Genomic DNA, 61,900 nt, shown 5'->3' on the forward strand with positions numbered 1-61,900 from the left:
TCCATGGCACACTAGGGCAAGCATGTCAGCCAAAGATCTTCCACAGAGACGGTCCCAGGCTAGTCCGTCGCCGCATAACGCAAAGATTAAGAGCGCAACTGTCATCATTTTACGTGGTGACGCCATCTTCATTTCTGTCGAAAATACAAGATAACATACAGATTGTTCAACGATATACCATCAATAACGTCGTAAGTATTGTAATTTATTTGTGCAGTGACGTGTGGATTATCGTGTTCCTATTTTATCGAGATCCATACTGAAATATAGCAGTCACCGAGTCTAAAAACTTAAAGTACAAATAGACAAAGGTATGAAGAGCGAGCATTTTCATCCAAATGCTTAATGAAATGTTTAGAAATATTAAGTAGATTGACGACAACATTTCATCACACTGTTAAGTTTCATTTCACGTGGGTGCGATGTGCGCAAAATCGTATGAAAATGACAACACAAGCAGAAGGTATGAAATAAAAATGTGTTTCCGGTAACGTGCCTCCGAAAATTATGGTAGGTGGGTCGGGGGAAAGTTTTTTTTATTTGTGTTGGGTGTGACCCATAAAATTGATAAAATTTAGAGAATTTAAGTTAACTTTTTTAAGTGCGAAAAATGTCAAGGTCTGCGGATTTTTCTAGGGAAGGTCGGGTTAGTGGAAACATATTTCTTATTTGACCGAAGATTACTAGCAATACAGTGAGGCAAGAGTCAAATTGCTGGCCTCATCTGTTTATAGAGGGCGTACATTTTTAAAATATGAACTGCTGGATATAGCCGGAATGAAACTACAAGTATATTGGCGCAATCACGGCAAACAAGGGTGATTTGAGGAATTGCCTAATGCATGGAAGGAAGAGTGAGGCAAGACCACTGGGCATGCGCATTCAACATGTTTACCAATATCGCTTTTACACTTAGCCGTCGATGTATCTGTGCCCACAGGGGCAGTCTTATTTACCGAGCGATTAATCCGTAAATATTATTATTGTGCGTTCCATAGTCTGATGAATGTACGCTAGCCGACAGCGTATGCAATGTTTGTGGCCGTTGCGTCAGTGTAGCGCGGCGAGCAAGTCGCTGACTACCGTCACACGAGTAACTTTGAAAACCTACGAATATGTTACAATTTCGAGTATTCAAACCAGCAATATTAACGGTAGATGAACAATCAGTATTGTTTTAAGGTAGAACGCACCTCGGGGACATACATTCGGACTCTCAAACTTTTACAATTCTCTTCTGATATACCACATGTTGGGGTTCATTTTAAAGCTCTTGGTGAATGAAAACTTTTCACCGGCTTAGTTTTTCGAAATTCAAAATTTTTTATTTTTCTCCATAGAGTTAACACAGGGATGGCGGCCATTTTGAATTTCTAATATCGGTAAATCTTGGGTAATTTGCTTCTCTAGTACCAAAATTTGCACGGTGACCCCCTATTTTTATCCTTGATTTTGAAAGAGAATGATTGAAAGATCCCTTGAGGAAAGTTAGAGCAAAAGTTTATGTCTTTCACTTTCGAGGTGCATATTACCTTATAAATATGTTGACTGTTTATTGTTTGACTGCTTGCGTATTTTTACCCCCCCCCCCAAGACATTTTAACAGAGTCATCAAGAATTTGCACGACTGAAGCTCTTTTGTAGCAACTTTTTATATCCTGAAGGCGCGTGGACCGTTACATCGCTGTACAGTAGCTCGACAAATAGTTACATAAAAGACAAGATGAAGTTGTGTTTGCATGATTGCATTGCACAAAACAAAATGTTATACCATTTTAAACTAATTAATCAGTTGAGTTGAGATGAAATGAAATTCCTCTTTGGTGATTTAATCGCGGAGTCTAGAAAATATTTTACCCTTCAAATTGAATAAGCTGCAACATAACATGATATCCTGGGTGGTCGAAGTCTAAATACAGCCGCAGAGATTTTCCCTTCGGGCGATAAAAAAAGACAATAACAGAAATGTTGGCGCGCGAAATAAATATTTGCGGGAGTTTCGTTTTATTTAAGAGATACAACGTTTGAATATTGTAGTTAAACTGAGAATCAGGAAAATGGCACTTGTATATTTTCCTATTTACGAACGAGTTCGGACCCATAACTCATATATGAATATTTATAATACGGCGCGAACTGTAAAAATGGATCAGAACTGGATGGAAAACAGAAACCGCACAGGTGTCGCCTGAGGGCGTTCAGCGACATGACAAGATGATGTTTCGCGCGTAGCATTGCCTAATTTATAGTATGTATTGATGCATGCCCTGTGCGCGTACGGGGGGGGGGGGGAGGGAGACAAGATGAAGTGCACGTTCACCTCCCAGTCTCGAGGCAGGACTGGCATGTCCCTAACCACTAACCGTTGCTATGACGACGAATACCGACGACATTTTTGTTTTGTTTTCCTTTAGAACACCTGAAGGTCCACAACTTCAAATGCCCAAATAAAAACGGTCTGTAGGTTTTTCACGACAAGTGTCCCCTCGAACAATGAACTTTGTGCTATAATAAATAAGCAGAGACAATCCTTGTTTACCAAGACCCGTGAACAGTGTATCCAAGGTTACATTCCGCGACCCAATCAATCTTGTTGCGCTACAGATTCAAAATAAGTCATTGACCGCAGGCGTTTCTTACACAATCCAGTGGGAATAAATCCAGGCCACAGGGTGTCCGTAGGTCTATAATTGCCCGCGATACTGCATTGAATATGCTGAAATATTTCAACCGCGTTGTCTCACCATAAATACGAAGGACGTCACGAAATCTCTATCACCTGAAATTTCTAAAACTTATTTGTATTTTTGTCATGGTTGTATAAAATGTAATTTCTTATTCTACTCGAAAAATAGCTTCTGCAGGTCCAGTATTCAACAAGTCATGTGAGTCATGTTCAATGCTATTGTTGAGAGCTGACTTTTCTCTGCACTAGAATTATCTTGTCAACGTTAGCATTGCATGTTGTACATGATGAGTACTATTTGCATGGCTAAAAAAAGAACTAGTGCTCCATGTTTTGACACAGTGTAGGAAAATATGAAAATGAACTTGTTGTCTAGAAAACTCCTGCAAATGTTACCAATTTACAAAGGCAAACTTACATTTCATTCAACTAGTCCATACTTTAGCGGGTATTGATTGATTATTCATTGTCTCTATTGAATTTTTATATCAACGATCATGAGATATTGTGTGCAACTTGTGGATTTCTATTATCTGCGTGTAAGGTATGCGCAATCACTGTTAGATTATAAAGGAATGCCGAGCACCCTAGAGATCACGATGTATTCTTTGTAAAGATACGTTGTTCTGATAGTGTGTAACGCGATAGGTGATTGGATAAGACGAGATCGTTTCAAATTGATACACTCTATTTTCTGTGACGACCAGCTTAACCCTACTTTGAGTGCTGTGATTTTCCCGCTAAATTTTTTAGTGCAACATTTTACCAATTTCTATGACTTTTTCTGTATTTTTTTGATAATTTTTGATCAAATGGACATCGCGATTTATCGGGTGCAGTTTTTTATCAAAATATTTGCAAGAGTCTGAAAAATAACAGGTGTATATTTTATCAAAGCGACAAAAATTGACTGGCGCGCAAGGAGTTAACCTATAAGTTATAAGCTTCTCTCGATGACATATCAAAGGAAGTCGTTTTGTTGCATTTTTTCTGTTCACTATTGCTGCTTCAAGTTCGCTCACTAACGGGAAGCAAGTACTGTGGTCTGACGCAAGTATTTTAATTCACAGCAGTTTGATACAAGGTAGACTCTGAGGTACAAGAGATTGCTTCAAATGCTCCTATTTGCTTGATTAGTTATGGATGACGTCATAGCACTATACTGCGGGATAAATGGACCCTGATCTGGACATACTGACTGATTGAGAACTACAGTCACCACTAGACAAGATAGCAAATAGCAAATATACAGGGCAAGGAATATGTTACTTTTGAGTACACATGTATGTATACATCTAAGTATGTACATTTAATATATATAAATATATATATATATATATATATATATATATATATATATATACACTCTATATATACTCTAAGTATGCATGTTTATTATATATCTATACATGTATATATGTGATATATGTTATATATATATATATATATATATATATATATATATATGGCTTTTATAATATACACACTGATATATTTAATATATGTGTATATTATAAAAAACTATTAAATATATATAACACTCATTACTTCAAGTACAAAGTAATGGTATCTGCTCTTTAAGTTTCATACATAAAAGTTCGTAGATAGGACACAGTATCTAGATTTTTTTCTGAATAAACTCTGGAAAACTTTGGCATTTGCTGTGTATTTTGTATTTGATTTTGTGTTTGTATTTTGTATTTGCCGCTGTGAATCTGATTCGGGATCTCTTTGCGTTCGAAAAGTTCAGATAATTTATTCGGCAACTCAATACCGACTTATCAGCAAGGCCAGGCATGCTCAAAAGTAAATCGTTCAGTGTTTGGGGACATCATTGTCGCAATTTCAGAAGCTGACTTTCGCTATGTCAGGTGATACGGAGCATGCGCAGAACGAGACACTTGCCCGTATCCCGAACGTCGATTCCCGTGTAAAACTAGCGTTCTATTTGTAGGTGCTAGTGCGGACAAGTTCGCGCTGACGTGCGTATCCCCCCGTAGACGATACAAGAAACAGTATATGGTTATTTCGTCACTAAACGGGAACGGTTTATATGCTTTGACCCTCCTAGGATATGATTACAATAGAGCCACCCTGGAAAAAATTTGTCTTTCAGAAATTTAGTTCCTTGTGAACCGAAAAGTACGCAGGATGGCAGAGCGATTTATCCTGTATATTGACGGAAATATAAACAGCAATGCGTTGTACAGCGTTCGTGAGCTGATGATGCAAGGCGGCCGTGAGACGACCCTGATCGTCGCCTGTCGCTGTATGCTTTCCCGATGCCCTCTGTGAATGTCTCATCGTCATCATGTGTTGGTCGAATCATGGTCACCGCGAATTGTGTGACCGACAGGGCTTGGTCACTTATGCGCATGCGCTAAAGGCAGGACTGGTCTACTAATTGGTCTCTGACACGTTTAGCTTTTACTACATTTTTGCATCAGCGAGGCCGAGCTAAAATTGGTGAACAGCGCAAATTAAAAGGCGGTCTCTCTTTCATTTTGTCCTAATTGGCGTACATGTTGTTTGGCACACTACATTTTGGGTTCACAAGGTGATCACCGCTGTCGGCGAATAGATCACATTCTTTCGAGAAAACGTAGCCCCACCTGGCAACTCAATAATGGTTAGAATGCCGTCAAGCACTTCGCCACTCATCTCTCTCTCTCTCTCTCTCTCTCTCTCTCTCTCTCTCTCTCTCTCTCTCTCTCTCTCTCTCTCTCTCTCTCTCTCTCAACATGCTTCATGAATATTACAGAAAACTGACAATAAATAAAGGGGTTAAAAAACGAAAAGAGAACTCCTGTTACATGCGCACCTATGCTGCTTCAAACCGCGCTTTTGCGCCATAAAGGTAGATGCAACTCGAGGATAGATATTAGGACTCAACTTTTACAACAGCATTTGGGTCTACCACTTGTGGAGATTCATTATGAAACTCATGGAGTAAATAAAATTTCACTGGCACATTTGTTTGTAAATCGAAAATTTACTTTTTTCTCCTTTGGGTTACACAGGGACGGCGGCCATTTTGAATTTCAAGTAAAGATCGGGCAATACAAATTTTGAACGGAGACACACCCCACCCCCGATTTTGATTTTGAAGGGGGAGGGTGTGTTTATAGTCCCCATCCAAAAAAGTTCGAGCAAATTTTTGTAGGTCTTTCAACTGCGGGGCGCGTACCTCCTTAATAATTTTATTTCTCTCACCCTTGCACCGTTTCCCAGGATATGCAACAGACGTTCGTAGGATGCACGTACCGCTAAGACGCGCACGTTACGTCAGAAGAGCAAGTGTGCCAGGAACCCAGACATACAATGCTAGCGTCCCTATAGCATGTATTGAGAATAGTGATCTATCGTTCGGAGTGTTTGTTTAGAAGATCGGGAGACAACGATTCGTAACTTCGTGCATTGTATGCAAATTATTCGTAACACTAAATAAATTAACACAGTGCTAATTACTGTAGTCCTCCTGCATAATTTGGAGTTTTACACTTGACGAGTATAGTCAGGCTGCATTCCTGTTCGCAAAGCAATTAAAATCATGAAAGAAAGCGCCGACTTGAGACATAGAAGAGTGACAATTACCGTAGCAGACACAATGGTTTCAACTAAAGGTGATTATCTGAATTCGAAATGCTTGTTTTTTTAATTGTTCCTCCAGTCGTCCGTCTATTGAGATGTAAGTTCGAACAGTTGTTTAGGTGTCGCCTTTGTTTTGAGAAGTCGTTTATTTCAGACTAACTTGCTTCAAAACCGTACGAGTTTCTTCAGAAGTTGGCCTGTGGGTTCTGAGAGAGCTCTGGACTCCCTGCCAACGTGCTGAATGAGAGCGCAGATTTCGCTAATTCGGCCCGCAGTGCTGTAAGGACGCAAATTGATGAGCGGCGCTGTGCCCGCCGTGGAGATGTCAGCACCCTTTCAGTCGGCGCTTGTGTGTCAGCGCAGTGTGGTGTGGTGGGAGCAGCTTCGTCTGGCGAGACACACACAATGGCAGACTATCCTTTTACGCGCGCAAACCGAGGTTGCACTTTTTTAGAAAGTGTTTGGCAAAACAGTAAATAATGAACAGCCTCGATCAAGTGTCTTGACCTTGTTCGAAGTGATGTCATTTTGTTTACGGCACTCTAAAAATGGTTCTCTATAAGGCGACATCTTCTGCTTGAAATAGTGTATTTTATTGCTTTTTTGTATAGTTTGGAGGCGAAGCATGACATTTGGTTACACGCGCAAGATTTGTCGATAAATTTGAAGTAAATCACGGTGTCTTTGTGTGAATTGTTAACTAGTTCCCATGTGCAAACTTTTTCAACGCTACGAAACGGCGCAGTCGCGTTTGTGGACGGGAATTCGAGTTCGGAGTATGCTGTCGACTGGTTGAAAATTTGTCAGCACAGAATGACCGCGATGTTGGCGCGAAATAACTTGCTAATTGCACTTACTGCCGACTTCTTCAAAGGCAAGATACGAACTCCTTGGTCTTGTTGGCGCTTTAATTGCATTTCTGCAATGCCAGTTCTTGGTGTTTCCCCGTCAGCTTGATGGGGGATGATGTCATCGATCGTGTTGCTACTTTTAATCAGACAGCCATGACCTCCTCCACCCTCCTCTTAAAAATAGTCGCTCGCGCAGGCCAGTCGTTCACAAATTGCCTAGCCTTGACGCTTGCCACATTGTCCTGCTACTCCAATATTTCTTGTGTCCGAAAAAGGTGACCCTAGAAGTCAACCCGAGCAATTCTGAAGTTCATTACCATACCAACTTCTTTTGCAGGTCTCAAAGAAAGACGCGCACGCCGCTTTTATCTCTTTTCCATTTTACCGTGACTGTTCTGTCAGTGCGCGCTCGCTAACACAACTTTCGCACCTATCGAGGGCCTTGAAGCACGTACACCACCCATTACAGTGAGTTAATAGCTATTTGCGGGTTCCATAGTAATCAATCATGAGGCAGCGGATCTGTATTTTGGGACCTCCACCGTCCATGGTTGCAGTATACCCAGTCAAGAAGTCGCATAAATCTATAAAATGGAAGGCTATAAATAACAGGTCGTGCATCCGAGCTCCTACCTTACTTCGGGCTTCGACGGCGTTCTTGGAAATGTTTCGACAGCACCTATGTCCGAAACCCGAACGTTGCGCGCACTTCAACGGTTTAGAAGGAAATGCCTCACTTGTGCATTAGATGGCACTTGTATACAATGTAACTCTACAATGTCACCGTCTTTGACTTTGAATTTGTGAAGTGACTAATACACGCAGTATGCTGAGTAATTCGTATGGCGATTGTGATTTCAAGAAGGTACGATAATTGCATGGATTTTTTTGGAGTTGATCAGTCGGGATTTTTTTGGACTGAGGAATTTCATTCTTTTTCGATAGTGAAAAGATGCGGTTATCGGTAAACTTCCGCTTGTCGACCCAGGGTGAGCCTGGCTCACTATTGACTAAAAATGGTTTACCGCAAAATTATAAGTACAGAAACGTCGCAAAAAGGGAGATTGTGTCTCCAAGACTAGCATCGTTTAGAGAAAATAAGAGGTTAATGAGAGAAATCTAAATTTTGGAAAAAAGGGGGCGATGTTTTCCGGTCTTCTAGAAGTAAGATTTCAGAATTATGACGCCGGCCCGCGTCTCTGCCATCTGAGAAAACCCAATGTTTAGTTTTCTATACACACTGGCTTCTGCTAGTTCCTGATCGCCGCAATAAATTTTCTCGCTGATTATTTTTGGGTGGGCACTGGACCAAAATGTAATGTGTCCTTTATATATAGTATCCCATTGAGCGTGAGTGTCTGGGAAAGCGAGCTCTGTTCGGGGACACCCGCCCAGTTGACGTAAATTGATAGTGCCGGACAACGAGAAACGTGCGTTTCACACGACGCCTGAAAAACAAGTTCGTCGCGGAGACCCAGACGGGTCTCTGGCCAAGAGCGTTTCCCATGGAAATAATCACGGCGGCAATTACAGTTGATTTGCTGAAAATATTGGGGTTCATAGAGAGCCCCGAGCGTTCTCGTCGATGCAAAATGAACATTCGTCCCCTTGATGTCGGGCAGTCGGTTGGAATCGGGGTGAGATCAGTGCAGCGTGTACAATGCCAGCTGGCCTTCCATTCAACCTACAAGCTTTCACCGCGTTTGAAGTGTCACCCACGCGCGGGCAATTGTGACTTCAATGCGGGTAGATTATGCGGTGAAACGCTTCACTGATAGCCAATGCCAAATCACAGACTTCCCACGTCGAGCTATCCTTTAGACACGTCGACAGCACAAAAACCCAGTAAAGCACGTGAAAAACACCGGAGTCGGTAGGGCGGGGGTTAAAAGTTCACATTCTAAAGTCCACGAATAGTACACGATAAAATTTGACAAAGCATGACAGAAATTCATCTGTTCAAACAGAGAAAAATATACCTACCTATTTATCAGGTATGTCCGAATCGAGATTCCTACCGCCCAGAAGACTTCACGGTCATCAGCTGCGGAGAGCACCCTTCATCCGATGCTGTTGTTAAAACCTGTCGATCGCTCTGTCTGGACGAGAATGACATCGGTTGGTGTGGCGGCTCGCCTATTTATCGGGGTCAAATAGCTTGTTTGTGCTATATGTTAATTGTTTCGATATTAATCAGCCCCCTGTTTTCCACACCATGTGTCTAATTGCGAAAGATAGCCGAAGACCTATCTCTGGTCTTGCCCGCGTCTGCTCAGAGCATGGCTCTGTAAACTGATTAAAATCCCACACGCACTGTAACATTATTTTTGTGTGGGTGTCGGACGAAACCGCAAAAAAGGACTAATTCTGGCTATTTCTTCACTTAAGCGTGTGGCGGACGTCCATTGTTTGTTCAATTGCATAATTTCACTTATTTTAAGTTTGGAAAGCGGACCGAACGACGCGCTTGTTTGTGTCTCTACAATTCGCCAATCCGCGTGGCATTACTAAGCGGCAACCAATAAGAGCGCAGTGTGGTGCCTGTGGGAAGGTCAACCCGATTCGTCACAAAGTCGACCATAGGCGGGCGAGCCGATAAGCGTAGCTTGTTTCTTGGGATTTTCCAATCGCTCTTGTTATGCGTGTCACGTTCCCAAGTGACGCGCAAGACTTCCCCAAATTTACGATTTCTCAACTAATCGAGATAAACAGAATTGTAACAATTTTTTTTCTGCATATAAGACTTTTTCCCGCCAAAAATAGATTGCGATCGTTCCTTGGGAGCCACAGTCACAAATCCGACAAAAATACACTTATGCTGACGTCACAGAAATAGCACTCAAAATGCTGTCAATTCAGTTTGAAATGTGCTTTAATCATACAAGCTGAAAAAAATCTTGGAATGAATAATGTTCAGCTCAAATAACTTAGACGTTGGCATACGTACAAATAACACTTTAAAGTTAATATAAAGGATGTAGATATGACGATTGATATGCCTGCGGTCAAAATAAACACTTCGAAATCTTCTGTAGTTCACGAGACCTCACGTGTGATATGTAGTTCTGTATTCGATGATCATCTTTAGTAATGAAATGACACTTTGAATCAAAACATGCATTTCAGTTGACGTTTACTCGAGCGAGTCACCCGGCACAAAGTCTGGCAAGTTCAAGTGCACCAGTTGCGCGATTTCTGCAGTACACCGTGGTTGTATAATTTTGATGGGTTCACAGAACTTTTAACTTTTCCCAAGATGTGTGAACGTTCGGTATGAGCATGCGACCCCAAAAGTTTCTCTGAAAAAAGTTAAACGAATTTGTTGATTTTCAGAATACAAAATCTCGGCTGTCATGAATACTAGTTCAGATGATGATAATTTCCAAAATTACCACAAACAAATTTCAGTGAAAGGCGAGATGACTATTTACCATGACTACCATAGCTCCATCATGGTAATCGGTTGTAATTGTTTCAAATTGATAAGTAATGATCGGAGAAACAGATAATGGCACAACAAATAGAATGACGTCAAATGATCTTAGAGGACAGTCATTAAGTGGCCCGGGCAGATCTGTCGTGGAATCAGGACCGGTGCATCGCATGAGCAAGAATTTGTGAAGTTGATGAGATCACTTCAGGACCAGATTTTCATGCCAAAATAAAGTCAACCTTGACCCCTCTCACGTTTTATCGTATTTGAATATGAACTTATGATCTTATGGGGAGGGAACCGAGGGACCAAAATGTGACATTGAAATCTACATCAACTTGAATTTAGTTGGTTGGCAACATGTTGATGCTACCAAAAAGAGGTCGTAGTGATGGAGGTTCTTCAGCCATGACAAGGCAGCGTAAACTTTGGTATATTATAATAGTGTTCCATTATCTGAATTTTTTGCCAGGATCGTTTTGCACTTATAGTAATTATTTACAACTCTCTCTCTCTCTCTCTCTCTCTCTCTCTCTTCTCTCTCTCTCTCTCTCTCTCTCTCTCTCTCTCTCTCTCTCTCTCTCTCTCTCTCTCTCTCTCTCTCTTCTGTTTTTGTTGTGTGTTTTGTGCCAACAACTTGAATCAATTACATATGGACACTATATATATATATATATATATATATATATATATATATATATATATATATATATATATATATCTGATACATATATGTATATATTTGTACAAATATATATATAGTTATGATATATATATATATACATATATATATATATATATAAAACTATATATAGGTCTGATACATATATGTATATATTTGTACAAATAGATATATATAGTTATTATAATATATATATATATATATATATATATATATATATATATATATATAGTTGTGATACTAGAAGACAATTATTCTACTAATTCTCAAAATATAGCTCTTTCAGGAACTATCGAACATGACCTACTATTTTTTGACCTAGTGCCAGTCAGACATAAATAGTCCTGATACGATTTATGCGTCTGACTATGGCAGCAAATAGCCACTTGCTGTCTCAAGACGGGACGAAGTGCTCCAAGCCGTCAAGGTTTCGTCCTATTGTGCTTTCTGAAAAAAAAAACTTCTAGTAGCGATGTCCAGGCATCGAACTGACTACGGAAGGTCTTTCGTGCAATTATTGAGCGTCTACACACAAAAATCCAATGTATATTCTAACGAAAAGGAAGAATTCCCCAGCGGGCGGCGGAAGCCGTCTGATCTCAGACTACGAGGAATTTTTTTATAGCCGCCTAAGCTCTGATCGATATGTGACAAGGGGACCTGAGGTGTGCGAAGTATCCGGTATATATCTCGGTGGAGGTAGTTAACAATGAATTGTGTACGTTTACCTCCAACGGTTCTCGTTAAACCATTATTCTACTTCCCGTTTACACAGATTTTCGGTCTTAATCGAGAGTGAAATATTCGAGCATCTGAACCCCGGGGAGGCAAGCTTAGTGTCTGACGGCCAAAGAACAAAAAGAACCTTGTGCTGTAAGTTATTGGGGGAGGAGAAGGAATGCTTGGTTGGCTTCCAGCGGATTGGAGGGGAGGGAGGTACCCGCAAGCCTAGGGTTGTTATGATAAGCTTTAATCGCTACCCTCCAAGTTTCAAAGAAGTGTGAAATCAGACCAATAAACATGTTTGGCCGAACTTATTGTATTTACCCCTTGGTAACGCGTGTCTCGGAGTATAAATATTGTCAACCATGTTATGACGTAACTGCACACCCACGGGCAACCACTGAGGGGCAGCCGACAAAGTTCCTCCCCTACGAAGATTTTCAATCGGTTTCTTGCCGGGCGGAGGGGCACGTTTCCCGTCACAGCGGCTATGAGAGGGCGGACAAGCAATTTTTTATGATTAAAAGGGCGGGGAAATTATTTCTTGATATTATTTTGCCAATATGATTACTTGGAAAAATTCCGATCAACTGGCTTTGAGTGGTGTTTGGTCGTTCGCCGGCGGAGAAGGAAAAAATAACAGGAAGGAATTGTACAGTTGTTGGGATTCTGGTGTGGAAAAATCGATACTTTTGAATCGGGAAGAGGGCTGGCAGGAGTTTTCCAGGTGGAGAGGGTGGGAATTTTGTTCTTAAAGTTGTAGCATCAGTGTAGTCGTCCACAGCTAATTCGACATAAAATTTAATTTCATTTTTATTGTGATACCGTAGATAGTATATTTTAAGTGTAATGTAAAATTGTCTGGTTGGCTGCCCCTATACCGTCGAGCGCTGCTGGGACGTTGCGAACTTGCACCGGAAAGAGGGCTTTTTTCTGCCGAGAACCACCGCAGAGATATTCGGAAGGTCAACTGATAGTTCCTCTTACACCCCTGCTTTGCCGCGTTAATCTTTCCTCATTACTGCTCATACACACCAAATAATAGTGCTTCCATTAGGAAAAAAACCGCAGAGCGGGTAGGTAGCAGAGTGCTCAGCGGTACGTGCTGTCCTCCCGGCCACCAGGCTCGCTTTTCTTTTCTTTCATGCAACCGATGCATAACGGTCGAAAAGTTGTTTACGCCAAGTGTAGTAAAAAACGGCCCTGTGTTTACTGTTTTTGCGTAGTCATGGCGTCCCGCCAGAACAATGACAAAACTCCAACAAGCCCTTTAGTCAAGATAATGCACGTAGACACGTTGGAATGCCACGAACAAGCTTATTTACATATTAAATGAACCAAATTTGGTCCCCGTAGACTAAAGAATTCAGAGGTGACTAAACAGTACCCTAGAGTAAATTGAAGGCCTTTAAGGTACAAAACGCACCTCGAAGATGCAAGTCTTAATCTTTTCCTCATATTTTGCAAGATATAATATCGAATTAATGTCTAAGAGAAATCAAGAAGACATGACAAGAAATTGACCTGAGAAGAAAAATGCGACAACTTAACCCAGTCTGGTGTTCAAAAACTATAAACTGTAGCAATTCTGATGTTTGCCCTACGGGGAAAAGTTCATTTATCTTAATGACAGGGCGGTGAAACGTCACTTTTTTGCACTCAGGCTTCTAGATGAATCGACGCGAGCGGAAAGACAACTTAACCTGAAAGAATGGAACCAGAGTAGTCGTCTCCCTGGAACACTTAGCCTTCGCTTGAAATAAGTACCGACATGGGGCTACTATTCAACCGCCTTTTGTCCCCTAATTTATCACCTGTCCGACAAGATTTTGTCAATGCGGTGGCTTTACAGCAGTTCTCACACGCTCAAAGATGGAAACCCAGTGGGAAAATGTTGCAATTCTAATTGTTCACAACTCTTCTGTCCTGCGGTTTTTCCCTTCGCACAGTTAAAGGTACAGTTCTCAATCCCTGGTTTTCGGATTAGTTATTGTCTATATTGAGTTCTTACATAGTGTCAGCTCTTTGTTTTCCATTGACATTTTTATCAAGTTAGTCAATTTGCTTATTTGCATATAGATAAGGCTGAAAAATGATCTGCCCCTTAATAAATAATATATATATATATATATATATATATATATATATATATATATATATATATATATATATTAAGCGTGTAAGGGATAGGTGTATACACATATACGCATTAATATCAAAGTTTTGCATATATAATAGCGATACTCACGACTGCAAAAGAATACAATACTAAAACATATCTCAATTAGATTTTGATTGAAGACTTTGCCTTCCTAGGTTAACATAATATGCCATGAGTCCGAGTTAGAGCTTATAGTTGTCTCGTGTAGACTACGACTCTAAGATTCAGTTTCGGCTGGCAAGTCGAGGTTCAATACCGACGTTCAGTGACGTGTACTTCGGTGTTGTGCCCCTTCAGTCTAGATTGGACGTCGGCCAGCGCTGCAGCGTTTCGGTAGATGATTTCATGGCGTTGAAAGAACTCCACTCGTTTTAAAATTGCTTTCCTTTTTTCAAACAAATAAGGATCCAAAATTTCAGGTCATCTGTATTTCGCCATAGACTAAAACCACATGAAGGTGCATAGTGCATACGTTTCTTTCAAAATTCTTGGGAACATGCGTAAAACCAGGATCACCTGGTCACGTGACCGAAAAAAAGTAGTCAAAGTAATTAGGCGGGAAAGCCGGAAGAAGATATCGTGTGACAACTTGTATCTTACTAGACTTGGTTCAAGTCTGTGATTTGTGAATGTTTGAGTGGAGTGAACGCAATGATTTGTATTTTGCTTTCATGTGAAACGCACGCGTGAGTGGACGCGATGAGTAGGGTGAACGCGATGAGTGGAGTGAACGCTATACAGCGGAGTTTCACCCGGAATCACAGACTTGGCTTTCTTGCAGGGTTTGCGTTGCTATAAATTATTCATGAGATGACGTTTTCTTTACTCATATATTATTCATAAGATGACATCACTAAATTTTACACATTGGGAGGAGTTACCAATTGACCCACACGAGACGTGTATAAAACTCACATGGCGTTGTTGACAAAATGTCGAGTGCGATCACTCCCACAAAAGTCAGCACGACCTCTGTTCTATCACCGAAAACGCGTGAAAATATGTGTTGTTTGTGGGGCCCATGTTACAAAATGCGAAAATCGTGGCCGGTTATTCAAGGATGGAAAAAGACACCGTCCTTACAGTTGGAGCCTGTTCTCTTACGTGCCCGAAGCGATGGGAATCAAAACAATGTGGAGCGACTTCGTATGTCAGTGATTTTCCGCTGCCGGTTGGTGTGCAGACGAACACATCTTTTCCCTCAATGTAACTCTCAACAAGCTTTCTTTGGTAATCTCGCATGATTAGCGGTGGTCGACCGATCAGTTGTAAAACGCGGTGGATGTACGAACGTGATGCTATTATTCGCCCAGATATAAAACGTACTCGATGTCTAGCTTTGCACGGAGATGACAACAAACTTTTCAATGCATGCAGAGGTTTATTAGCAAGCGTTCTTCTTATTGGCCAGAATAACGGCGGGGGGTGTCAATCATTTTGTATTTGCTCTACGTCACTGTGTACACAGTCCGTCTCACCGCCTGTACTTTGCAAGAAGTCCAAGTCGGTGAATCCGGCAGAAACTAACTCACTACTGCGCAGACTCAAACGTGACGCATTCAATCGCTGGGAAAACCTGGCGTGAGCTGCCAAATTCCGGATAGGTTTGTACGAAATAGGAGAGACACAAGAGAAACTATTATAAATGATTTTATTTTTTAAAAATTCACCGACTTGAACCAAGTCTAGTATCTTACTTAAAAGTGAATTAACCTTCAGTGATGACTGTTACACAAGTACTCCGCAGTGTCAGTTTTTGCCCCCTCAGAAGAAAACGTGACCGCGGTATCCTCTTTTGGATGATCTTTAATTTTAGATGTACCTTCTATCCCGATTTTGTGTTATTTGTTCTCATGTCTTAAGGTAATATGCACCTCGAAAGTGAAAGACTTAAACTTTTGCTCTAACTTTCCTCAAGGGATCTTTCAATCATTCTCTTTCAAAATCAAGAATAAAAATAGGGTGTCACCGTGCAAATTTTGGTACTAGAGAAACAAATTACCCAAGATTTACCGATATTAGAAATTCAAAATGGCCGCCATCCCAGTGTTAACTCTATGGAGAAAAATAAAAATTTTCGAATTTCGAAAAACAAAGCCGGTGAAAAGTTTTCTTTCATCAAGAGCTTCAAAATAAACCCCCACATGGGGTATATCAGGAGAGAATTGTAAAAGTGTGAGAGTCCGAATGTCTGTCCCCGAGGTGCGTTCTACCTTAAATACACTCTCTTTTTCTTCTTCCCAGGTCATGTCGACATGTTTATTACTCGACTCGTTCGTACAGGTTGCATTTGTTTTGTGTCGTTGATTTAGTAAAGATTATTCATCTGTCAACACAAACACTGCTGAAATATAAACGATTGTCTTAGGAGGGCTACAACTTTCTAATACTGTATTTCACATACTGTAAAATGAAGAACGGGGAATGCATTTGTTCAATTGAACAAAATTAAGGTAGAATGCGGCTCGGGACTCTGCATTTTTCAAATTCTTTTTTATCCACCACTAGTTGGGAGGGGCGCTCATTTTGAAGCCCTTGAACAAAAAAACTTTAACCATCTATTTTGTTTTTACTTGAATATTTTATTTTTCTCCATAGAGTTAACACAGGTATGGCGGCCATTTTGAATTTCAAATATCGGTATCTTGGGTTATTTGTTTCTCTAGTACCAAAAGTTGCACTGTGACCCCCGACTTTTATTCTCGATTTTGAAAGAGATCGTTGAAAAAGTTGAAGAAGTCTTTCACTGTTTAAGTCTTTCACTGTCGGGGCGCATCTCAGTCAAATATATGAAACAGTAATGCATAGTTTATAAACTTATACGTATCAAGTTTTATTACAAACCTTTACACGCCTTCTCTTGTACAATATATATCTGTGAATCTATTTTCTTTATTTACAAAGAATCGGAGGAACTTACAATCGGGGCGAATTTTGACTCAGGTATGTGAGGAGCTATTAAAGCTAACCTTTATGATAATCACGAACATGTAAACTATCAATAGGTATTATGGGAGTATTATCCCTTCTGTTTGCCAGCGACGTGTCGATGACCTCGTAAAACTGATAGAAAGGTTACTTTGCAGGGCTTGAAATACTCTAGGGTACACTCTGCACCACGCATGCTCACAACACCTCCGATCGTGCAGGTAAGATTGCCAGACCAAGTAATTAAGCATATATTCCGATATTCGTGCTAAATCGCCCTGTTTTTGGTAATTTTGACCGGTAAAAGTTTCACATATCTTAATGTTTTGTTACAATTAAAATCAATTCACTGGCAAGCCCGATCACATCAACACACTGACAGGAGTATGAAGTCTACATACTGTGTCCCAGGAGTTGACCGAGAATTCTTGGGCAAAGATGGTAACAGACACACAGGATCCGAAGTTGGTCATATGGTCCATGAGGGAAAGAGAAAATTATGTGGAATGATTGGCTGGATAAAATTGAATATATTCTTTAAGAACTATAACACGACCACTGTGCATACACTTTGAAGCAGTGCGTGTTGAATCTATAAAACCCAACACGCATGCGCATAATGCACGTGGACAACAATATTTTTCGGGCCCGAAACAAGTCGATCTTTCTTACGAGAGTGATACTTTCATCTTACAAGTACATCTAACAAAATGTCAAGTACACAAGGAAGCAAATGACAGTGATGTTAAAATACATAAAATAGACGCAGAGGAGATACAAATTTTTTGCGTAAATGTTATACGCTGGTTTGATAATATCAAGTTAATTATCATGGTTGAGTATTATCGCAGTCATTATTTCGACCACGATTATTGAGTCATTCCTTTGGTCTGCGAATTTTCTCATCGATTCGATGCTCTAAAATGGTAAAAAATTGTAGGGGATCGAGCGTTAGGGCTTTTGAAGAGTTTGTGAAAAAATGGAACGAAAATTATGCGCGACAACCAAACTGTTTTGCCGCATTGTAGTGTTTAAAACAAAATCCGCTGCGTGCGGGAAAATGAGGAATTCTGGGAAAAAGTACGGCGCAACTACATGTAAACCCCTAAAAGTTCATCAACTCGTGACATATACAAAAGAGAAAATGCAGGGTGACATTCTGGCCACCCTGTCGTAAACATGTAGTTATTGCTCCTCACAAACAGTAGACCATTCAGAATGTTCGTCGTTGGAAAGGGCGCAGGTTATTAAATACAAAAACAGTTTATCCAAGCAATCCCAGATACGGACACAACAGAACCCACCACCATTTGCAATGATGAGAAACTGCTGCGCACAGCGCGTTACGTGATGTACACGTGTATTTAATCACTGTATCAAACGTTGGGGATTTAAAAAATATCGCAAATCTTTACCACCACAATCACATGCAGCAAGCCAGGCGAATCCCATGTAAGTGACGAACTAAGCCCACAATAGAATGTGTATTATGCAATCTCTTTCCCAGACACTCCACAGGGAAGATATTCTCTGAGGACACCAGTCAATGACAAACGAGTTATATTTTTACCCCGGCAGACGAGGCGTAAGTCGACCCCATTTGTCGCCGTGCAAGGCCGAGACCGATCGGAAGTCCCGGCCCGTCTCCAGCTAACAATATATTCTGAATCGCGTCCAAGTTGCTATGTCAACGGCGGATTAAATTTATTATGAGTATGTATGTATGTAATATGTATGTATATATATATGTATTATGTATGTATGTATGTATGTATGTATGTATGTATGTATGTATGTATGTATGTATGTATGTCAGGGCTCGAAATTAGCGGTAGTCCCGCGTCCACAGACTACCAACTTTTCCCTGGGGCTACCAAAGTCCATGAAATGGTAGCCCACACGGACTACCAAAGCCTGGGACAGGAAATTACTTAGTGGGCGACATGATGTTGATCGCTGACGCCACTACACATGCTATACCGACGATCATACAGTCAACCCAGCTGGACACAGAAAGGACATGTCGAATTTGTTGCGACAAACTTTCAATAAAATATCATTTATATCTGAACTGATGTACTTGGATAACAGGCTCGAGAAATGATGGCCAATGAAAATTCATTTTCATATTTATTTAGTCACAATTTATCAATCACAATTGGACACAAAATTATTCAAACTGCAAAGAAAAAGCTGTCGGGCCATCCACACATTTAGCTTTCCGGGGGAAATATAGTCAAAATTGCCACGAAAGTATTAGGAACATGACTGTACCAAGTTGTCATCCTGAAATTCATAGCCAATCTATTTTTAGCCATGTTATGTTTACACGTGTTAGTGAAAAGTCGTTGTCATTGCGTACATCAAAGCTCTGCGTATGTGTGAATAGGTCGTCAAACTTTGAGGCGTCACCGTCGTCCACTACACATGCTATACCGTTCTCCTAAGGCCATGATCAGCAGGTATTGATGTCAAATGACTAGAAAATTCACTCACTGGATAGAATCATGAAAAATAAATCGTTCATTGTCTAGATATAAATAAAATATTCTTTACAAAAACCCCCTCTTCATTCATGCATGGGCTACCAGACCTTGTCGCTGGGCTACCAACTTCAGAAAATGGTAGCCCACTGGGACTACCAGGGTAAAAAGTTAATTTCGAGCCCTGTATGTATGTATGTATGTATGTATGTATGTATGTATGTATGTATGTATGTATGTATGTATGTATGTATGTATGTATGTATGTATGTATGTATGTATGTATGTATGTATGTATGTATGTATGTATGTATGTATTGAATGTTCTGTCTCTTCTGTATGCCAGGCTACATATATGTAAACCGGTATAAATAATGATAGCACGTACATAATGTGTAATAATGGTGTGAGATTCTGTTACGCAGATTGTTGTAGCTTATATGTTTTTATTTTACTCTAGGGGACATTAGATTTCCAATTGTTACAAAAATAAGACGCTGAGTAGAATTGAAATAGGTGCGCGCTGTCACGTGCACTTGTGCAATTAATGTTAGTACGGATCTAGAAATTGAAGGACTTAAACTTTCGCTCAAAAATTCCGTGTCGTAACTTTAAACAATTCCAAAATCAACAATGAAAGCCGGAGGTAACCTTACAAAATATGATACTCGAGAAAAAAATTATCCAACGTTACCGATACTTAAAAATCAAAATGGCCGTCATACCTCGGGCTGTGTTTACTTTATGTGGAAATTTAATTTCAATTTTCACAAAAACAATACGGTAAAAAATTTATTTAACCAACGAGCTCGAGCTTCACCATAAACCCCCACCCCATAAATGATAGACTCAACTAGTTATAAACATTTGAGAGTCTGAATATCTGTCCCCGAGGCTCATTCTAGCCCAGAGAGTAATTTTTATCTTCATCTTTGCCTCTGGTGTCCTCATCTCAAACTATTAAAGAAAAAAATCAGTTTTATTACCTCATGCCCCTGCGCCAAATTACTTCTAATTACAGTTAAAATGTCACAACACCGTCTTAAAAATATATCACCGCAATTTATCGTCATTTCAGAACAACCTGAAGGATAAACAACCGAGTCTTTGAGAAAAGGATGGCGAAGCGCAAGATCTTCTGGACAAAAAGAATATTTAGTTCACGCTCATCTCAAGGAAGGACCATAATATGGCAGAGTGAACAATAGACCCGTATTTGCAGTCGTCAACGAGTAAACTTACGCCTCTTGAATAGAGCCTCAGTATCATAATTATTGATAGTAAAACATGAGATGCTCCCAAACCGTGGTATGGACGATAATAAAATTCTCCCACACCGGTGCAGTTGCACCCCTCTTTAAGTCCATACGATTATCATATATATGCATGTTCAATGTTAATTTTGTCCCATGCTCGGTTTGAAACCGGCACAGTGTGGTACTGATACATGTGACTCGGTCGGATATTATATTTCTCATCTGAAAAAAAAAAACGCAACTGTGGGAAAAACACATTCCTATGACGTATGCCTATGCGCGTACACCGATATTGTTATCAACGCCGCCGCTGTACGTCAGCCCGGATATCGTGCACGCGTTTGTGGGCGCAATGAGCATTAATGCTCCCTGGTACAGGGAACTTTTGCAGTATTTCACAGTAGTTTATTGCGCACCATATATTTATCAGTAAATAAATATACCTTCATTGGTAGTGATGTGTGTGGTTGAGTTGAATTCGCCAACAGCCAGGTCGCCTCCACGTATGTGGGCCGAGGAATATCCCAAAGGTCCCGCCAAAACTAGCCGCCCGAACGTCTCTGGTCAATTTCTGGTCATGTGGTTCACATGCGGCACTCATCTGTACCTTCAGGGTTAGGTCATGGACATGTATTGCGCTGACGAATGGTGAAATGCGCGAAAAGCAGCTTCGCTAATATCAGTATGGTGTTTCCCCATGGGTGTTTCTTGTGAATCGTAGGGGAAATTATAGTTTTTGCGATGCGCAACGTAATTGGAATGCATTAAGCACAGGAAGGCACTTACACTGCGTGCCGGGGGTGGGCTTACATCGGGGGGGGGGGGGGGGGGGGCACTCACTCCCGATTTCGAGCAGCGAGGCATAGAGTTGTGGTCGTCGTCTGAGGTTTAGTCCTGGAACAACCTGAACAACCGATCGGCGAGGATAAAAGTGTTGAACATCTATCACAGTAACTAGCTGGCTGCAATTCGACGTTATGTACATACACGACAAACTCCCACGTCTATGGACCTCAGAGCTGACTTGCAGCCAACAAGTAACTGTGACGTCAGTGCTCACGTCATATTCCTCATGAATAATATTCAGAGGACCGCAACAATTATCCATATCATTAGGTGATTATCAATATACATTCCGTTCAAAGAAGTAAAATTGTGATATAAATGTGGTTTTTAACGGATAGTAGTTGCCTGAATACATGGGTTTATGTGCCCGAGAACAAGAAAGGGCAAATGTCTCCTGCAGTGAGGGCACATAAACCCATGTATTCAGGCAATAATATTTTTATTACATGCCTCTTCACAGTTAACAACATGATATAACATTTAGTTACATTCAGGGCATTTCCAAACAGTTTTATCATTATCGACCAGCACCAAACAGATTTTAACGAAATTCTAAAGAGCAGTGCGCGCATGGATATTTTACATCGAGCGTTATGCGTGTACCTGGACGTCGAAAACGTCGAAGGACTTCCGGACCTATATATGGAAACCGTTCCGTACATCGTTAACACGGCCAAGTAACTCCCCGGATGTTCCCATTCAAATCAATCCACTGGTTTTCACTCACATCAAGGCATGCAATAAATCACATTATTCTTCTTGCCAAAGTGTGCCAAAATACAAAGCATTATGAAAAATCGCTGTCAATTTTTATTTAACACTACTTTGTGGTCCCTGTAAATTAAAACGCTTCGAGTAACCCGACAACTGTGTTTCATTAGAGGTGCCTCGTACTTTGAAGAGGAACACTGTTGTGGTAGACACGCTCGTATTTATAAAAGACACGAGCTATCTGACATGCGTAGTAGCTTACACTCGCGTCAACATGACAGTGGGGAACCCAGAAGTACGAAGCGCCTCGGGGACAGATATTCGGACTCTAAATCTTTTACAATATTCTTTTGGCCTATCACATGTGGGGCTCATTTTGAAAGGTTTATACACCTAGTTTTGTGAAAATCGGGAATTTTAATCCCCTCAGAGAGTTAACACACAGATAGCGGCCACTTTGGATTTCAAACACTGTAAATATTCTGGATATTTGTTTTTATGGTAACAAATTTGGGCAATGATCCCTGATTTTTATGCTTAATTTTGAAAGACATTGGTTGAAAGTTCGCTCGAGGAAAATTTGAGCAAAAGTTTAAATCTTTCATTTTCGAGATGCGAACTACTTTGATGGATATTAGTGCGCGGAATCGGGTTTTTTTTTTTTGAATTGTATGTATGGCCGTATCGGTTTCCTATCCTTCTAATTCAAGTGTAACAAGCGATTGATGGACAATTTCTAGGTACTATTCTTCTAATTCAAGTGTAACAAGCGATTGATGGACAATTTCTAGGTAAATAAAGGCCGTGGGCGTGTCTTCCAGATCAGTAAAAATAGTCGCCTCTTTTACTATTTTGTGCTACTTCGTTCTAAACCTGCTGACTAAAGGATGCATCTTTTTAAAGGGAGGTCAAAACCTCCATAAAATCACTAAGCTCGTCTCCTTTTTAGCAAATGTTCGATTAGATGAGTTACTTTGGCAGCATATGCTAAGTGTTTAATGACTCGAGGACGTAGTAGTTAAGATAGAACGCCCCTTGAAAGTTAAAGACTTGGAAACTTTTGCTCAAACTTTCCTTGATGGAACTTTCAATACTCTTACGAAACCAACGATAAAAGTCGGGAGTCACTGGCAAAGTTTGGTGCTGGAGAAGCAAATTACCAGATATTTACCAATTCAAAATGGCCGCCATCATTGTGTTAACTCTGTCAGGAAAAATGAAATTTTCGAAAAACTAAGACTAATTTTCTTGCTCCGAGAGCTTTAAATTGGGCCCCACATGTCTTAGATCAGAAAAGCATTGTACAAATTTGAGAATCAAAATATCTTTCACCGAGGCACATTCTACCTCGATCATCTTTATAGATTTATCAAAAACCGTATAGAGAAATCAAAACTATGTCGAATGTGACGAATACTTGTTTATATGTTTTACCCTGTCGTAAATTGTAAGTTCTTTAACAAGTTTCAGCGCGCAAAATTCTAATAGCCTTATTTTACTGTTAATACTGTGACCAGTTGTCTGGAGGACATCAGTGCTTGTTAGTGCGTACCGCAATTGTTGATGGGTCGAACGCAGACAATATTTGTCGATACGAGTTTTACTAGAGCCTTAAAATTTATCTTAATAACAATGAAAAGTTCGCAAACAATATGGCCTCCCGCATTAAAGAGTCGAATCAAAGTATCTCAATATGCATTGAAGTCGACCAAACAATCAATATGCAATTTAAAAGTTGTTACTAATGTAGTAAAATCATCACTAAATTCAACCACATGATCGCTTTAATAGGAGTTTACACACAAAAGATACACAGGATCGTTTGTTCTGTTTTTGGAAACTTTGTCTGGGTTTTGCAGACGATGTTATTTTTGCCTCTCCATAAATTTTGAAAACCTTTTCATCTCTGAACGATTTCAAAGGCCAAATTCGTGACATTTGTTCACCCGGAAGTGATTTCCTGACGGGCGAATCCGCCAATCACATGTTATCAAGGTCACTATGCAAATCATCAAGCACTTTCTGACCGTTATTGCAAATAGCCGAATCATTTTACTGGTATCTGAGACTTGTGGAGAGCAATGAAGCTTAAATAATTTGCATTCGAGAGCAAACGCCCGGACATGTAAAATTATATCACTCTCATGTCAAACACTGCATTACCTATACTGCTCAAAAGATATGCCCAGACAAGTGCAACCGCAAAGATAGAGCATCAACGCATGAATTAACTTTATCAATTAATATCGTCCAGTAAACAACGCTGAACAAACAATTAGATGCTTTAACACATTTTCTTCGACGGTTGGTCTGGTGTGGCACTGGGCCAGATTATTGGACACAACCGTTTGGATACGGACTATTTTTTCCGGGTAGGGGACTATATACTCTACTATGGTCATGCACCGCCACTTTACTCAACAACTTCTCATGTTACTTGGGTTTAATATGAAACGTTCCGAATATTCACTGAAGTTTTCAATCCCGGTATTTTAATTAGGTTGTCTGTATGACACTTAGGCGGAATGATTAATTAACTGATAAATAAAGTTGAAATACCGTGACTGATTACCATATCTCTGACGACCTGTCAAACTGCTTGATATCGCAGCCGAGGATTCGCGTTTCATAAAACGCTACATATCTTTGTTGACGCGAGCGTCACTATGATATGGCGTGATACGATAAACATACGTGGAAGACGATAGGTAATATCTTTATAAATTCGACAATGTCAAAGGTCACAGTCGATGGAAAAATACTACAGCTTGTCAAATGTCCACGCTGATATTAGAATTTCGTAACCTTGATCAATGTCCATTGTTTCACTCGGTAATCACGTGTTTGCCTGAGAAGAATTCGACTGAAGGTCATCGATGTCGGAATCAGCCCGCCTGTAGACTGCTGCTTTTATAACTTCCAGGTTCGCGCGTCCTTTCCGGACGGTCGCACTACCAAAGCGAACTGAAAACAAACCCCGCGCGCTGTCACACTTTCACTGTCCCACTTTTAAATACGGTATCCCTGCGAAATATCATATTGCAATATTGCAACGTGTTGACAGACCTCCGCTGTGGTTCAAGCCCCATTAGCTGTTATCTGTTGCTTTTTTGATAAGATGGTTATCAAATGCAACTTATGCAAAAAAATATTTACCGAAGTGTGACCAAAGAACCTTTTCCAAACATCCGTGATGAACACACTACTTATGTTTTAACGACTAATAATTTTCGTGTACCGACTCAAAATATGGCTGCTGCAAAAATAAATTTAAGTGCCTGAATTTAATTTACCAAAGCCATTGCCAAGGACTGAAATAGTGACGTTTTCAAGGACAACAGGACTTAATAGTGGCAATCAAAGGCATCTCTCTGAATGTCTAATGGTGTCGTTTTGTGAATAAAACTGCAAAAACGGAGCTGTAAACCGCGCGTAGATTGTCTGCAAGGGCCCTCGACATTCGTACATCAGATAGTCCCCTGCATACTGCCCAAACATTTTGAGTCAAAAATCAGTGAATATCATTTCATTCAACTTCTTAGGTTTCTTTACATTGGCATATTTGGCAAAAAATTGAGCTCTATGAGTAATCGCTACAAACTTCGATGTAAATTTAGAATTTTGTCGTGCAAATAAACCTAAATCCGGGATAGAACAGCGATACGATGACGTAATGATATTAATCATCTGCTGACATCATGTCATATGACTTTTGCATAATTAACCGTCGGAGACGTAAATAGGTAATGCAACCGTCACTGCGTGGTGACAAGATTTTCCGCTAAGTCATGGCGTTTTGTCGTGAGTACCAGACGCTTGACAGTTTGTGCTTCGTGACTGCCTCCGCCAGCTGAGGACTGTCACATTTCAGATATTAAGAACCAAATACGTGAAAAACAAAAGAAAGAAACTGTGTGAAATTTGTCTGCTTTCTAACTTTACAAATACGAATAGATGACAAAGGCCATGCGCCACGTCAGTAGTGTGGCGATGGAACAATTCGACTTAAATTAACCGACAAAAACGATGGTGGCAAACAGGATGTTTTTTTCCTCTCCTTCGAAATAAGCAGATTTAGATTTGTTTTCGCACTGAAAGTTCTCAACGGGAAACGCCTCAACTGGCCAAACTTGAGGAAATTTTGTATCGCGTCTTCAAGTTGCCATCTATGGAGTTAACAGATCTGTGGCTTCTTGGCGGACTTTTCTCATGCGATGTTCAAGTTGTCGTTGTTGGTACGGCAGTCCGATTGTTCACAGGGACTGAACAGTGCCAATTTCATAAGTGCCATTCGTCTATAGTTCTGAGTTAAACATTATCTGGCCACATTGCAGTCTTTAAGGCGGACCAGGGCCTACCAACGAAGCAGCTGATGCAAACAGCTGTACTTAAGCGATTTCATTTGTGGCGGACGGGGATGTTAGGAGGGCGGATACGAGCGGCATTTTTCTTCTGTATCAGCGGGCGAGGAGGGATGGTGTTGACATGCAATTTTTTTCCGTATCGGCTGGCGGGGAAATCGTTTACTGCTATGCGGGCAAATTAAGAAGGGGGGGGGAGTATGATTCGGCTGTTATCTGGGGGTTGCTAACGGGTAGCGGAGAAGCATAAGGCAAAGTAAAGGCAGCGCGAACTTGAAAATTTGCTGGGGGGGGGGGGCGGCATGGGGTGTTTTCCGGAGAGGAGAGGGGTAGCATTGAGATTTCCCGGTTGGGAATGGAGAAAACTTATGGCTGGGGGATTTTCAAATCATAGCGGGAGACAGATAACGGAAAGGTATAACTTCTGCTCCGAATTTCCCTAGTTTTTTTTTATTCAAAATACGTTAGAATGGCACATTTGTATGTAAAACCACAAAACCGGCTGTCTTTAGCGACTTTATATGTAGACCGTAATGTTCTGTGTTCAGACCACAAATATGATGGCGCCATAATAAATAGCGAAATAAAGGCTTTACGACCGTCAATAAATTAGATTATAGCATGCCTTGTATACCGAACGTCGCGCGCTTCGTAGATTCGATAGAAACTCGTCGATGAGGTCGCAGGCCGCAAAGTCATTGACTGAAAGTGGACCTGCAAAGGGCCGATTTCAAGTACATAACTTTGGGAATTAAAAATGTTCAAATTCTCTGTTTAATATTGAAAATCCGGTTTTTAGAAAATTATGCACAAAAAATCTATAAACCGCATCACAGTGATTTTAATATATCAATTTGCCATTTAATAATGAAAATGGTTCTTTTTTTATCGGAATTTGTCTAACATGGCAATAAACTTATGATTGTCATTTGAAAATAAACCAAGACATTTGGAGTGAAAAATATGTGTAAGAGAAGCATGTAATAAAAATATTATAACCCAAACGAGGGACTATGTACCCTCGAGGCTCGAGGAAGGAGACCATTTGCCTATAATGTCGGGCAAATAATCACCTACCCTCTGGCACATAGTCCCTTGTTTGGGCTATAATATATGAATTTCATCTTTACAGTATAATCACAACCGTTGCTCATCTGTTTGTTAGTTCTATACTAAGTCGATCGCAGAAATGGGAAACTATATTTCACACACCACACCGATATATAAATATTGTAATCTGAAACAGGCGAGATATTTTTTTCTTGCAAGTATGTAAATGAAGGTTATTTTTGAAGAAAAACGCAAAATTTACAAGATTTTGATACAATCTCTCTTTCACATCCGCTAATACCATTTTGATAGCAATAACCTTCTACCATATCGAAAAGTTGCATATAATTGGGGTCACAAATACACTAGAACCCTTTTGTCACAGCTGGTCATGTTTCGGTTCGAACTAGAAGAAGTTACGGTGATGCACACCTCGAAATTGAAAGACTTAAACTTTTGCTCAAACTTTCTGTCGACATTTCTCTTACCAAATTAAGAATAAAAATCCGCGGTCACCGTTTGCAACTAGAGAAACAAATTACCTAACATTTACCGATTTGAAATTCAAAATGGCCGCCATCAGTGTGTAAACTGTGTGGGGAAAAGAAAATTTGGAATAGCTAAAGACTTTTCTTCCTAAAAAAGCATTGAAATGGTACCTCACAATAAGTGGAAGATCAGAAAAGTCTTGGGAAAATTTAAGTTAGAATATCTCAGTGTGCCCTTGGCAGCACTCTACCTCAAAATCAGCAACGAATACGCCCACCATACAGATAACGCTATATAGCGCATGAGGCAGGGCCGACACGTTTTCGAAAAACTATCAACGACTTTTCCATCTCAATTATATTTTGATTGCAGAGGCTTATATTGTATAGACATTTTACAAACAAATAGGCGTGTTTCGAATCATGTTGAGTTTATCCAACTCCAGTACACAACAACAAGATTATTTCTGTTTTGTTTAACTTCACGACTATGTATCTTATCTCTTCCAAATTATTCGACTTGAATGTTTCTTGTATATTTAGACAAATTATCAAAAACCGGACAAGTCTACAAGTTGTAGTGTTGTTGGGCGAACGTGTCCTGTCGTATTACGTAACAGTGTAACGGCTGGGGACGGTACAAATGAACTTTGACCCCTAAACACCGTCGGTTGTTCTGTCGTGTATTCATACCCATGTATTTAATTCTGGAAACCATGATCATTGATCATAAATGTCCATCTTTAATGCAAATCTCTGCTTGTCTGGAGACTGGCTTTCCCGAGAGGCCACACTCGTCGAAGGAAAATAAGAATTATATTATTCCATTTTTGAGTTTGAACAGTAAGGCATTACAGCACACAAAAAAGGCCGGCTACCTATGACTATGGTAAACATGGTGGTACGACACATGGTTTTTGGAGGGTCTACGGTTATTTACTAAAAATCAAAGTATATTTTAAATTCTACGCAAAGTCAAATATAATTTTTAATGCAAAGTTAAGTTCAGAGAAGTTCTCAACATGTACGATGCAACCCCATCCGGGTTTCACTGTTCATGTACACAGCCGAATGGACCCGAAGATTATCGACGACATGAGGTATGAGAGATCAATATGAAGGGATATGTCTGCATTATACAAGGCACTCACTGGTGTGATACTTATAACTGTATTCGAGACCAGGATGGGAAGAAGATCAAAATATGACCTTTCACACAGAGACGCTCCAAACTGACTCAGGTACCGGTGTTAATAGCGGAAACGATATCAAGGAATAAGACACTGTTATAAAGTTTATCTCCTCCTCGAACTTTAAAATCAACACTCGAATTGCGTACGAGTGGCGGTATTTGTAAACAAAGATTGTTTTGCCGAAGTCTGTCAATTTTTAATCATGAACATTAAGTTACCTCAAATCTATGACCCTTTCCGTAGTCAAACTTAATACATCTTTGTTCTTTACTTTATTTTATTTTTTTGAGATATTACCAGGTGAAGCAATGTCACATTGGCTTCATCATATTTAACATGAACTAAATTATCAACACAGTACTGTATATGGGAAAGGACACGACGTGTGTTGATGTTAAGTATTCAGTATTCAGAGCACAGTAGACAAAAATAATAAGAGTTTAGACATGCTACAATACATCTTTACATCAACGACCACGATAACAACAACAACAACAACAACAACAACAACAACAACAATAACGATAATACAACTCATACTACTGCTAAAAATATTACTACTGCCCCTCACGTTTCGTCTGTAATTTAATGATATAATTAGTACATATTCGTGCAGTATATAAATTTGTATATTGACGTTGTTAAACTATACGTAGAATATACCACTACGTACTCAATTATTGTACACATATACAACAGCGCATTCTCATTCGAGAACAAGGGTATATCATTGAAGACTTTAGTGACAAACACATATAAGCTTACAAGACGAATGACTAAATTTGTGTACATTTTGGTACATGGATGTGTAACCATCATCTTGCCCTGTGTTGTATTATGTTCTTGTTTCTGCAGGCTTTGATGGACAACATGGCCTTCAGTCGCCTTTCGGTCATATGTCATGATCTGTAAACTATGTATCGTTCACTATGTTAACAACACCAGCTTCTCTGCAGGTTTCCTCCCAATATTCTCTCCCATACCCTTGGGTCTAATCTCCTTGGTCTTACCGATCGCTGTCTCCAGTAGTTCGGTCAGACACCGATTCCGTTCCCTGGTGACGCTTCTCGAGCTTTATTATCGTTATCACTTTATGGTGCAAGATGCGAGATTGTTTAAGTATTCATGTATGCAAATTATATTAATGAGCATTGTTTCAGTATTTAAATTTTACGTTTACCGTTCTTTATCAATAAGGAATATCCATGTAGCTCGCATCTTGTATTGTATAATCATTGTTGGCAATAGATTCTCTTCAGAATCGGTCTGGACATGGCGTTCAACATCCTCCCTTATGCAAGCACTTGAAAATAACCCCATTTCTCGTGACTTCGACGACAGGGCCTAAGCTCACCTACTTATCGCAGTTTGAGAATCACAAGAAGTACATGCGTCGAAAGATTTCAAGATAGCTTTTTATTATTTGCACGAATAATCGTCTTCAGGGATAGTCAACATCGGTCTCATCTCACTCTTGAACCTTGACCCCCTCCTACCCTAGACATCGTGCGGAGAATTTCATCCGAACATGGTGCCGGATTCAGGGTTGTTGCCGGTAAATTTCACTGAGAGCTACGACCTAAAAGCTACACGGTCCCGTTTCCAACAGGTTCAAGAATTCCCGCAAACACCGTTCTGACCTTGAATGGTGGTCCTCTATTTCACCGCATGAAATCAACCTTAAAACGGCCGAGTTCAAGGACTTTCAAAAACAGAAGTCATTGTCCTTTTTGTTATTAATTGTTTGGTGCAACAAACGGGCAAATTCACTTCATTTTATAAAATCATCACAAAACACATTTCTTAAGTTGATATACTGGTTTAACATATTTTTGACCTTGACATTATAATTTTGAGAGGAAAGTGGAGCTGTTCGTAACTGCTCTCCCAGCAGCATATGCGAAATGCATGCCCCCCCCCCCCCCCCCGAATTATAATGCCCGCGGCCGTCCAGTATGTATGGTCTGCCCGCTGCCCACAACAGTTCGAGTTCCCTACTGTCCTGGCCCCACCACTGACACCGCTTAATCTCCCAATTAACTCAGCTTACAGCATTGCCCTCCATCTACCCATTTTCCGGTGCCCACTGCCAGGAATTTCCTCCCTGCCCACTGTAAAAACTGAAATTTCTGCCCTACCTACAGTAAAAGTTACTTTTTCTTCCAGCCCACTGCTTATTTCTAAATTTGCCCGCCTGATGTAAAACTGCACAGACGAACACCTTGCAGGAACAGCTTCGATGGGTGTAGCTAACTTGTACCCTGTGCACTCACTTACCCTTCGCGCGGAATCAACTTTTTTCAAACGAATTATTTTCAAATAGGTCAAATTACAAACTATTTACTCGGGGCGTTATCAGTTAAAACTGATCCATCCATTTCATGAAATTTCGTATATTTTCCGATATCGTCTCTCTTGTGGCAACGATTTTGAAATTCAGACTCTGATTTGTTCATATATCAATGTTTGCAGACCGACTTAAATCATCCCCATCATGTGAAATCTGTTTCCAATTCGACGACATGCAGTACACGTGTTCATTGCGCGAGCGGGAATATTCAGATATTAGTGATCGTTCGCGATTCTATGGATTATTGCGGCAGTTTGGCGCTGTTTGACTGCCGCTGGGAGATAATGAATGGCAATTCTAAAAAATAAGAAAAAAAGAAAATACATGAAGTTTGATGATTTCGATAATGCTGATCGATCTTGCACGAGAGTTTGCGAGATCTCGCGTTGCTGTACGCACATGTGGTGTTGTAACCTCCATAAATGTAATAATCTCCATAAATGTAACATCAACCATAATTGTAATAAAGTGCACCCATAAATGTAATATCACCCATAAATGTAACAAAAATCAACCATAAATGTAGTAAAAACACCAACCACAATTGTAATAAATGCTAAACATAAATGTAATAAAAAAATCACCCATAAATGTAATACTTGTCAACCATAAATGTAATAAATCTATTTTTTCATCACAATTGAAGAATTAGCCCATAAATATTTATCTATATAATAAGGAATGCAACTCCACACATTATTCATATCTTAATTATTTGCGTTTAGTGTGTTTGTATATTTGAAAGTGTATTTTGCGTTTCCCTATTTTGTGTACAGAACTGATCGGCCATGGCTAGACACAGCTGTAATCTGAATGTCAGTGCAGTCTCTACTCCAGAGTGGAGGAGACTGTATACCACTACGATCCTTTAACGCCGTTACTTTCTTAATCAGTCGCCTCGAATTCGTCGTCTTCAGTGGATAAATAGTATGGAATAATCGATAGATTGGCTGCATTACTATGTTGTCCCACTTGAAATTTGTCCCTCCACTGGGGATGCTAGGATGTCTAATTTTGTTCTACTGTGTTCAAGGTAGTGTTCGTATTGTTTTTACTAGATTGAAATGAAGATATATGTTCTCTTCAACGTGTTTTGCGTCGCAATATTTCTCTGTTGTTTGTTCTGAGTCATCTGTCATAAACTTGGTGTGGCATGGTTGACGAGTTATTTTGACGCTTCCTTATTATGTTATTATCAGTGTCTAGAACTGCTGTCCCACGTCCATTATCTAACGGTTTGATCTGTACCTCGCCATTTTCTGATAAGCTTATTAGTGTTCTCAGATTATGCTATTCTGTGCTTCGGGAAGGAAACATAGTTTCAGGAAAGTATGCAATAACATTACACAAGTCTTATTAACGTAATTATTTACTCGGCCGGGGCATTGATAAATAAATGATTACATATGCTAGTTCAAGTTTATTACATTAATGGTTGAGTTTTATTACATTTACGGTTAATTTGTTTATTACATTTGTGGTTGCGGGTTGTTACATTAATGGTTGACTGATTTATTACATTTGTGGTTGATTTTATTACAATCGTGGTTGATCTTACATTTGTGGAGATTATTACATTTATGGAGGTTACAGGTGTTTTATACTCGACATGCAGTCTCGTGACAAAATGCGAACTGCAAATGATCCAACGTGAATGGCTGAATCGGAAAATCAACAGCTTCGGTGAACCTATACACACAGACATACCGGCATGCCAACCTTTCTCGTTCAACGTCGTCTGCATCCGACTGGCACATTAAAGTCTCGCGCGATCTCGTCATAAAAACCGAAACAATCTTTAATCGTCTGAAACCATACAATGCTATCAGGGTTCAAAGGCCAATCACATAACGAGCTGGAGAAGACGATACCGGACAATACCTGTAAGCGTTATCTAAAACAGGAGGATAAATAAGCGATTACAGTCTTTGTCCTTGTTGTGGTCAGTTGTCTGTGGTGTTTATTAGGAAAACAACTTGAGTTTTAAGTGTTGAGTAAACAAATGCTATCTCAATCGTCGTTGCATACTATTATCCCTCTTCGATCATAGACTACTGGGGTTTATGCTTCGATGTACAAGCACTGCTGACTGAACTCGACAACTCTACATGATGCTGCCGTCCTATCGCTCAGTTTTGTTCTGTTTTTCAGAGTTTGGGCATCTTAGCCGAATCAGGTTTTTTTTGGAGTACAAAAACTAAATCGTTGGTTTGTAGTCAACTCTTGCAAAGGCCTGCGAGAGCATGTTCCGAGATGTGATATCTGACATTTTGATTCGCGACCACTTCACAGCAGTTTCGTAAATATTTTCACCGAGCACCGAAAATAGTGACATCTGCAATATAAATTAGTCACACTTGACAGATTTAACAAACTTTCGAAATGTTATACGGTCCTCACAATTTGTCAACACAGGCAAACGTTTGCTTGTGCAGTAGAGAAATTGAGTGACACGTATGCGTTCTAGTATCAGTACGCATATCACGTGATGACCATTCTTCGCTTAGTGTGGCCATTGGTATTTCGGACACTTATGGGCGTGGTCATCAAACGTATAATGTTTTTCGGGTTTTCTCGACGTTTCCGGTTAAAGCGGTTTGCACCTCGAAAGTAGGAGATTTATAAACATTTGCTCAGTATTCCTGTATATAGACTTTCGAAAAATTTCTTTCAAAATCATGGATATTGTTGGTACCAGAGAAACAAATTACCTAACATATTTTAACCTGTTCACCCCCGATTCCCTGTAAACAGCTCCACTACCACCATTGATAACAATGGGATTGGGCCAAACCACGGTGGTGAAAGGGTTAAATCCAAAATGGCAGCCATGCTTACCACGGGACAAAAATTAAATCTTTTAATTTCACAAAAATTATACGGAGAAAAATTTATATACCCCCTCAGCTTTAAAATGAGCACACACAAGAGGTCCATCAGAAAAGTATTGAAAAAATTTAAGAGTCTGAATATCTGTGCTCGGAGAGACATGAACACAATGTTACAGTCTCGCTCCATTTTTGCTCACGTGTTCACACATGTGAGCTAATGTCGCAGCGATGTCTGTCTTTCTGTGTGTGTGTCTGTGTCTGTGTGTGTCTGTGTGTTCATAGACAGTAGAGAAACTACTGTCTATGGTCGGTCTGTGTGCGCGATATCTCTAGAACGGCTTATCGAATTAGAATCAAATCTGTATAAAGATTCTGTTTGAGAATGGCAAGAAGTATAAGTTTTTTGTGGGTGTGGCTTGCATATTTCATGCTCATTTGCATAATTAATAATTTTAGAAAAAAAGAGACATACATGAGAACTGCTGCACAGAATTGGTTGAGATTTGCTACAAAGTTTGATCATGCAAGGGTCTATCTGCCATGAAAGACATAAAGGTGTGACATGAAAGTTAATTGCTAATTTGCATATTTCATGAACTTTCCAAGTTAGGGATATATATATATATTGACTCAATCAAAATTGACGTAACTTGGTATGGATATTGAATATACTGTGATTGAACATTACTGAAAGTCATCCCAATTTTAAATTTGTATATTTTAAGAACTTTTCTAATTAGTGGTATACACTTGGTTTAACTGCATCAAAGTTGGCGAAACATTCTATGTACATTGATGATACTAGATTTACACAATATTGAAAGTCATTTGGCATTTTTACTTCAGCTGATCACTAATTTGCATATTGAACGAACTTTCAAAATGAGGGATAAATATCAGGCAATATTAGTCTAAAAGTCTTTTGGTCAATGAGCTGTTTATTAGATATTTGGTCAGGGCATGGACGTAGAAGAGAGGGCGATAAGCCCCCGCGTTGGAGATCGGTAGAACAATTTAATGAGGGGGATTGGGAGGGTAGTTTACAAATATACACTGTTTTCTTTGAAATACTATACAGAGATAGCGAGGGTAAAGTAATAGGCACACATACGAGACAGGTAAGTCCTGTATAACACGAAAGGTTAATACATGACATTTATTGATCATAACTCCTGTAGACGAATATTGCCTGCAATACCCTGTGGCTACACCTGAATTAGGGCCCTTTCTTCGAGTCCAACAAGGCGTGTTGCCTCTGAAGTAATCCCTATAGCCACAACACATACCTTGTATCTTGATGGTATTTCACCTTCGGTGTAGACGGTTCAAAACTTACCGAGAGTCTCTAATGTCGACAAAGATTTTTTTGAAATCTTCATGATAACGATACCCGATGGAATCAAGCAATTTCAGGTGCTCATCACACAATGAAATTGATTTTACGTGAAAATGTTACGTGAATGTTTCATGTATCTTGCAAATTTTCTGGCAAAATCACCGGAAAAGCACAGAACAGTAAAGTCAATACGTCACACAGACATGCCGTGAGACGTACCCCTTATTTCTTGTACCTTGACCTCTCTAATTACTTCAGTGTGAGGTAGTCAACAAACTTTGGTGCAGCACACAATTCACAGAACAACACCAACTTTTACCTTAATAATTACTTAATTACTCAGAAATTATTATTTCACCCAAATAAGTAGCGAAAACCTTCGTGGAAACCTTTCAATTCCAGCATGGTAAAGGTTTCCGTGGAGCTACTAACGTAATCATTGTGAAATATTAACTCGCACTGCAAAGGCGTGATGCGTCATCGATTGTTTCAGCCAAAATGAGGGCAGCGGGCATAAATTTCAGCAACGGATTAGATGTTCAGCGACTCGCGTATCAATGGGCATACAATTATTCACGTGAATTGTTCACACCGTTTGAAATCCAGCAAAACCCCCCTCCCTAATCTTCCTATATTTTAGAAGTGCAGGACGATATAAAGATCAGAAGTTTCCAATAGACACATGTCTGTGTACCACTTGAAGGTTAATTGCTGACATTGTCAACTTATGCATTAAAGACAAAGTCTGAATGGGAATAGAGAATCACGTGTATTCGTGGTTTTTCCATGACGTAATCGTCCGCGTGACATAAGCTTATGGTGTGCATCTGTCACTGACGGAGCTATAGGCAATGGTAAACTTGCGCTCCACTGCACTATCCATGACGAAATAGAGCTAACACACTCTGGACGCAATGAGGTTAGTTTGTCTTGTTCGTGTTTTGGGGCAGAGTGTGCCTCGGGGACAGACATTCTGACTTTCCATTTTTTAAAAATACTTTTCTGATCTACCATTTGTGGCGGTTCATTTTAAAGCTCTTAGGGAAAGAAAATATTTGATCGGATTAGTTTTCGAAAATTGAAAAGTATTAATTTTCCTCGTATAGTTAACAAAGGGATGGCGGCCATTTTGAATTTCAAATATCGGTAAAATGCTGGGTAATTTGTTCCTCTAGTACCATAAATTGCAAGATGACCCTTAAATTTATTTTTATTCTGATTTTGTAAGAGAATGGTTGAAGTTTCATTGAGAAAAGCTTGAGCAAAAGTTTAAGTATTTCACTTTTGAGGTACATACTACCTTAATGACAAACTCGTCCCAGCGCCCAACAACTATGAGTGTAGAAGCGGCTTACCTGGCGCGCCTCAAATAAGAATTAAAATTTAAGAACCTAGTATATCACTGAAAACGAAAGGATTGGATTATAGCCTGTCGTCATCTATGCAAATCAAGTTGGTTGCTTCATTTCAGTGCGACGCTGTTTTAGAGACTGCTGAAAACATCGTAGGGGGCGCTGTTACATGTTCTGTTCCCCTAAACCAATAATTGCATGCAATGCAACATGGCGAATGATTGCAGTAGGACGATATTCAACGGAGGCCTAATCACAGGATGCAAGGCTTAAAAATTAAATGTAAGTGATGGGAAAAGTCAGTTTTAGAACTTTTAGAACTTTAGAATACATTCTGAATGCACATATAAAGGAGATTTGACAAAAATGTCCTCATTTCGCCTGAAACACAGAATGTCACGGTCATATAACCAATACCATGAATAATAATAACGATGTTACATCACCTGTTGTTTACTCTATCACTTTCAAAGTGAAATACACAATTAGAAACACGACAAATCCAGTTGTTCGTAATATAGGATTGAGGTCGCCCTTCACGCAACTTAAATGTCATGTATGTCTTCATGGATACTATAGTTTGTTCTTTATCTATTTTTGAGATGATCACGATTTCTATGGCTAAATTTTCAATCCTTATGTGACTTGACGGCAAAGGATGCGCCTTGAACTCAGTCATTCACGTAATAGTATTACGTCATTGGTGCTTTTTTCCATATTTTGTTCTCAGTGTCTGTTTCTGAATGCTAATTGTACTTGTACTTGTTTGTTATACTTACAATTACGAATAGGCGTGACGTTTCATGTTGATGATGGGCACAATTGCTATAATTTGGAATAAATACAGCTTTCAAGCAAAACTCTAAACGTTCCCCTTCAACGTCCAGCCCCGTACTGAACGCTACAAGCATAGATGAGAAACTGGTAGCAATACACATCCTGAGAGACGATATTTGTATGTACACGGGCATGCATGTATATATGATACAGCATTTATGCATGTATATCCGAATGATGGATGGATGGATCGATGTACATGTATGTATGTATGTATGTATGTATGTATGTATGTATGTATGTATGTATGTATGTATGTATGTATGTATGTGTGTGTGTATGGATGGATGGATGTGTGTGTGTATGTCTGTCTGTATGTATGTATGTATGTATGTATGTATGTATGTATGTATGTATGTATGTATGTATGTGTGTATGTATGTATGTATGTGTGTATGTATGTGTGTATGTATGTATGTATGTATGTATGTATGTGTGTATGTATGTATGTATGTATGTATGTATGTATGTATGTATGTATGTGTGTGTATGTATGTATGTGTGTGTATGTATGTATGTATGTATGTATATGTATGTATGTATGTATGTATGTATGTGTGTATGTAGTATGTGTGTATGTATGTATGTATGTATGTATGTATGTATGTATGTGTGTATGTATGTATGTATGTATGTATGTATGTATGTGTGTATGTATGTATGTATGTGTGTATGTATGTATGTATGTATGTATGTATGTATGTATGTATGTATGTATGTATCTATGCTGATAATCATTACTGAGTTTTATTAGTCAACTTGAAGAAACAAAGTTAAACACAGAGACAACATGTTCAAATTTTCTTTGGTGTTTTATTAGCTAACCACCAAAAAATGAGTTAACTGTAGCATTAAAATTCAACTACTTGAGATGAATACAGCGAAGACGTAAAGTAGAAGAAAGCATAAGTTTACTTAAATAGCCCTGTAACGGTTTTTAACAACATTTAAAAATCAAGTACCGCGTTTATACGGCGAACATTTCAGACACAGTCAAACTTGTTCAGTGGTTATCAAGTGGACCAAGTTACAACTGATTTGATGTAATCGTTTTGATATTTTAATACAATAAACAAATTTAACACGATTGGAACTAATTTGGGAAAATTGGATGAGAGTAATTATAACGAAATTTTAAAGAAATCGAAATATTCACAACGTAAATTTTGCAAAATGACAGAATACTGCAAAAAAATTAAAACATGTTTTCAACGAACAAAACAACAAAAATACATCGATTATTGTATATCCCTTAAATCGTATTCATTTGTATAAAAATGTTATATTTTTGTGTAAATGCCATATAGAATCGAGACAAAATGCATAAAATATCCCTAATCTATGACTTTTGAGTCAGGGCACTTTTGAAATGTCCCTGACTTTTTACTACAATTTGGGTTTAATAAACACTAATTGTCAGGGCGTTTTTGAAGTGACCCTGACTGACTTTACTGTAAATCGATCGGAAAACTTCATTTTGGTTAGGGCAAAATTACAAATCGACGATAGAAGTACCATTTCAGTATCATATGTACTGTTCATATGTATTGAACAATACTGCATTAGATCAGTCATGCAATGATTCTTACTCGTAACATTTGCACAAAATCGAAAATTTCGGATATAATTTTAAAGATGGTTACTACATACGGTATAATATTTAACAAATTACTTAAATTCTTGAGAAATAGTGACAATCAAATTATCCCAATTTAGTTCCAATCGTGTTCCATAAAAGTCCGGATTTACATTATATGTTGCCTTCAGAGTATACATTTCTGCTAATCTACAAAAATATTGCCCACTATAAAGGGTACAGCTGACAAATGGCCGTCAGGGACCACACTTATGAGATGACTTATCCGTCATGATTGGGATCTTTACGATGTAAAAAATATCATGGGGCTGCCTGAAATTGATACGATGAAGAGCTGGCCACTTATGTGTGAAAACTAAAATAGATTTGTCTTTGCCACCGGATCTGGCCCCATAAGATGTACGCGGTGTAACAGATCTTTCAGAATTCGACTGGAAACTAACTTTAAAAAAATCAGAATTTCTTTCATGCTAAGCCCTCACAAGGGAGTTCTCATCACGTGACCTACCGGCGACATCTGAGCAACGAAACATTTCATTTGTAAACTGTTGCGTGATTTATTTTTACTGTTCTACACTTACACGATAAAAACATAAACAAAGAAAGCAAGAAAATTGAAATACAAATTTTCAACAACTACAATGTGTTATCTCGGCATCAAAATATTTGATGGCCCTCTACGGTTGATTCGGTAACTGGTGCCAGTGTGTCCTAGTTTTAGTTTGCCGTCGAAGTCTTATATACAGAGGCAACGTGCAGCGGTAATTTAAAGGTACCGGGACTCGTTATCGGTGTATGGCGAGTGCCAGACCAGGGAAAGTCCAGGGAAGCCGACTTATTATTTGAAGATGTGTTACATACTCTAGCATGGTGTTGTGCCCGTGAGCTAAGCACGACTCCTCACTGCTTCAGTGGACAATGAGTGGTGGGTAGCTCAACCTGTGGCTTTTAGCTGTTGGGTGGGTATTTGGCGATGTAGAAATCTTTGGTTTCGCGATCAAGGCCTTTGGGAGTCTGTTAGAGCCCCATTAGCTGTATCTTCTTGCATTTCACTTACAAAAAATACCATCAAATCTTCGGAGAGATGTTTTAGAATCCCGTAATTAAACCATACTGTCTTTGAAAATGCCACTGTTTCAATTCTTGGAGATGGACCTGGTTGAGTATGTAACTTGCGGCGGCCATATTTGAGTTGCAACTCGAAAATTTAGTTTTAACCCTTCCAGTGCTGTAATTTTTCCCGCCAAAATTTTGGTGCAACATCCAACAAATATTTATAATTTTTTTCTGTAATTTTTTTTGATAGTTTTGTACCAAGTGGACGTCACATTTTTCATCAAAATTTTGGCAAAAATCTGAAAAAATATTGAGTGGGAATATTTTATAAAAGCGGCAAAAATTGACTGGCGCTCAAAGGGTTTAAAATGTAATTGTGCGTCCGTCATCAATGTTGGAAAACGTTCTGTGTTCACACTTCGACAGTCGACTTTGTTTTCAACCCATTTTATCGAGAAAAAAAATCCAAAAAGATACAGCTAATTGGGCTTAAATTTTGTGCCGCTGTCAAGCAAGGACTATAGATAGACACCTTGTAGATTTTTGTTTATGCTGTTCGTCTTGTTATTTCGGTCAAGCTCATTAAGGTAATATGCACCTCGAAAGTGAAAGACTTAAACTTTTGCTCAAACTTTCCTCAGTGAAACTTTCAACCATTCTCTTACCAAAGCAAGAATAAAAATCAGGGGTCACCGCGCAAACTTTGGTACTAGAGAGACAAATAACTTGTGATTTCTCGATATTTAAAATCCAAAATGGCCGCCATCCCTGTGTTAACTCTATGAGAAAAAATAAAATTTTCAATTTTCGAAAAATTAAGACGGTGAAAACTTTTCTTTCGCTAAGAGCTTCAAAATGGGCCCCCACAAGTGGTAGGTCAGAAGAAAATTGATAAAATTTGAAGGCCTGAATTTTTGTCCCCGAGGTGCGTTCTACCTTAAGAGCTCAGGTGACGGCACGAGAGAAAAATCAACCTATCCCTAACGTGTACTTACGAACATGTGAGAACAACAGTATGTCATATCTTAAGTTCGCTGAGAGGGTAAGCTTCAGGTCGACAATTTTAGGGGCGAGTGGGTGTGGGGGTCAGTTACACCTCATAGAATTGACCTTTAAATCAACAAATTACTTTTAAGAAAGTGTTAAAATGGTTAAGCTATAAATATTTCAGTTCTATTTAAGTCCCTGGATAAGTTTTCACTTATTTACATACTGGTAGTAACTGTCTTTTTTAAATATATTTAAATTTAAGAGGGATAAAAATTCGAACGTCTAGTCCTTCGGCCGTAAATCTTGTTATCATAAGGTGCCATGACTATATTTTTTTCCTTTTACTGTACCGGTGATTTTACAGCTTTCGTTAAAAATGTTAGAGTTTCATATGACAAGTCATCGTTGATGACACAGTCCCCACTTGTTAATGGGTACTTTGATTACATGTCCTCAGAGAGGATAGAGTCATCTTCATTAATTAGGTCTGTGATAAAAATACTTTGATACAGATAGCGCTCAATGGCCAAGAATGACCTACATACAAGAAAGACCTACATATGTATGACATAGGTTAATGTCCTTGTACCAACTTTGAATAAAATCGTTTGAGATATGCCTGAGTATTATGGCTCTGTACATGAAAAAATCGTAACAAAATGGCCGCACGGCAGCCATATTGGATCGTATCACATAACAAATTGACATGCATATGTATGACAGTAGTCAATCTCCTTGTACCAACTTTGAATAAATTCGCTTGATACATGTCTGAGTATTATGGCTCTGTACATGAAAACATTGTAATAAAATGGCTGCCTAGCGGCCATATTGGATCGTATCACAAACCAAATAGACGTACATATGTATGACATAGGTCAATGTCCTTGTACCAACTTGGAATAAAATCGGTTGAGATATGCCTGAGTTTTGGCTCTATACATGAAAAAATTGTAATAAAATGGCCGCCTGGTGACCATATTGGATCGTATCACAAAACAAATCGACATGCATATCTATGACATTGGTCAATGTCCTTGTACCAACTTTGAATAAAATTGGTTGAAACATGTCTCTGAGTTATGGCTTTGTACATGAAAAAATTGTAATAAAATGGCCGTCTGGCGGCCATATTGGATCGTATCACAAAACAAATTGACAAGCATATCTATGACATTGGTCAATGTCCTTGTACCAACTTTGAATAAAATCGGTTGAAACATGTCTGAGTTATGGCTCTGTACATGAAAAAATCGTAATAAAATGGCCGCCAGGCGGCCATATTGGATCGTATCACAAAACAAATAGACTTGCATATCTATGACATTGGTCAATGTCCTTGTACCAACTTTGAATAAAATCGGTTGAAACATGTCTGAGTTATGGCTCTGTACACGGAAAAATCGTAATAAAATGGCCGCCAGGCGGCCATATTGGGTCGTATCACAAAACAAATAGACTTGCATATCTATGACATTGGTCAATGTCCTTGTACCAACTTTGAATAAAATTGGTCGAAACATGTCTGAGTTATGGCTCTGTACATGAAAAAATTGTAATAAAATGGCCGCCTGGCGGCCATATTGGATCGTATCACAAAACAAATCGACATGCATATCTATGACACTGGTCAATGTCCTTGTACCAACTTTGAATAAAATCGGTTGAAACATGTCTGAGTTATGGCTCTGTAAATGAAAATATCGTAATAAAATGGCCGCCTGGCGGCCATATTGGATCATATCACAAAACAAATCGACGTGCATCTGTATGACATATGAAGTAATCCTTGTACCAAGTTTGAATGAAATCGCTCCTTGCATCTCTGAGATATCTGCGTGAACGGACGGACGCACGGACGGACGGACGGACGGACGCACGGACGCACGCACGGACATGACCAAACCTATAAGTCCCCCCGGACGGTGTCCGTGGGGACTAAAAATACGCGGCAACCTATGCCTAACGACTAAGTAATGTTCGCAGACTCGATGAACGACAGAATTCGTCCACAAGTGACAACTATCAAAAACAACGGTAAATTCTTGCGTTTTGAAAGTTTTCAACCCTCAGGTAAAACTTCAAACACTTGCAAAACTACATTTTTTGAATGTTTACATTACTGGAAAAAAATGACAAAAAAACTGGCGCGATTATAAATTCCTTTGCGATGTGCATCACCCGCGCTGTGAATATGTTCCTCTAGGTCATGAGGTCGCGGTTAACCAATGGCAATGTGCCAAACGACGGCTTTTTATCTTCAATGCACATGCCAGTCTAAGAACTTTGCAACAGAGCTAGAAATATCCGACTCGACGCGATGTTAAAGTTCGTGGCATGGCTTTCGACCCCTTGACACCCCCCAACAACTGCAAAACAACGTGACGTAATGTAGAGGGCGCATTTGGCATTGTAAGAGGTGCGTGTTGGAACTTCCTGCACGTTTTGCTTCGAGAAAGGCAAACACTTCTGCTGAAACTCGCCAAAATGCGGTGATTTGCAAAAAAAATAACACAAATTTCCCCCAACGAAAAAACATCTTATTGACCAAGAGGTGGAAATAATAGTGCGTCTAATGCTCAAGTCACATTACTGCGTCAAGTCGCACGTCACTTTCTTGAGAAAGTCATTAGTACTGCTTGGAGGGTGGGAACTAAGAATTACACTACGAAGATGATGAACTTGATAAAGAGTCTATTATAATCACATTAATGCCTGGTAGAATAATTACTGACAATTAAAATAATGCTGAACCCCGGAAAAAAGTCACCTTTTACCATTTAATACCAGAACGTGACGTGTTTTGAAACCAGGACTCGAAATACCTACATGCATACTGCACTACGCATGTCCACATTACCTTGGAGCAGATAGATTGCCGGACCAGCGTGCACACTGTTGAAAATAATACAGCATATAATCTGATCTTCATCAGAATCTGATGAATCCCATGGTAAAGTTGCTCATTGCAACTGGCAAAATTTACAAAGTCTATTTCAAATTAAAATTAATTATTTGACTGTAAGCACGAAGCCACATGCCATCCTGGGTGAAGTCTTGTGACATTCTGTCGGCATTCCTAGCTTAAAAGTAACATTCCACAACATTTCATGAGTTACACTCAATGAATCTGAAAAGATCTTGCATGGGATGATGGGAAGAATGACTTGGAACTCCAAGAAGCTGTTGCATGCTAATGCAAAACGTTACATGCACAGTGCGTGTATTAGCAAACAAATATATTTCGACGCCTGGTTTCTGAGAGTACACAACTTGCTCGTCATCGAATGCAGAGGGCGCCAATCTCGTCCGCAGTCAACTGTACGGATACTCCTGCAGCAGTTTCGAAGAGCGGGGCTGTGTCCCGCGGCTGAGGCGAAAGCAGAAATATTTGCAGCTTTCAACTCAAGCCGCATGGAGTAGCATCCTGGGCGAAAAACAACTCATCGTACTGGCATTTCAATAAGTTGAAAATTTGAAAAGGAGTCGGTCAGAAGGAGATCGTCAAGATAATGTTACATCATCATGACAGTGGTCCAGTCGAGGATATTTACGTTCGTCAACTTGATTTAAACTTGGCAGTGCTTTGATATCGCCATTGAAAAATCGGGTGAAAGTAACGAAGTTTACAACATAGAGAAGAAACACTTTTTTTGTTCTAAATTTAAAAAAATACCGTCTATAATATTATGCAGTTTCCAGAGCAACAACACGTGGATGAGCTCGTGTACTTCTTATGGCGCCGTTTCATAATGCCACAAATTTCTTACACGCCACGACTCTCGTACATTCTGAAAAACAAACAAACAAACAAACACACGTAAAAAAACATTGTTTCGTTCTTAATGAAAGACCTCTTGGGTGACATCTGTCGACAAAGCGCGGAATAATATGCAAAAATGTCGAGAAAATTATTCTGTTTGAGTGAAAAGGGGCGCATTCATGAGATGCTCACTGGAGATGGGGGAATTCCGACTGGACTTGGGAAAACATACGAGTTAGTGAGTGTATCTTAGGGAGGGCATCGAATGCAAAACGGCAAGACAGATTGATGCGGCATGAATGGATTGATAAATGAGGCGTTCAATTGTCGAATACAGTTACCTCAGCTGACCCCTGACCCCAACGGTGGACCAATAGGATTAGCCTTATAGGACACTGACACTGACACAGTGGGTTGAAGTCTGTATTAACCGTCACATATTTTGAACGGTGCTTTCATATTCACTGATAAGCGTGTATGAAAAATTAGGGACTGGCCAGAGATGTGTTCTTCATTGTATTGCGGTTAACATTGTCAAGACATTATCATGTGGTGTAAAGCAAGTGTCACCGTGGAACTTTTAGCATTGAAGTGCGCTCATTGTACAGGTGAAATAACCTACTAGGCGGTCACCTGTAATCTAAATATGCCCATATATGGTCAAAGGGGCGTTCCTTGGTATTCAAAATGCCCATGTGAGGGCGCCGTTTTTTAAAAGCGGCCACCCGCTTAAAATCTGTGGTTGGTTAGATTTCCTCTTTTCATGGTAACTGTGGCAAAATTGGAACAGGTGACAGTATACCTTTAACGGGCTGCTCAACTAGCCTGATGGAGGCTTTCTTGACGGCAGATGTCAAATCCTACAAGCTGACAAGTGGCCCGGTGTAATAGTCTTGATAACCGGTTACCTAAATACCGACAATGCTGGCGCTAATAAGAGCACAATACTTTTGTGATTCGGAGTAACAACTTGAAAGTCCCAGGGGCTACTACTATAGAAAGTACAAGCAAGACCGTCTGTGCATTGACATACCGCAGAACATCCATGGTCGAGGTCTACACTACTACGGACGGTTTCAGAGTGAGAGACTCGGAGTCTAAGAATAGATGAATCAAATGATGACATAATTGAAATCAGTGTTTTCTCCAGGTTTCTACCTGAAAATGTTGCTCTCTGCTTGATTTTTGTTTATATTTGTTTCTGATTGAGAGGGACTATAATTAATTATGTGAATGAGTTATGCAAATTAAGTGTTTTTCACGGTATTAGCAAATAAGGTTGAGGTATGGCTCAAATATGATTAAACAGTCTCCAGTTTCTTGCCTTTTTGCTTCTATTACGTGTTGAGCCCTACACAAAGCACTCGCACATCATTCCTTTAAGTTCAAACACAGCTGGATAAAAAAGAAATGCACGTGCAGACAAGACTCGCGACTTGGGCCTTGCTGAAGTTTTTATTTCATAACTTGAAGGTTCAATAACACGATTGGAACTAATTTGGGATAATTGGATAGTGAACTAATGTCGGCTTAATCTGCGAATGTAAGCTCATCTGCTTTTCTCTTTAAGCATTGCACTTGTTTATATGATTCATTCGTAATATTGCAACATTCAGCTTTAGGGCACTCAACAGTTTTGACAAATTTGAAAACTATAAATTCATCTCTCCCAAATTAGCTCCAATCGTGTTAAATTTAAATGATTTAGAAATAAAACAAAAGGGAAGGGGAATCGAGCTACCCAAATAACTGTTGTCAATGTGTGTTTGTAGCTCTGGCTTGATTATTGGTCACAAACACGATTGGAACTCATTTGGGATAATTGGATCTTCATCACACAACATGGCAGCTATCGTGCACAGTGCGAATCAATGTTTCCCGCGGAATTTGATGCATGGAACGCGACAGAAGGGCATTAATTTCCAGAAGTGTGTTCAGTATAATTGTGAATTGAGTTCATCCAATGGTAATGATTCATTATAAATTTTGAATATTCATAAATCGGCCTATATTATATGAAGTACGTAAATATATATATATATATATATATATATATATATATATATATATATATATATATATATATATATATATATATATAATGACAGCGAGGTGTGTAGGCCCCATTCCTCAATATGTGTCAGCATTCGGTATGTAGCGGCCATTTTCACGGTGACGTCACTCGCTAATTAAACTTCATACCCTGATATTTTGGGTGGTAAGCTTATATGGAATTCAAAGTGATTTATTTTGCTGCGGAAAAAAAAACATTCTTTCATCATGGCAATTGAACACGATTACCAGATATCAATGATCGATTAAAATGGTAGAGAAACACTAACGAAAATACCAGCGAGAGGTTCAAAGGTCATGTAAGGGTCCTGAAATTATGAAATCAGGTGATTGTACCGCATATTTAGATCTCCATCCTTGCTTTTTAAAGCTTGACATCAAATCGTCACCTGATCATTACCATTAGCCTTTATGCCAACATGTGAGATGGTAACTACGTAAATACTTAAAATTAATTGTTCACATTTTGGTTTTCTTTCCATTTTGTAAATGTTTTCCTGTTATTTTTTGTTGCGGCACAGATTTCTAAAATCTCAACGGTTTCGTTCACATGTGGAGGTACTACGGAGATAGCACTTATGTGTTTCACAGTCCCTGTGAGGAACTATGCTTTATCCAGTTGTTAATCAACTCACCTACAAAATTCATGGTGCCTTAACGATGCACTACGTGTCGTCCTCGTCTTCTGAGTGCCGTGATTTCCGCATCTGTCGGACTTGCTCCAAAGCAGCTTCCCTTTCCTTCAAGAGTTTTTTCAGCTTCCGGATCCTCTCGTCCTGAACGCTTTCCTTCGCCCGTTTCGCCGGCGACTCTGCCGGCGACGATTCCGCCTTGTCGGCCTGGTGCTTCTCCGAAAGAGCCCGCAAGTCCTGTTTGCGCTTGCGCGTCATTATTTCGCTGTTTTTCACCTGCGCCACCCTGGCACTCTGTCGTGTCATCCTGGAGCCGGCGACAGCTGATGGTGTTGTGGTGGTCGACGCGGAGGAAGCGGTGGTGGCGGTGATCTTACCCGACGTGGATGTCGAGATGGTTGGGGTGGCGGTGGACGAGGTGGTGACTCTCAGTAGAGACACTACAGGGGTTAGCGAATTGAAGTCTGTAGTCTTTGTCGCTGCCGCGAGTGGGGCAGTCACTTCAACTAGACTGGCTTTGCCTTTTGTTTGTATGAGCGGTTCTGTCTTGACGACAGGAGACAACTTGGTTGTTTGAGTGCTGGCGGGAAGTTTCGAACCTGGCTTCGTCATATATACGATATGTGCTGGCTTTTCACTGTTCCCGGCAATACTTGCCATCTCGCTTAACTGCGCAGCCGCGGATTTTATTTGCAAGACTTTTGTCTTGCCTGTTGGATTTTTAACGATGTAAGTTGAAACACCTGTTCTTGTCGCCTTCATAGCGGTTCCCGGGGAATGTACGACGATCGTTTTTTCATCCGTCGAGGTTTCTGATTCAGGTTTTGACGTCTGAGGTGTGGTTGGGGGCGCCACTACATTCCACTTCATGGGTTCACCTGGTTTCCTCAGAGAACTTACGGGCGTGACCAGCATCGTATTTGGCGAGGTCGTTTTTTGGATGGTGATGGCACTGGGCGTCGGCGGAATAATATCCTGCTTCGTAACTAAGACATACTGTTTATGAGAAGTCGCGTTTTCGCGCCCAGGCGCGCTCGTCGACGACGCAGACAGGGTCTTCTCGTTCTTCGCGATAACTTCTGCGCATCTGTTGACTATCTCGGATACGGCCTTCGTGTGACCTGCCGCTGTCGCCGCCGTGCTCGTCGGGGGAGTTTTCTCCGAATTGCTGCTGGAAGTTTTGGCAGAATTTCCGTGCATAGCCTTATCATAGCCAGTGTCCGGAGGCTCTTCCTTCACACGGATCTTCCACAGATCCAGCTGGGATGGGACATCACTTTTCGGCGACTTAGCATCAGGATCCTGTTTCTCAATTTTAACTTTAACTGCACCTTCTTCCGGAAAGAGTTCCTTGGCAGACGTCTCCGATAACGTGAACACTGAATCAATCTTGAACATGGGAGCGCCACCTTTACTATCGGCTGGATTTTGTTGTTCGTCGACATTTTCTTGGGCTGGTTCGGTGCCTTGCAGGCTCCCCCGTTTGTCCTCACCTTTAGTCGGATCATTTCCTTGTTGGCGGCCATCTTGGTCAGACAAAGCTTGCACGGCACTTATTGAGATGGGTACCACAGGATTCACTTTGGCAATATTGGAGTTCCCCGCGCCGCAAACGGACAGAACGTTTCCTTTCGCGAGCGTGCTACTTTGCGTGGCTGTGGCAGTCTTTGTAACTATCGCGGACGGAGCCACCTTACCGATGTTTAACTTTTGCGGCTCCAATACAGTGGAAGTGCCAACTTTTTTCACTTCACCTACAACGCCCCCAAATCTTTGCATCGGCAATACCGTGGACACTTTTGCCGGAGTCAGGGCATTTGAAGTCCCACCAATTCGTTGAGAGAGAGGCTTCGTCGTATTCTGCCCGTCAGTTTTCGTCTTTGCCCCACTGGGTACAGTAATGGTTATATTTTGCTGTCCTTTGCTCCCCGGAGACAAAATCAACTGAATCGGTTGCTGAGCCACTGGGCCAGCCTTCCCGGTAAGTTGGGATGATGCCGTGTTGGCTAGAGTGCTTGTAGTGGAACTGACGTTTGAAGAACTTGGAACAATTGTGAAAATGAGGGGTTGCTGAGATGCTGGTGACGTACTTCCGGTCCCCGTCGACGGCGCACTGCCCAGAATAACAGTCTGTGGCTGTGATGTTGGTATGGCGCTCACCACATTCGAAAGAGGAGTATTGCCAACTGTTGAGATTTTCTGTTGAGACACCGTCGGCTGTTGGCCGCCTGCAGTCAGCAAATCTTTCTTACCCACGTTAAGTTTGATTAGTTGGACACCGCCAGGAGCTATTTTGTTCGCATTGTTGGCTACTTCAGGCGAGAGTTGAAGCTGAAGCGACACTGGAGCCACAACGTTAGAGGGCGTAAGCACGACTGGCTTGAGTTTGGAGGCAGCAGCATTGTGTACGTCACTGACGGAAATGACGTTCTTAATCAGCGTGTTCTGTGAAGCCGAGGACTGCGTCAGCGCTCTCGTTACTGTGATAGCACTCTGCTTTCCTCCTGCGGGCTGGGTCGAGGCCGGGACTGGCGGTATTCTGACGGCCATTTTCTGTCCAGTATTTATGTTGATGGCGGTGAAGACATTTGAAACTCCCGCAACAGATTTCATCTCCTCCGGCGACGCAGGAACGTATGCGCACTCCGACTTGCCACCTTTGGTCCAATACAGCTTCTTGCAGATCTGGTACTGAAGAGAACCCTGGGGGCTACCACTGGTTCTGCAAGGAATGAAAGTACATTTCATCTGAATTACTGGAAACTTATTGAAGAGTGGTGATTTTCCAGTGGCGATGATGATGATTAGGAGGAGGAGGATGGTGGTGGTGAATCATCATCATTCTCAAAGGAGAGAGAGAGAGAGAGAGAGAGAGAGAGAGAGAGAGAGAGAGAGAGAGAGAGAGAGAGATGGTGTTGTGTTTCGACTTTAAAACACTGCAGGTGCAGGGGTAAATTATATATATATATATAATATATATATATTATATAATATATATATATATATATATATATATATATATATATATATATATATATATATATAAATATAAGCAGGTCAGGGTAAATTACACACACACACACACACACACACACACACACATATATATATATATATATATATATAATATATATATATATATATATATATATATATATATATATATATATATATTTTGCTGGAAAGTACGCCATTAAATCATCGTACCATAGGATTTGCCGAGGGGAAAACTAGATGAACGAATCAGACACAGGCCGTCCAAACAACAGTTTTGCTCAGCTTTACAGCACCAGCATCGGTGAATTGTTAACCATGGGTTAACGACGGGCTTGCCCAAGGTTCGGGTTAATAGTATTGTAATTGAATAAAGGGAAGGAATAAATTTTAGTTAAATCGTTCGTGTAGATAATTCGCTGGGTGCGATCACATGTACTAACAGAGTAATCGCTTGGCGAGCCGCTAAGGTCGCCTACGGACGAGCCAGACACACACTATGAGGTCTAGCGGAAAGATATGAAACGGTCCCGCGTACAAAAAAAAAACGATGCTTTTTAGAGCGATTCAGTTCCTGGTCTTTATTGAAACACAGACACTTGGAGCGATTAGTTACCTCAAACCCTTTTAGAATCTACATGACCGGATGACCGGGGAAAACGCAACTAAGCTGCTCGATCACATGACCAGAAGTGGGTACTTTACCATTACAGTAAGTCATGTGATCAATGGCTTTACATTCTATACATATGCTTTCAGCCATCAGGAAATTGCTCAAAATTCGAGACATTTGCTATTAAAGTCACGTGACGCTTCAGAACAGAAGTGTATACAGCCGCAATTCTCGAGGACGACGGTACAGTATTTTGCCCGATGATGATTTGACAGAAGATCGCCATGTATTTTTTTTCTGGCAACAAAAAGAAATACAATCAGTTGATACTCTTCTACAAGCTTGAATGAATCGAATTAATTATATTGACAACAAGATAGCCCTAAACTAAAGTGGGACAACATATATCTGGCTACAATTTAAGATCAGTATTCCATCATAGATTATGAAGTTCCTAAAATCCTAACGAAGCCATCAATCTTAAATTTGTGACTTTCTGAACGAATTTTTGTCTTCACTCGACTAGTTTCCTTCGTGTGCATTCATTTTACATTAGCGGGGGAAAGGCTTCTTGTAACACCGCGATGACGTCGTAGCTGAAGGCGAGACCAGCAGTGCACACAATGCAGGTCATTTCAGCTGACCCCAGACTCACTTACACTCGATAAAAAAGTATCTCAAACAGACGCAGCGACAGAACGTAGTCACACGGCGCAGGCCTGATATGCTAGACTTTGAAATCTTGGCCAGTTTGCTGATTTTATCAAATCGTGAAGCTTGGTTATAGTCGAATCCATGTAATCTAACGGCTTTGGAATGGTCCTCAGGCATCCGGGGTCTTTGTATCAGAACATTTTTGTGAAACAGTAAAATTGATCAGAGTACTCCCGTTTTAAACTCTACGATACAGTTCTTGCATTTTCTAGCAATCGTGCATGAATATACAGCATTTTGTCATTTTTCCTCGCTTTCTGTGAGGAAAAGTTACGAAAGTAAAATTCCGTAAGTGTGTTTCCATCCATCGTATTTTCCGGAGCAATGTTATCTGAGCGACTGGTTAAAATTTTGGCTTAATACTGGAAAATACAGTTACATTTACGAAAATTTTTCGTCCAATTGACTCAAACAAATGGCAGTCACGCGCCATTCGGTATTGTTGATCACGGCACCGTCCGTGGGTGGAGGGACGGTGATCACGGTAAACGACAAACTGAACAAGCAGTACAGTAAAAATCATGAACCCTAACGACAAATTTTGGCGGGAAACGCCGAAACGAAGTCGGCCACAGGATGACTCTACATCTACAGCGTGACAGATATTTCATATTTGACTGTTCACAGTCATTTCGTTATGGGAGCATTTTCGCCATCGTGAACAACACCATAGGTTGTACAACCGACGTGACTTGCCTATTAGGCTGGTATAATTGTTGACCTGGCCGATCCCGGCAATAAAGCTGTGTGCGCACAGAATACGAAATGTATGTTGTCTGTTTCTGCCACGTTCTCAGTTCACATGTTTACCTGCCGTAAGCTTTTTCCAGTGACCCCTCTATATTTCGACTTATTTATGAGCTCTTTATTGACCTTCTCACATAACGTGAATGCAAAGATTAGTTACCTATAACCGGAAGTTGACGACCAACTGCTTTCGCTCAACGATGATTTCAGAACGAATTACAAAATTCACGCAAAAAAAAACAGCCTCTGAGATTCTGCTAATGGTAATAACGCAAGCTGGCAGATCTGATACGAATCACAAATCCATCATAAATGCAGACGTCGGTTCCCCGATGATTTCAAGGAATAATATTTTATCTTTTTCTTAACATGATAGTCCTTTTCCGGTGCCTGCATGGCATTTGCTGTCACATCGGGCAAAAGTCTCTGACACGTAATTCTCTCTCCTTCCCGCCGTCGCGTAGCAACACACATAAAAATGCAAAGCATGCTGGGCCACGCATGCGCACCAAATGACATCGCTACATCACTGTGAAAGAGTCGGATATTCGACATATTTGCTGAGTTAATTTAAACCGATCTTAAGCTCTGAATTCAGGCCAGTTGATGTTCCCTTAGCATCGTGTTTTTTATACTGAGAAGACCCAACTGGTAGGCCTAAAGGATTGACACGATGGACTGATGGCTTTCCGGAGCTAGCAAAATACATTATCTTGGCGCCTACCATTTTTCCAATATCAATGACGCGGTACAACGCAAGCAAAATGTTTTTTTCTTAGACAGTGCAAGTCGTTAAATGATGCACTTCCATAATTGCATTCGATGTAGTTACTACATACACGTCACTACATCAAGTGAATTCTTTAATCCGCAAAAAACCTGCATAATTTATGCTGTCATTACAAAACATCACGTGATCTGGACCCAAGGTCGAGTCGGAAGTAGAGCGTGATCCTTTGTATGTATAAAATGTCGAATTCTGTCGCACATATAATCTTGGAAACTTAGCTCGGTAGTAATGCACGCGACGGAAAGAGGGGGTTGTTACGTCGTAGCTGGAATGTGACATTATTTTATCCGTGTGAAATATTGCATGTGATTCAGATATCGTCGCTTTTCTGGCGACCTTTAACGATTGGGAAGGATGTCATTTCCGTAGATCAAGGTCACTTCGCACAAAACCACAGCCTAGCTAACTGTCACTTTGAAGTTCACACGACCATTGAACAAATTTTACTTACTGCTCCTTTTATGGCGCCTCCCATGGCCGACAAATCAAGGGCGGTACTCTCCTACTGTCAAACGAGCGATTGATCGGTGGACTTTTACCAGATCCACACAGAGCCTCTTGATCGTAACACGCATGCGTGAGAATTGATCGCAACCTTAGCCAACTGAAGCACGTGATATTCTGCCGAATATATTTGATTTCAATGTATTCTTAATGGTAATCCGAAATTTCATAGTTTGGTGACTAAATAGAATTGCGCTTTTTATTGCGATGTGTTTATACAAATTTGTACAATAAGACGAATCCGATAAGAAAGTTATACATGTCTGTTCAGAAACACGTACTGCAACTTGTAATGGTGAATTGAAAACAAGATGTTTTCGTGCTGACTACAAAAATTGTAAATTTATAATTGGTAACTTTTTGCGTTTTAACCAATCTTCAATTTTTGACAGGGCAGAATGTTTCCAAAATGTCAGGGTCTTCACAACTTTCACGTAGTGAACATGTTACACCTGCCAAACAATCAACAACACATGAGTTTTTGATCTTTAACGCTGTAATCCTCACCATGTTTCAAAATGGCGGAAATGTGACGGGTAGACGTCACGTTCTGCTGCTGAGATCGAATCATGCGACCGTGCGATTGCAGGTTGCTGAATTTTCAATGGATCTGGATAGTATCAAACGTCAAATCATTCGAATCATGATAAATAAATCGATATATCAGTACATAAAAAGTAAGAATAAGTGAATTCTTTCACTCATTCATTGATTTTCTTATTTTCTATTTTAGTTTCCATATTTTCGTGCCAAAATTATTCTTTATCGACTTTGAATTTTACTGCGATAATGGCGCCCCAAAATGATGCAAGCGCACAGTGACCGACATCACACAAAAACGATAAGTTGAACGTCCATACCGTTCACGTGACACTTTAACCTTGCTAACCCCTTATTTTTTCTAAAACCCATCAAGAAAAAAACAAAACTAAAGTGTGCACTTGCTGCTTGAAAATTGAAAGCAAAACAAACACTACGGATGCCGTGTGAGATTTGGCGCGCACGGAAATCCAATACACACTTACTAATGATGACAGCAGTCTTCATGTGGAACGTTTTACATGCGCTGTCACGCAGTCTTTGTCAATCTAAAAACTGCGTCACCATGGTTGTACGAGTCATTCTCATATCAATTTTTATCCATTCAATACATACGAAAATAGTGGTTACTTTGGTTTTATTCACCGCGTGGAAAGCAAATAATGGTGTGTCGATTTAAGGTAGACTAAGCCTTTGGGGCAGCTATTCAGACTATCATACTTTTACAATACAGTTTAAGTCTGCCAATCATGGGGTCTCATTTTGAAGCTCAAACAGCAATGTGCTTTCAACTTGTCGTGAAAATCAAAATTATATTTTCCACTGCAGAGTTAAAGCCCCAATAGCGGCGACTGTGTAATAATCCGATCTCAAAATATTCTGAGTTGTCTATGAACTTTCTTTGAGTGAGACACCGTTGACACTGAAAAAGTGTATGACACTGTCATAAGTTCAGAAAGTGGCGCGTAAATTTAAACATTTGAACATTAACGTAGATTTCCCACCATTTTCAAAAACTAATCATATGACATTGAAAACAAAGATCAAAACTAAAAAATGTTGGCCAACGTGTGTGGTGCATTCAAGAAAATGGCACCATGCTTGTTACTTTTATGATCACGATGTGTATGTGCAGGAAATACCAATTTTTGCTCTTTTCCGTTGGGGCGCCATTTTATGAGTGCGGCACCCGTTTATTGTTCAGCCTGTTGAACCATGTCGGCACGGTCCGAATCAGCAAGCAGTGATACTTCTATACACTTCAGTTAGCACATTTACACGAACCAACTCAGATTTGAAAATAAAATCATGAAAATAATGCATAAAATTAGGAGTTATTGGGGCTTTTTCAAAGAGGTGGCGGCCATGTTGAATTTCAAGTGCCAGTAAATATTGAGCAATTTGTTCTCTGTTACCAAACCTTGCACGGTGACCACTGATTTGTATTATTGACTTCAAAAGTGTATAGTTTAACGTTTCCTTGGGGAAAATTTGGGCAAAAAGTAAGTCTTTAAATTTCGAGGCGCAAACTACCTTAACACTATATCGCAAGCACAGCCGTCGCCTTCCTATCAGTACAGCGCGCCTTTCACGACGGCCCAGCACAAAGTATGTTGCCCTTAAAGTATCCCATTTCATTTTAATCCCGCTGAAAGGATTAACATATGAATGTAAAGTTGTAAGTATAGCACACAATATCATCACAAAATGTTTGCTGAAATCGCTTTAAGCATCAGACAACGTACGAAATGAAAACTGCTACCTCCCCCCCCCCTCCCCAAAAAGGGGAGGAACTATTCAGTGTGAAGGAAAATATGTGTTCGCTGTATTACGAGATCTGACGTGATTTTGTTGTTGAAAAGGTTTATAAACAACATTCTCCTGAGTCATCAGTCAGAGCCCGATAGTTTCTCGGCTTCAGTTGTGCAAACATCCCAACAGTTGTAAAACGCATGCGCAAACGGCATATATATCTCTTCGCTATGCGGAGATTCACATATGCGTTTTCTCTTGACCCCCAAGGAGAGGGGTCAGACATTCATCACTTTGTTTGTTTGATATACGACCGACTTGTTTTTTTTTATTTTGAAGTATAATTATCGTAGGTAACGCTATGTTCAAGATGTAACTACGATTTGAGAAAGGGCCGGGGAAATACGAGGAGGCGAGGCGATAGACGTAGTGCCGCTGCCCGAACACTATCTTGGATTTGGCAATGTGCCAGATTAGACCTTGGCTTGTCGAGCGCTCCAGCTCACTTTTCTGTACTAAATACTAGAGCTAGATCGACACCTTCCTCTCCGTAGCATTGGGGATTCAAAAGTTTGACCACAACAATCTACAGAGCAAGGTACAACAAAAGAAATATTTTCTTTCGACATACAGCTATTCGGAAATAATTGCATATACTTTTTTTTAAATTTTCAGTGTATTATCGAGCCGGTTTGGCGTGGAATGAATTAAATCACAGGGTCAAAGTGATTAAATTTTTGTTCTGCGTCAACTAAAAATGTAAAAGGTGGGCGGGGAAAGTCTAAGTCTGAAAAGTTTAACAAGCAAGTTTTACTAATATATTACTTGATTGTTTTATGAGTGCTAAATTAAGAATAGAAGTAGAAACTTGTGTTTCACCTACATTACTGACACAAAAATATGACATTCTATAAGCGTGCAGACGTACATTTTACAAAGTTTGTAAAAAACGATTTGTAGTCAGGAAAGGTACGTTGTAAAGTCATATTCAAATTAAGTTTAGTTTTGTTGGTTTTTTAATGAAAACCTTTATTAGCCACAATCGCTTGGGGGCGCAAAATAAAAACAAATAATTCATTCGGTTTAGTAGCGAGAATTGCTGTTACCACTAGTGGTAGTTTGCCGTCACATTGGCTTCAGTAACGGCACTGATAACATTCACATACAAAGCTCTGAGGTATAAGAAGTAAGCATGGCTACAAATGTTCTACAGTACGATGGTGATTATGATGTGATGATTGTGATGGCAGTGATGGTGATGGTGATAGTGAACAACTGACAGTAACATTATCACCTCATTCACGAAACACAAAAGTAAAAAAAAATGCCCAACCGTGAAAAATTTAGAATGAGTTGGTGAGCACCGGGAAATGTCAGACGATGCTTTTATGGCGCGAATCCAGTTTCAGACGTACATTATTCTGACATACAAAATACGACACCACACTAGTCGCACAAAATTAGCTAATGCACGTAGCTTGGTTTTACGAAAATTCATGTGATACGAGTGATGTAAATTTTTGAATGTTGTGATAAAACAGGGTACAGCTTTATTCACAAATGGAACCGACTCTTCACTGCCTTCCAAAATCATTCATATGGGACTTCACGTCAGTTAGGAAACCTTTTGCCATTCATTTTTTAATCTATATCCAACTCCAAGGGAATCGTCAGTTTTCTCGAGACGACAACACACTTTAGGAGTAATTTCGTACCCGCAAAAATTTTACAATACTTTATCTTCCAAAAAACGTACCCATTTGAAAAGATTTTGGGAATTGACTAAACGGAAAGCGGCTAGATATCGTAAGAGACAGAGCAATCAATATCAATATAATTTTCAGGAGACGCACATCCTGTGTCCGATCATGGACATACCACAGAGCAACCCCCTGATCGACCGGACACGTCTTTGGGGAAGTCTCCGCTTTTTCATAATTTCATGGAATTCATGAAAATTACAATTCCTTCCTACATACTAGCAAACCCTTTCCTTCGCAATCCTCTGTAGAGCGCAACCAGCGAGAACGATGTCGTGAACTTGCAATTACACATTAACTCACCAGACTGATATCAGTTTTTAACCGATGTCGCGAAATCAGACTAAATTTTCATCTAAACGTAGACCTTAGGGTCTACGATCTAACTTACAAACCGAGCTTGTTCCCTTATGTAAGGACAGTAAAGACGATTCAAACAAGAGGCTGAAGAGAAAAAAGGCGAGTCAGACGAGAGGTAAAAAATCGAAAAAGAACGAAGAAAGAATTTCAGTGTTAACAACACCGAAGATACTAACCCTCGAACTGGCAGGGCAAACATTTGAGGAACAAGGGAAGAGGCAGAACTTGCTGTTGTGGTCGGAACGAGCTTTGGCGTCGGGGTCCCCATCATTGTTTAATCACGTGACTAAAACAGGCTACGTAACCTTTAGAGGTGAGAGGTCAATACTGGATGTGCAACTCGCTGGCAGATGAGGAGGCAGTATAGTGTCGCCCCGTGTCTTGACCGAACCTGCAATAAATGACAAAACTAATTTTTGCAACAACAGATTTTCTATAAAATTTTATCTCTACATTCAAAGACATTGCAATCATTATAATAGTGGTGATGAGAGTGTCCTTCATACTTTGTGACGATATTTATATAATTATCTGCTATACCAGCGAGACTGTGTGTGAAATAGCGAGAAACGGCACTAACAAAGCGTCAGTACTTTTGGAAATGAAGGCACAATTCGCAAAAGGCATGTTTCTGTTTCCTTGATAATGTATATGCTTTCTTTAGTGGAGCCATATGAAAACCTCCCCTTACCTCCATGTTGGATGAACATCGAGGCAACATTCGGCATAAATTAGTGGGCTTGCATTCTGGTCGTGTTGTGTGATTATATAACGATCAACACAGTTCTGCTCAGAGCTTTTGTAGTTTAGGGCCATACAACGAGTGTCCAAACTCCTCTGCTGCTCAAATGACACTCTAAATTCGTAAATAGTTAGAGTTATGGACAGAGTGACACGCCAACTCATTGATCTGTATTAAAATTTGGACCGTAGGTCATTCAAATCTCCCAAAATGCAATGCATTGTTTAACATTGATGGCCGCCGCGACCTGCATTCTACGCGCGAAAAAAGATCGCGTACACCTACCTCACTAGCAGACTTACATAATCCGCGCTGTATTGTATCGTTTGTGACGGTGTAGGTTGCAGCCTGTGAAAATAAAACCGTGTAACACCGTTACACGGGAGAGTTCATTTGGCTATATCGCCGTTTTCCAAGGTAATATGGTGGTACTCACTTCTTTACTACAAAATCAAGCAGAGGAGCGCAGTGAGTACTGCGCACCTCATTATAATACAAGGGCCAACAACAAACAGTCTGACGTCAGTCCTGTGTCCTCGAGTTCGGTTTGCAACCGTTTTCAAAGTGACCGGGAATGCTTTCAGTGATGAAGTGTATCTCTGTTTACACATGAATCGACCCCGTTCAATAATTGCCCTATGGTTTGCTGCAGCGTATAACCTGCATGTGTTTTCAGTCTTTGTTTAACCATCGGCTATGCTGTGTTTCACCGTGTTTCGCTAAGGATCACGGGAGTCGTCTCTGTGACGTCATCTGCCTCTGCGGCGATATCCAAGGTCGACAACATTTTAAACACGTCACGGCACACTTCTCAAATATTCGGCATCAAAAAAGATCTAAACGATTTTCATGGCATTTTAATAGACAACTCTTCGGTAAAAAGCTTATGACTGTAGGACTGTTAGAGCGTTGACAAAAAATAAGTCTAAGCCCTTATGGGGAATAACTGATATCGATGTGCCCATGGAGGTCACGTCGTGTCCCAACTCTATGATAAGATTGACGGCAGCAACCCCAAGAATATAACGAACACTTTCTACGGGTTATGTCACAATAAGAGTAGACTGTTTTATTTTCAACGAACATTTACAAATTTTGCGCATAACAAAGTTCCCGCTTTTAACACAATTTAACGTCTCCAGTTCACTGCCGCCCTCAATAACAGCTTTCAGGTTGGGTCACGTGGCTTTTCGAAAATTGAACGACATGACCCCGAGGAACTTGTGTGTAAATTGAGGATTTGGAATAAACTACATCTGTTTCTGTGCAGTCAACTTAAACTTCAGATGATTAAGCTTAGATCATTCAAACGTCTGGCCAAAATATAATTGTCTTGTTTTCCTTTAGCATACCTAGGTTCGGAAAATATGATGGGGAATCTTTGTTAATTTTTGAATTAAAAGTGGAGGGGCAACCCATTAAAAATAGCAAAATTTAGCGAAATCTTACGCGATTTAAAAAATGTTGAAACATAGTTAGGAAAGGGCGTTTGTAAACAGAATAGTTAAGGCGAGGTAACCATAAACTTGCATATTATTTTTTTTGTTTGGACCCACCGTAGGCCTATTTGGTTTCTTGTCAAAATACTTTGAAATATGGAGAGAGAATTGTCGCTGCAGACTGCTGTAGCACCGATATAGGTCACAGCGAGCACCTTAATGTAATACCGTAAATTTAAACATGGCCCGTAGATAAGAGAGAGAGAGAGAGAGAGGGGGGGGAGGGAGGGAGAGAGGGAGAGAGAGAGGGGGAAGGGGTGAGGGAGGGAGAGAAAGATTTAGGGATGCCTATATTTCTCACATGTAGCTGCCGAAAGTCGATTGACACCGCATATCGTAAAAAATGCATTGTGTTAATTCGGTACTTGTAGAAAACGGAATTGTCATGGTCTACAAAAGCAATGAAAATATTTCTTTCAAAAAATACAGATATAATTCCCATAATAAAGAGCCTTGCTTGAATATGATTTTTCATACAAAGTTATCTCAGCAGGTGACAGTTTCAAGTTTTACATTCTAATGCCAGAGATGACGTGATTCAACAATAGTGTTTTATGCATTGTTCAACACCCTCAACGGTTGAAGAATGGCATATGATCTTTTGGTGGTTGCACATCGTAGTATG

The 61,900-nt window shown here is 40.0% G+C and overlaps 2 protein-coding genes across 5 annotated transcripts in view; both read right to left on the reverse strand.

Moving 5' to 3' along the window:
• The window catches only part of LOC139118405 (insulin-like peptide), a 13,651-nt gene extending 4,114 nt beyond the window's left edge, over positions 1 to 9,537 (reverse strand). Inside the window, exons 1-2 of one of the 2 annotated variants that reach the window (XM_070681713.1) lie at positions 9,112 to 9,537; positions 1 to 134 (exon numbers count right to left, since the gene is read on the reverse strand). The exon at positions 1 to 134 is cut by the window's left edge and continues 58 nt beyond it. In XM_070681713.1, coding sequence (XP_070537814.1) covers positions 1 to 132 — 132 coding nt within the window. In that variant the 5' untranslated portion in view covers positions 133 to 134; positions 9,112 to 9,537. Of the gene's footprint in view, positions 135 to 7,761; positions 7,883 to 9,111 lie in introns of those variants that run through there. The other variant, XM_070681708.1, reaches the window with a different exon arrangement.
• A 29,405-nt stretch (positions 9,538 to 38,942) lies between these two features.
• Positions 38,943 to 60,250, reverse strand: LOC139118421 (mucin-2-like). Of its 3 annotated transcripts, none has more exons than XM_070681729.1 (4): positions 60,062 to 60,250; positions 59,211 to 59,425; positions 48,264 to 50,982; positions 38,943 to 45,583 (listed from the first exon to the last, which is right to left on the reverse strand). In XM_070681729.1, the coding sequence occupies exons 2-3, from the start codon at positions 59,303 to 59,305 to the stop codon at positions 48,294 to 48,296; spliced, it is 2,784 nt and encodes a 927-aa protein (XP_070537830.1). In that variant the 5' UTR covers positions 59,306 to 59,425; positions 60,062 to 60,250; the 3' UTR covers positions 38,943 to 45,583; positions 48,264 to 48,293. The 3 variants fall into 3 exon arrangements, with proteins under 3 accessions (XP_070537830.1, XP_070537825.1, XP_070537836.1); XM_070681724.1 differs by lacking the exon at positions 60,062 to 60,250 and adding an exon at positions 59,726 to 59,971; XM_070681735.1 differs by lacking the exons at positions 59,211 to 59,425; positions 60,062 to 60,250 and adding an exon at positions 54,570 to 54,691.
• Positions 60,251 to 61,900: the final 1,650 nt, after the last annotated feature.

Source organism: Ptychodera flava, chromosome 2, assembly GCF_041260155.1.
Source record: "Ptychodera flava strain L36383 chromosome 2, AS_Pfla_20210202, whole genome shotgun sequence".
Taxonomy (NCBI): domain Eukaryota; kingdom Metazoa; phylum Hemichordata; class Enteropneusta; family Ptychoderidae; genus Ptychodera; species Ptychodera flava.

Coding starts and splice junctions, on each gene's coding strand:
- LOC139118421 (XM_070681729.1), bottom strand. CDS start 59,305: ATGATGGGGACCCCGACGCCAAAGCTCGTTCCGACCACAACAGCAAGT. Junction 50,983..59,210: donor TTTGCCCTGCCAGTTCGAGG/GTTAGTATCTTC, acceptor CATTCCTTGCAG/AACCAGTGGTAGCCCCCAGG.